The sequence below is a fragment of the Platichthys flesus genome, chromosome 20 (assembly GCF_949316205.1).
Source record: "Platichthys flesus chromosome 20, fPlaFle2.1, whole genome shotgun sequence".
In the NCBI taxonomy this organism is placed as follows: domain Eukaryota; kingdom Metazoa; phylum Chordata; class Actinopteri; order Pleuronectiformes; family Pleuronectidae; genus Platichthys; species Platichthys flesus.
Genome location: NC_084964.1, coordinates 6601112 through 6662059, shown reverse-complemented (window position 1 = coordinate 6662059; position 60948 = coordinate 6601112). Strand labels below are relative to the sequence as shown.

Below are 60948 nucleotides of genomic sequence, written 5' to 3'. Positions count from 1 at the left end.
ATTTGCCCTTTAATTTTCTCAGTAATTCTGCAGTAAAAGTACACAAAAATATATGTCAGCATAGTCAGAGACAGCATGAACAGGAATCCACTCAAAGTAGCTTATAACCTCTCAAGGAATATTTTTAATAAGCTTCCAAATATGGCAACATTATGAATCCATTGGGCCACTTTCACAGATTTGCCCTTTAATTTTCTCAGTAATTCTGCAGTAAAAGTACACAAAAATATATGTCAGCATAGTCAGAGACACCATGAACAGGAATCCACTTAAAGTAGCTTATAACCTCTCAAGGAATATTTTTAATAAGCTTCCAAATATGGCAACATTATGAATCCATTGGGCCACTTTCACAGATTTGCCCTTTAATTTTCTCAGTAATTCTGCAGTAAAAGTACACAAAACTATACGTCAGCATAGTCAGAGACAGCATGAACAGGAATCCACTTGAAATAGCTTATAACCTCTCAATGAATATTTTTAATAAGCTTCCAAATATGGTCACATTAGGAATGCATTGGGCCACTTTCACAGATTTGCCCTTTGATTTTCTCAGTAATTCTGCAGTAAAAGTACACAAAAATATATGTCAGCATAGTCAGAGACACCATGAACAGGAATCGACTTGAAATAGCTTATAACCTCTCGATGAATTTGTTTAATATGCTTCCAAATATGGCAACATTATGAATCCATTGGGCCACTTTCACAGATTTGCCCTTTAATTTTCTCAGTAATTCTGCAGTAAAAGTACACAAAAATATATGTCAGCATAGTCAGAGACACCATGAACAGGAATCCACTTAAAGTAGCTTATAACCTCTCAAGGAATATTTTTAATCAGCATCCAAATATAGTTACATTATGTTCACATTGTTGATTTTTTAAAGACTTGCCCTTTAATTTGCAGTAAAAATACATGATAAGTTACATGAGCAGATACGCCATGAAGGTTTGAAAAATAAAAAAAATAAAAATAAAGTTGTAATTGTAGTACTTTTAGGCCGTTTCAGCCAACCAAGCTATTTTACCGTAAAGCCACAAGTAGACGCGCAAAAAAAATCCGGTGGCGGCTGGCTTCTCAGATGACGGCTCACTTTACTGCAGTAGCAGAGCTCCGGGGGCAACGCGAGGGGCTTCAGACTCACTCCCCTCCCACCAGCAGGTGACGGGTCCCCGCTGCTCCATCCTCAGCCGGCCCGCTACCTCAGGTAAAGCAGCGGCTGGTGCTAATGCTAAGTAAGCGTGAGAAGAGTAAACAAGCTAACACGTGCAGTGCAGTTGTGAAGGCTGGGGACGAGTCAAGCGGAAGTCCCATTACAATAAATCATTTCAAACGTCCCGACCCTTAAACATGGCCACTGCGCATCCTTCTGCGAACAAAGACGTTCAACACGGATCTACATGCCTCAAGCAATAATTCGGTATAAGCGACATAAGCTGCCAAACATCCCTCATGCTCAATAACCTCCTGTATGTTGTAGCTAGTTTGCTCAGCACGTTGCACCTGCTAACGTTGAAATGGCGTTAACTCCCTGTGGTTGACGTGTAAAAAATGAGCTGGATATGCGTCTATTGATAACATCGATTAAGCCGAATTTCAATGAAAGGACTGATCTTCGTAAAAACGTGTCCAGCCATAATTTCTGGAGCTTAAATGTGTGCTGAGTAGCAACGCCACTTGAAATGAGCTGATATTCAAACGGAGTTCTGTGATAGGCTCAGAGCTGCAGTGACAGGAGCTCGAGAAGCAGCATCTTCATGATCAGCTCATCGGGACACGGGTTAATACTGTTAATGCTACTTAAAGCAACATAACGCAGGCTAGGCTGAACACTGTCAATAAAGATTAGTTTGGATTAGACAATGACACTGTAAATACACGTTTCCCTTTTCAGTATCTGTTGCTTGGTGATTTGGGAATAAAACTGCTAATTTTAAACGGCAGATTTAAGATTTTTCAAAGCAGGAAAAAACAGCTGTAATAATAACACTGTGCATACACATGACAACATCTGGGCTTTTCCTGCTGGGACATGTTTGTGCACTTATGACACTGGGGTTCAAAGGTCATAGATCACTTCCCCATTCAGTGGTCTCTGACCCACATTTAATGAGGATTACAGTTAAATAACTAGAATATCGATCCGAGCAACAATCCCATTATGAAACCAGATTTAATTCACTAGATCCAGCTTTTTACTTACATCTGCACCAAATTTCACACACTTTTAATTATCGATCCCCCTGAACTTGACTTTTTCTTTCCATCAAAAAAAATGAGGTGGAGGAAAAATGCTGAAGTAGAGCAAATTCTGTGTGGGTCGTTCTCCATCCTTCCACAAACTCTCATGGAAATTGGTTGAGTAGTTTTTATGTCATCCTGCTAATAAACAAACAAATAAAAACAACATGAAGGTAAAAATAAACCTGTGGTATCTAATAAAGCTATGAGGGATTTTTGTATTCCCTAATTAGAAGAGCGTGACCAATATATCAGTTCTAATAATTTGAACAGATAATAGCCCTTCATAGACTTGTTTTATCAGTGTTTATATTACATTTTTTATCTATATATTAGGTTGAATTTGTGTTTTTTCCTTTTCTTTGCAGTTTTACTTATGATAAATGATGGTTAAATTGTAAAATATCAAGCTTCAAGCATATTTGTCAGCATCCTAGGGATAATTGCCAATTTCTGGACATATATATTTATATGTTGAACTTGAAAGTTTATTACTTTCTAATATCGGTATAGGCACCAGCCAAAAAAATTATCTATATTGGTAGGCATCTACATCTGAATAGAGACTGTTGATGTAAAGGAAAGACACAAGAGCAGCACGGGTAAGGATCATTATCAAAAAATATTTCCATAAGAATTGTTCATTCACAACAGAACAAATAAAATCACTAATTTAATGAATTTAATCAATTCTGGTGTTGCTTTAGTTCCCTGCTCTGTCTGATACCTGGTCCAGTGTGTACTCTATTATCAACACAGTTTTCTAATCAGATCATATGTGTGTGTGTCCAGTCCGTCTGTCTCCATGAGCATGGCATCAGGGGGTGAAGGTCCATCCTCCACTCCTCACAGACACACCAACAGGTTAGCCAAGGAGAAGTCCCCCTACCTCCTTCAACATGCGCACAACCCTGTCGACTGGTGAGTGACTAAACTATACACACGTGTATAAACATATATATCCTGACAGCTGATATTACACAGACTGATGTGATATTTGTTTTAGGTATCCATGGGGACAAGATGCTTTCGACAAAGCCAGGAATGAGGACAAACCTATTTTTTTATCCGGTAGGAAGCTGCTCCTACACCCAGTACAAAAGGATTGACCTTACATTCCTTGTGCCATGTCCGCTGAGAGTTGTATACTCGCACCAGTCATAACTGGTCACATCTACATGCCCATGGTTCCATTCATAATAAAATCAGGGTCAAAATGTCAGTCTGGCATTCCACGCTTGGGTGCCTTATTTCATTTCTTGGGTGACTTCATTCAAAATGTCCCAATGCTTCATACCTAGACAAAGCTTTGATATGAGATGACATGTCTTATTTCCTGTGGATCTCTGTTCCTCCCTGACCTACAGTGGGCTACTCCACGTGCCACTGGTGCCATGTCATGGAGAGGGAGTCATTCGAGGATGAGGAAATTGGAAGAATGCTCAGCGACAACTTTGTCTGCATCAAACTGGACCGAGAAGAGAGACCTGATGTGGACAAGGTCTACATGACCTTTGTTCAGGTGTGTGCACAGTTGTTGTCTCCCGCAGATCTCTCTTATCTGTTTTTTAAGCTAATGTCTTTTGGTTGCTGACGTCTATAGGCAACAAGTGGAGGTGGAGGATGGCCCATGAGCGTTTGGCTGACCCCTGATCTTAAGCCTTTCATCGGAGGCACCTACTTTCCTCCTAGAGACCATGGGAGACGACCTGGATTCAAGACAGTCCTCTCCAGAATAATGGAACAGGTAAACAGGTGTGTGTATGTGTGTGTTTGTGAAATATCTTCCAATTTAGAATAGCTAGTTTATATCCCGGTGAAAAAGCGGTGACACACATGTAAAAGACACTGACGAAGATGTCAAGAAAGTGATGTCCTGCCTCTGTCTGCTGCACCCGGCTGCTCCACTTCTCGCCTGATTAATGCCGAGGATTTGTTGAGTCTGTGCAGTGATCTCCCGCTGCATTGTGCATGATTGAAAGGCAGACTGGGGCTAAACTCTGTAGCCAATTCTCCAGATTTTACCCTGAGGTCATGTAAACGACTCGGTCTCTGTCTTTCTATCGCTGTCTCTCTATCGCTGTCTTTCCTCTCCTCTCCTCTCCTCTCCTCTCCTCTCCTCTCCTCTCCTCTCCTCTCCTCTCCTCTCCTCTCCTCTCCTCTCCTGGTCATGTACCAGGAGTGTAATAGCACTGCTGTTATGTGCATATAAGGGGGTAACATTGATGATTGTTACATCCCTTCAAGGTTCAGGTGAATGATCGGAGATTAATTACATTAATAAGAGGTACTGGTTTGCAGATTTTCTTTTCACCTTTGTACAGAGTAAGGTGAGTAGCTTCCCATTGCTTTTAACCTAAATACTGATTTAGGCTAGCCGTGTCCTGGCTTCATATTTAATGGGTGGAAATGACAGCGTTATCGATCTTTTCATCTCCCCCTTGACAAAAAATAAATGGGCATATTTCCCCAAATGTCAAGCTGTTCCTTAAAGCAACACTTATTATTGTTGTTATTATGACATTTAATTATGTAGATGTAAGTAATAACAGTGGGCTAGAGGGGGCATTGCTTGAGCAGAGGAGGACAAAGTGAACAAATCCAAATCATCATCTTAAAGCGTGTTCATGTTAATGACGTCCTCCGTGTCGGTGTTATTTATTTTTCTAGTTACAGTGCTTAAATAGTTCTCAGCCTCGGGCCTGCTCTCTGTTATCTTAACATTTGGTACGTATGACTTATGTTCCTCAGTGGCTGAATAACCGTCCTGCTTTGGAGTCCAGCGGGGAGAGGATCCTTGAAGCTCTAAAGAAAGGCACCGCCGTGGCTGCGAACCCCGGGGAAAGTCCACCTCTGGCCCCAGATGCCGCTAACCGCGGCTTCCAGCAGTTGGCCCATTCTTACGAGGAGGAGTACGGAGGCTTCAGAGACGCTCCCAAGTTCCCGAAACCAGGTAGACGTGAAAAACCCTTAATGTTCACACTGCTTACTTCTTCCCGCCCTTACCTCACTCTTTTGCCATCTCTCTTTCTAACTCCGTAGTGAATCTGATGTTCCTCATGAGTTACTGGTCTGTGAATCGCTCCACTTCAGAGGGGATTGAGGCTCTTCAGATGGCGTTGCACACGCTCCGCATGATGGCGCTGGGAGGCATCCACGACCACGTGGCACAGGTTCACACCATCGATTTGTATATAAAGAAAGACAAAGCATCTCCACTTCCTCCACATATGCAGAAATATCCTATATAAAAGCGCAGCCATGTTTCACATTTAATGCCAGAATCACGCTGATACACACACGTGAGCAGTCGCGAGTCAGACTCAGATGTCAAACAATATGTTTCATCCGATTTCTAAAGCACCAAATAAGGAATTCAAACCAAACATATCAGAAAATGATCACGTGAATAGCCATCAATCTGATGAGTCATTCTAAAAATGACACAATTTAAGAAAAATTGTGCTTGACTTTTTAATTTGATCCATGTCCCATCCACTAACATGAAGGAGGCAGGGTTTGTGACTGTTATTGCAGCCAGCCACCAGGGGGAGATGGAGATAGATTTGGCTTCACTTTTCGGATGCTGTCCTTTTGTCAATCTTTATTTACAGTCTATGTTTCACTCATTTTGTTCTACAGTGACTCTCACTATAAGTTGATTTATCAGTAAACAGAAGATGAACTGCAACTTTTACATCGATCAACTATAAGCATTAGAAAAGTCAAATGGTCTCTGGTTCCGGGTTCTCCAGTGTGAGAAGTTTCCACTGTACTCCGTCATGTGTTTCAGATGGATGTCAACCAGATAAAACAATAAAGTCTTAGAGCAATGTTTTGGGCTTTGAGAAGTTATGATGTAAATTTGTCACTGTTTTCTGACATTTTATTGACCATTTGATGGATCGAGTAATAAAGAAAACGACCGTCACACTACTCAATATTATTGATAATCTAGAGTAATTATTTCTTGCAGCACAAGTTACTTCATTTACAGACACAGTGACAGAAACCAACATATGAACTGTATAAGTCTTTCTATTACCATGAACACAAACTTTAGTCTTCATTCCTTTTCATTTCAGGTTAGATTTGCTTATGTTGCATGACAATGGAGAAGGTTATCTCCAGTTCAACTGTGCACCTAATAGAAGGTATATACTGGATCCCCTTCAATGCTCTCTCTATGTCCCTCTCTCTCAGGGTTTTCATCGTTACTCCACTGATTCCTCCTGGCATGTTCCGCACTTCGAAAAGATGTTGTACGACCAAGCTCAGCTGGCTGTAGCCTACATAACTGCCTCCCAGGTGTGTGTGTGTGTGTGTGTGTGTGTTGTGTGTGTGTGTGTGTGTGTGTGCTGTGTGTGTGTTCATTGCCTATCTGACAGGGCAATTATTCCGCCATCATTCCGTATCTCTTTTATCCTAGTAATTTATCATCATATTACCCAGTCAGCAAAAACCATTGATGAGCGATCTTGGCAAACATTCCGGTCCCCTCATAATCACAGTGAAGTTGCTGTTGCACACAAACAGCACATTTGGGTAGTTGTTGATCTTTTCTTTTCATTCAACCAGTATCCAAAGAAAAACACATTTAAAACAAGACAGTAAATAGATTAAATTATAATGACCTCCCACTGCACCGGGCAGCGGTGAATTAGGATGCAACAACAAACAGAGTCATCAGAATGTTCGTTGTTTTTAGTTTTTCAGCGAGTGTAGGACGGGCTGGCCTGTTTTTCACCGTGGATATAGACTGAGATGCTAAAATCTAATTAGGAATTAAACCCCAATACAGACCCACACATTCTCTTGTGTTAAATGAGGCTGTAGAAACCTTGTCAGCACTCTTGTTGAACGCTGCAGGTAAGATCCTGGACATAAATCATGTGTTGCTATCTTTAAGGTTGAATTGTGACTCTAAGCAGGTGTGTGCTTGTGTATTTCTGGTGTTTCAGGTATCAGGCGAGCAGCTCTTTGCAGATGTGGCTCAGGACATACTGCTCTACGTCTCTAGGGACCTGAGCGACAAGGTGAATCATCTCCTGCCTTGTTACCGCTTTCTTTGTGTGTGCTGATGTTGTCTTAATGATCTTCCAGGGCTCATGTGTCCTTACTAAGGCACAGAGGCAATGGAAATAGTGCAATCCAAAGCAAGCTTTAACCCATTCATACCTAAAGTGTGGAATAAAAAACAACCACCTTAAACCTTTAAAGGGTTTTCTGAAGAGTTGCAAGAATTGCCCACGTTTACAAAAATCAGTATCTCTCAGCCTGAAGCACATGGAGAAATAAAATTAAAAACATTAGGTCGCTTAAACTTTTAACTTTTGATGTGAATCTCAGCAAACTCCAACAACTCATCATTGTTTTCATCAATGAAACACTGCTGTAATATTGCTCCTGTCGCTGAGATCATCAGCCATTGTCTGAAACACTACCTTTAAAACTCTTTTGCTGGGTTAGGGCAACAGATTTTTACATTACATTACATGTCATTTAGCTGACGCTTTTGTCCAAAGCGACTTACATTTTTAGTACACTCAACATTTATGAGGGGCCATTTAGGGGTTCAGTATCTTGCCAAGGACACTTAGGCATGCAGATGGGAAAGAGTGGGATTCGAACCAGCAACCTTCTTGTTGCAGAGCACCCGCTCTATCCCCCTAGGCCACGGGCATCTGCATTTTCCATAATCGTTTTCTAATTTCCTGTGAGTATTTCAGTGAATCATGATGTCTTACGGTTTGAAAAAAATGACATCATATAAAACACATCTGGCTCAGAGGGAGAAGCCTGGGAACATCGTACCTGGTCCTAAAGCTGTATACATGCACATGTAACACCGTGTCTCAATGGGTTAAGAAGACACAGAACGGAAGTCAGGTTAGGTTCTGTTTGGTGTTAGGATGTGGGATAGGGTTAATGCAGTGCGTAGGAATGCATGTTGGCAAAGGAAAGCAATTAAAAATAGAGGAATATAAACCGGCTTCCTGTGACACTGTATTTCCGCTGCCAACAAAACACAAACATCAGCTGTAAATCCCATCAGGAAGTAATAACAACTGTGCGTGTTGTGTGTGTTTGTTTGTGTGCGTGCACCTTGTTGATACATCCTCCAGGGGAAGTTGTGGGACCCACATTGACTAATAGCCTCTTCAACTCTTGCCCTCCTCTGAGGGTCAACCCCTTTTTCCCTTTTGATTAATGAGTCGATAACAGGGAACGCGGCACACAATTAAAACTGCACTCCTTGTAATCATTATATGCCCTAAGATTTATTATGTAATTATGCAATAATGAATTATTGCAGCAACGGTAATTTACTGTAGACTCCCATGCTTTCGTTGTGCTAAGGCAGCTCGGATCCTTCTGCCAGTTTTCATCACAACTGTTGAAATATTTCAGTACTTTAAATAACTACCACTACAGCTCTCCCTCAGGGTTTACATAAATACTGTAGTGTATACGGTTCAGGAGGTAGACCTTGAAAGGTGATGTTTAATTCAGTGCAGTAAGTTTTGCCAATTTCAATTTCACAATTATATGATTGTTGCTCCAGATAAGGAGATCGCAGTGATTGAGTAAAGTTCCTGGCCTCTTTCTTCAGCTTCTCCCCCCAAACTATGTACGTTTGTGGGTTTATTTGACCGGTCGTTATTTTAAGAATATCTCCAAAGAATCCTTTCAAATTCAGCACAAATGTTCACTGAGACTCACAGGTTACTTGATTAGATTTGGGTTTTCTAAGGTCGGAGGTCAAGGTCTTTGCGGCCCCACAAAGCATGTTGTTGCCCTATTCATCATGATATCTCATGTCTGCCTTAAGGGAATATCTTCCAATTTAGAAAAGCTGCATTTAAGACTCTAAAGAGCCATAGGTCACGGTGCCCTCATATGATGATGAAAACAAATATTTGTAGAATGAAACTAGTTGGAGGAGGCATACAACTGCATGCCAGTATTTCTAATTTATTTTTCAACAGGCTGTGCCCATTACAGACCTGGGAGTAGAAGTCTTAAACGCATAATATATTTATTTATCTTTTTTTCAAGCATCCAGATTTGTGTTAGTCTAAATAAAGAAAACCTTTCTGCATTTTTTTTATTTCTTTGCCTTCAGTTGTAAAAGTCTTAATGTATTACATTTTTGAAATTAAGTTATTATAATGGAGAAATCCTAGAGATCCAACAGAGCAGATCTGTAGTTACTTGTCAACACATGGTGATTCAGAAATGGCCTCTGTCCAAGGGCCTTTTCTTCTCAATCTTTCTGCCACTCGCCATTAAATATCAGCTTCCGCTCTCCTTCCCCCTCCTTCATTCCTGGCTGCTTGCTTTATTAGTCCGGGGGCTTCTACAGTGCTGAGGATGCAGACTCCGTCCCATCCTCGGGGGGGACAAAAAAGCGCGAGGGGGCTTTCTGTGTCTGGACAGCCTCAGAGGTTCGGGAGCTGCTGCCAGACATGGTGGAAGGCGCCAGTGAACCTGTCACTCAGGCAGACATCTTCATGCACCACTATGGGGTCAAAGAGCAGGGCAACGTCGCTGCTGAACAGGTACTTTTCATTTTTATTTGATATATTATCTCTAACCCACATGTAGCCTCTGTAAACCTTGCCTGGATTAAAAAATGAAAAGGTGGATGGATGGATGGAAAGATATGTTATTGCATTATCAGATGAAAGAGAAAGAGAAACGTCTTTACATGAAAGTGCATGAACATAAGAAATAAAGCTTGATCTCTTTAGTTCACACTGCATTTGAAGGAGTTAAAGGGGGTCGATTGAGGCATTAACATGGCAGCTGCTGCAGTCATTATGAGTTCATCACTGTTGAACGCCCTCTCTTCTCCTCTGCTCGGCGTTGCCAGGATCCCCACGGGGAGCTGGAAGGTCAGAATGTGCTGATCGTGCGTTATTCCGTGGAGTTGACGTCTGCTCGCTTTGGCATCAGTGTCGAGAAGGTGAACGAGCTCCTGGCTGCTGCCAGAGCCAAGATGGCAGAAGTGAGGACCAGTCGGCCACGCCCACATCTGGACACCAAGATGTTAGCCTCCTGGAATGGTAAATGTCTCGACAGGTTCACACTCTGTTAGTACAGGGAGAAGATTTTCTTCATTACTATATTGTTGATGAAGTATTAGTTTCTTCTGGTATCATAAATCCACTTTTGATGAATAAAAGAGACAAAATGATGCCCATTTTTAGAGAGCGGTATAATAATATCACTTCCCACATCTTTTTAATGATAAAGGGACATGAAGATGAGCTGAAACAAAGCTTCTACATTTTCTGTCTCTATTACATACACACATATACACATGAAAAGCATGTAGACAACTGAGCTCATCAAATAAGTTTAACAAAATGTCTCATCAGAAATGAAATACATGAATGTAATTTTAAAATATTAAAATAAAATTAACATGATTTAAATGTATTTATATCTGGAACAAATAATCATATTTTTTTGTAATTTATGCATGTGCAAGGTGAAGTATACTCAACAATACCAATAACAGTACAGAACATTTTTTGTGTAACTAAACAGCACAGTGTCTAATGTGGTATTTACCTGCACTGCTGTCTATGTCCTCACATTTGTACTAACCTGGACAAGGAACCAGGAAACATCTTGTATTAACTTCCTTGCTCCCACGACAAACACATCTGACCATGAATGTAGTTTTAAGTTCTCAAATGGTTTGTTGTGATTCGGTTTGCTTGGATATTTTTCTGTGTAAAAAAATAAACAAACCCAAAGGCAGCAAAGCTCCACGTCCACTAACCCATCAACTGATTTAAACCTGATTCAGCAAACTACACATCTAGGTGTGAAAATGCACTAAATCAGAACAAAGCGTTGTTGACTCCACCAAATGTGGTGGTTTAGAAAAATAACTAGAATGGCTCTCAGTGGAGTGCATTCGTCGGCCAAGGCCCAATATTCCTCTTATAAAACCAGATTTGAATTCACTAGATCTGGATTAAATTATTCACTCTCATAAATATCAGTCACGCAAAAATGCCTGTTTGTTTCATCGAGATCCACAAATTATTCTCTGAGAAATCAACAAATGTTACAAAACACCCGGTCTCCCAATTTTAAAGTAAGCCGGGGGAAAAAATCCTGGATTTCGTCCTCTGATCTGGATCTTCACCGACATTTAATGGGTTATGTCTTGGCTCGTGCCCCACCCCTCTACAACATTTCATGTAGATCTGTTGAAGAGTGTCCTGCAAACAAACAACCAAAACATAACCTCTGAGGCAGAGTTATCATCAACTCACTGATGGTCAACATCCAAAGATTATTACACACATTTATCATCAATCATGTCAATGTGGACAATCTCACATTGTCCAGCATTTGGTTACATACAAGAACAGAGAGCCCATTACACATATATAAACACACACACACACACACACACCAACAAATCTTTCTCCCAGGCCTGATGTCTCAAGACACGCTGTGTTAGTGAGCTAATGAGGCGCTGCGATCCCGAGAACTTTCCAATTAGAAACAAGACTCCCCCTTCTCCTCTCTAATGAAGAAACACCTCCATTAATCACCTGTCCTCGGCTGCAGCACTTTGAAGCCCGGGCTGTGCACTCGCCTGGCTTTGATACGCCACATGAAAGAGGAGAGCAGGGATGTAGAGAGGGAAAGAGCGAGAACAAGGAAAGTTGAAAGAGTGAGTTGAGGCTTCACGTTCATTTGAGAGAGGAGATGTTGTCTTTAGCTGAGTTAGTCAATTCACTACAACCACCAATGACCATCTCTACATTTCTTCTTCTTCAGGCCTGATGCTGTCGGCCTACGCTCGTGTTGGAGCTGTGCTGGGGGACAAGGCCCTGCTGGAGAGGGCCTTGCAGGCTGGCTACTTCCTCAAGGACCACCTGTGGGACGCTGAACGGCAGACCATCCTCCGAACCTGTTACCGCGGAGACGAGATGGAGGTGCAACAGATGTAAGAGCCTGCTCTCTGTATTTACATGCATTATATACTGAGAAGATGAAAAGCAGTTAGAATAAAAGCTGTGATTACAACTGTCGCTTGAATATATTGACAAGTCATAATAACTTCTGGTGACTGACGGAATCTACTGTTAAAGCATTACACGGTGCTACAGCACACAAGAGAATAAATTAGACACCCAGATATGTTTCCCTGTTCGAATTATTAATCAGAAAAGGTAGCTGCTGTTTGTTTGCCTGTGACAAAGCACTAAAACGTTTCTGATTCAGAACCTTTTTTCACATTGCTCGTAGGGAATGAACCATCTATCCCGTGCACTGTGTTTCACTTCCTTTTTAAGGTGTTTGGTCCTAAGATACAGCCGGTGTTGGGATATAACAAAGTGCACTTACTTTGTTTCTGTACTTAAGTCGATTTTTCATGTACAAACTGTTCTTAACTTATAGATTTATTTTTTAGGTACTTTTCACTTTTACTCTACATGTATCAGCAAATATAGCAGATATTGTACTTTCTACTTTACATCATTTGACAAAGCAGTACGTTATATGCTCACATGTTTTATTTTTATTTTTAAAAGTAATCAAAAAGGAGACTGTAGGTCCACTGATCCAATCAGAGTGGGTAGGTATTATTAGACTCTTGCAGCAGCAGTATCACTGATGAAGAAACACCTGAAATGGTTTCAGAAGCGCCTCGGCCAAAATGATGTAGTAGACTGTAGACTGTAGACTATTGTAGTCACTCAGCAAGTACTTTTACTTTGAATACTTGCAGTTTACTTAAAAGCACACTTCTGATCAATTATGGATTACTAAAAGTGCTTTTCATTTATTAAACTTAGTTTTAGTCTTGTTTGAATGTGGTCGAGACAATAGGTTTGTCCATCAGAAATGCTCGGGCTCTAACCAAATAGTTAACACATTTAACCCAGCCATAAGGACAAAGTATAGCATACTCAGAATAACCAGGTTACCTTAAGTCCATTATTAGGGCCCACCTGCTATCGTCTGACCAGTTAGCCTCCGGGGCAAATATTTTGGGGCCTCCACTGTAGACATTGTATAACCGGGCCAAGACTTTGTCTTCCATTTGCTGTACACCGTTAAGTCTGAGTAGTCAGGATGCCACAGAGTGAACATTTTCTTGACAGGTAATAAACACGTGACAACAGATAGCTGATGGCCGATGCATTTCAGTCTATGTGTTCCACCTCTGTTGCTCCCCTGTTAACCCTTGGGCAAACAGTGATTGTCAAACTAGGAATGGAAACCAAATAACCTCTTGCCCCAAAATCTTGTCCCTAAAAATGTACTGTCTTCTGTTGATTGTCAAAGTGTCCTTGTTCTGTTGACCAGCCCTGTGCCCTAGTTACAGTGAGTGAGTGAGTGTGAAATGCCACTGAATCAGCAGAAGAATAAGCCAGGAGTCCCACAAAACACATGATGAAATGTATAAACATTCCCCTGATACAGACACACACTCGTACCTAAACACTGTCCTGGTTCTACAGTGTTTGTCTCATTCATAATTGTCCAAAATTCATGAGGGTGTCAGCACCGAGAATGCTTACCAAGGCCCTTTTCTCAAGCCTGGTTTAGTTTCCATACATTGGTAAATCACTCTGTCATGCCAGGCACATATGGGCCGAGGGTTAGTTTACAGGGAGAAATGGTTGCTGCTGAGACTAACTGGGTTAATTGGCTCTGGAAGTGTGGAGGAGCTGATGCCATAGATTTGTCTGTGGCCCTCACCTGGCACTGTGTGGTTTAGAGTCTTTCACAGAGATTACTAAATCAATGATTATTGATTGTTTAATCCTGCTAGATACTGCAACCACCCATGTCTTATTCATTTTAAACAAAAGAGCACAATGTTTTTCCCAAACTGTTACCTTCATTCATAATCAATCAATTGGCGTCAGTGATGTCGGTGGTGATAACTTCCATTGTCCCGATGTGCTTCATGATGTCATCAAACAGCAGAACCTGTCTAATACTAAGACTAATGATATTAATTGCCAGCGAATATGATTTATTAAACTAAACAATTGCGCCCCTTGTATTCTTATGGTTTATCAAGCTCACTTTTTTTATACACCACCCTGCCCCACTGACATTTTAACGCAACAAAAAGAAGTCAGTCACACACTGCCTTTGGAGTGCGCACTGTGGTCTTCAGCGGAGAAAAGAGATTCAGTGATCAGAAAGAATAAGATGAAGTATGAGGCGTCACCATATTGCCTGGTGCACAAAGAGACATCAGATAAGGAACAAGGGAACGTGTGACAAACACCAAGGGTCTGCAGATTGTTGTAGAAAAACAAACACCGGCTACAATGATTAAGGGGGGATTTATTTATAAGGGCATCTTTACTCTTTCTCTCTTATGGGATAGCACCATGTACAGTAATTCTGTATCAAAGGCAGGCATTTTAAATTATTTCTTAAATAAAGTTCACTGCAGTTTTAGAAATGATGGTATTTAAAGTGGTAGTGTAACCCATATAATGCCAATAGGTCTCTCCCTCTGTGGCTTATTAGAGAGGGGAGTGAAGTAGCTGGTGCATGAGAACCATTATGAAGCTATTATTGTAATAATGCTGTTATACGGTAGACTGACAAGGCGTTTTATCTTTCTTCTCATGGAAATGACTCATTTAACAGGCGCTATTATAAAGGTGTGATCGAGAAAAGGCTGTGGGGAATTTTCAAAATACTTTCTTTACATTTTTGTGTTTGTGTATCAGTGAGGCCCTCTTGAGGTCTTGTGTCAGGTTGTTGTTCATGTGGCTGGAGTCACCTCAGCCTGACAACATGTCGTCCTGTGAAAGAAGGGGTATCCTCAGGAGGGGGAAACAAGCTGCGATTGAGTGATGAGGTCAGGGCCAGGAGTCTGTTAGTGTGGGAAAAGGGGTCATGAGTAGAAAGTGTTACTGATTTAAAAATCATAATGCAGAGCGAACCTGATGGGACCTAAAGTTGAATGCCTATATTTTTTCAACCCTGTACGTTTGTTGGTTGGTTTGTTTGTCAGCACGATAAAGTAAATATTGCTGAACAGATTTCCACGATGCTTGTTTGGATGGATAGAAAGTGAAATTTATTTTCGAGGCAGATCTAGACTAAAAGGCTACATACAGGAATAATTTATCTGTCTATAATAATGCATAAATGTGGATAAAAAATCACGCATATTTACAGGACGGCTTTGTGTGATAGAATGTGAGCAATGTTGCGTTTTGTGCGACTATTAGACTCGGCCCACAGAACCCTGAAGCTGCACCAATGCTGCTGCACACAGCGTTTTTCACCTGTTTATTCAAAGTTCACTGAAGCTAGAGTGAGTCTACACAGAACCCCGCCCTGGAAAATAATTTGTCATTCGGTAAACGCGCCTGCTGTTACTAAAGCGCTGGTGTAATGATCGACAACATCTCTTATGCTGGTCGCCTGTGTATTTACAGTTTATAAATATTACCAATAGCAAACTCGCTGCCGTTTCTTTTACCCTTAACAATAAACATGCCAAGTGTGAAGCTAATAAGGTGAAGGGTTCATGATACATGTGTTTGATTGATGAATAGATTTAATGCATAGATAGATCGATAGCAAGCATTAATACAGTAACAGGTACAGTTTTGATTCGTATATTTCGCATATTCGCATATTTATGTTTTGCTCCTTCACTTTAATCCTGCCCTCAACTAGTGAGCCTACCAACCGCAGTCTTAGTTCGGCCTGGTCAGAATATAGATTACAATGTGTGGGAACTCTTAGCACAGATCATAGTTTTCCTCTTTAAGGAGATGATTACTGGTATTTCAGAAACACTTAACTTTTACTTTCAAATAAGCAGTTTGCTTCCCCGTCGAGCCTGGTTGCAGTTAAACTGCTGTGTTGTCAAATGTCAGCAATACTTTGGTGAGTACAGGGGTATTATTGGAATGATACAAGGCTGGGGTGGACAACTCTGTGGTGGACTGCGATAAAATTTTAGTACAGACATTTATGTTCCCTGCAGGATGAGTTGTGAGAATGTTGGTGTTCCTCCAGCATCGTGTAGTACAGCCTCTATCCACTGTGTGCGAGACAGGCCCCAGAGGTTTGCCATCAAAAAGCTTAGGGAAATGGCTTCTCTCTATCAGAGGAGGGAAAGTTAACCAAACCAACCAGTTCCTCCTCTTCCTTTCCTTTGTTTTTTTAGAAGTCTTGCTTCAGTTTGTCCCTGGCTGGGTGTTTTCTCCTCTACAGCCACTTGGGGGGGCAGTAATCAGCACATTACGGGCTGACAGGCCAAAATGAGGGCTAGAAGGCGACACACACTCTGAAAATTGCTTTGAAAATTGTCAAAAAGAGAAAATTCCTGCTCTATCAGAGGGGATAGGTTCAAGTTGGATCTTTTGGTGTCACAAAGGAAAATACTTCAACAATAAGGCCTAACATTTTCAGACTTGAGATTTCAGGGGCTGAGTGTCCGTGAGGTATTATTCTAACCCTGATCTGTGTGTGTAGAAGTGGAGAAGAAATGCGGGAGGCACAATGGAAACCTGAAAGTAATTTTGATTTTAGAAAAACAAGTAGGGTGCTAGGCCTCCAGTACTTTTGGAACTGTTGGTTCTCGAGAGCAGCGCGCCTCATTGTTATCTCTCGGTTCAGTGTTTTGTTTGATGATAGTGGGACGCTGGTTTCTCAAAGTTCATGGGTAGGAAAAGAAAGGTGTTGGAAGTTGTAGCACAAACATCCTGTCTTGTGTAACAGTGCAGGCCATCCCCTTCCTACTTCTGAGTCTGCTATCACTCGGTCTGGGTCAGATAGGCCGAGATATTACCCTTGATGTCCCCATGACCTCCTCATGCATTTGATCTCTTCAATTCTTCCTCCTCCTTTTTCAGCCTCTTGACCACCAGCCTGGCCTGACACAGCCGTGTATCTGGGTTCCTGTCACCGTCCATCCCCCTGCATTCACCTAGATAGAGGTGCTACGTAGGAACTGGGGGGGGGGTTTGTGCTGAGTTAATTGGTTATGCTGTATAATGTCAGGACATTGGGAAGGGCACTTGTCAGTTCTGAACACAATCAAATCCAATGACACACCAGGGAATGAGACATATTGGTGTAGACAAGGAACTCCAGGTGTCGAGAAGACTTCAAAGTGGAATTCAGCAAGTTCAAATGAAAAAGTGATTTTTGGGAAAAGGTTTAAACAAAAAAAAGGGTGCAAAAGTTAGAAGAAAGCGTTCTGTGGTGAGACAGTTGAAGGGAGAGGTGGAACACTGATGGTTGAGGGAGGTGGGGCGGCGTAACTGCAGTCAGATTTGACTAATTACTGTCCTGCATCACTTGAAACTTCAAAGAGCGTGTTCACAGTTGTGTTTGTGCACAAGGGTAACTTCACACAGAGAGAACTGCTTCAGGGAGAGATTACACACTCAGTGTTCTATGAATATCACACTGTAGCTCTGTACTGTCCCAAATAATTCCTTCAGGCTTTTTCTAGTCTCACTTTAAAGTCTATTCTTCTGGGTATCCATACTGGGGTGATGGAAAAACAACATAGCTTGATCTTTTTCTAACCCAGTCTACAAGCCTTTGGTATACAAAAGATAAGAGGCTTTATCAGTTCGCCAACAGTCACCAATCTCCCCATACCTCACATTCATTTATTGATTGATCATTTATGAAAAGTGTCCCTAATTTTGCTTTTTTCCCCCTATATCTCTAACTTTTTCTATTCTTTAGTTCTCCACCCATTTCCGGCTTCCTGGATGACTATGCTTTCATCATCTGTGGCTTGTTGGACCTGTACGAGGCCACGCTGAAGACGGAGTGGCTGCAGTGGGCCGAGGAGCTGCAGCTACGGCAGGACACGCTGTTCTGGGATGAGGTGGGAGGAGGCTTCTTCTGCAGCGATCCCAGCGACAGCACCGTGCTGCTGCAACTCAAAGAGGGTGACTAATACAAATTCTCATCAGTCACCCCATATCAGCAGGTTCCATCTTACATCTTTATTATCCCTTGACGCTAATGAGATTAATTACCAAGGGAAGGACATTTTGCCTCAGATGAGACGGCACATATTTGTAACTTCCATGCCTTCAACACAACAACACCACATTTTAATTGCCAGCCATGTGATGAGGCACAATACATGCCACACTCTGGGCTGCCGGGGTGAAAGAGACATTCAAATCCAATGGGCATCGCTTTTCTTACCTCATGCAATTTTGAAACGATCCAGCAATTTTAAAGATTTATTTATTTTGAATTTAAATAATTCATATGCTTTTAAAGAAATACACTAAAATATAAGCAGGCATACTTGGGTTGTGTCATTTAAGGTTTACCGTATGCCTTGGAATTCTCCTTGTTAGTTTGAATGCTACATTTTGTCACTTTTTCGCGTACACACCGAGATTTCACAAAATGTAAATTTGGTTTAAAGTCATCGAAAAGTCATGGCAATCCATTGGTCAAAATGTGTATGACCCTGTTGTATGTATTGGAATCAGTTTTTTTGGGAAGTAATCCAACAGTTGTCAGGATCTTTGGACCAAGGTAAAATGTCATTCATTGTCGCTCTTTGTTTTTTCATATTCATTTTCTCGGAACAATAAATGTCTGCACAAATGATTTGACATTTGATTCATCGAGTAGGTGTTGAGATATACGTCACTGGAAAAGTAAGTACTTAAGCCTGTTTGGAGATGCACTAATTGTAAGTCGCTTTGGTTAAAAGTGTCTGCCAAATGACATGTAATGTAATGTAATGGTAGCACCAGAGAAAAAGTCAAAGGATCAGTGAGTCAGTATGTTCCATCCTTCAGACAAGAGACATTTTTGTACGAGGTTTTGTCTCGATCCATGCAGTTATTGGTGAGATACTTGAGTCTGGGATAAAACCGAGTAGAAAATAAGTGAGGTATTGAAGCTACCGCTGCTGGTTGAGAGATGCAGGGGAGTATTGATGGACAGGTGAAGGATTAACGGCACTTCTGCAGCCCAAGCCCCTGTGGCTTAGCCGGGGTTCGAAGATAGATGGCTGGCTCAGACAGATGAATAAATTCTACCACTACTCTGCAGACAGTTGCGTAATATCAACACATTGCTTTAATTCAACCCCATTGATTTAAAGGAACAGAAGAAGCGTGAATGAATAGCTGTAATTTATTTGAACAGTCTGTTTCTAACAGATGGGTGTAATCCTTCATTCATTCACTCATTCATCCCTAGTGTCTCGCCTGCCTATATCCTACACCTCATTGATCAATCCAGAGCTTAACAAGATGGAAGCACTTGCCGTAATATCGCTGCCAGTTTCATTCCATTGCTACAGTTCAGCCACAGGAGAAAAGGCAGGCAAGGATAGATGGATGGATGGCTAGATGAGTGGCTAGAGGATAACAGCAGAGGTATATTGACCTCCCCTTCCTCCAGTAGCATGCCGCCTTCACTCACTTTCTCACAGTTGAACTCCTCCGGCATGAAAGCACTCAACGGCCGATGCTCTGAATCTTCGGCTACTTTGATCACAAGACCTGTCAGTTCTGTCTCCATTCCGTGTCTCGGCCCATCTGCGTCTGACGGATTGAAACGGCACACACAATGTACAGTGGGAATGTGAAATCCTGGATCTACCTCGAGATCTTTTCATCTCTTTTAAGTCATAATGTCATCCACTTTTTTCATTTACTGCATTTTCCTTCTTTTGTGGGTATGTTTGTGTTTTGCGTTGCCCTTAAACTGTCTTTTGTTGCAAGATGCACCATCTTGCATGAAAATGTGAAAAAAAGGTCCCAGAACTAAATGATGTAGTAGTATTATAATAACCAGTTGACAGATCATAAACCTCCCTGCTACAGCTTTTTCCCACAATAATGAAATGCCTTTTGTTGTGCAGTAATATCAGTGGACCTTATTCACCGATATCTTCATTGTTCTTAACAAATATCCTAAGACAAATTTACGTCCGATTAATGTTTTTAAATTGCAGATTTATTTGCACCTTTGATATTAAATTGATGAATGCCATGCTATGTCTTTGTACCTTACTACTAATCAGAGAGGTAAACACCCTGCCAATGCACATAAAACCCAATATTGTCACAGTAGTGCATGTTTTCAATATAGTTCGGGTTCTGGATCGTTCACATCGACTGGTCAGATTTTTTTCACACTTGTGTCTGTAATCTGGGAAAACGAGCAATAACCATTTGTGTCAGGGACAGAGTAACACAAACTCAGCTTACTTCAACTGCTTCAGGCCTGGGTCAGGTTCAGACACAGGTTTGGGTTAAAGTTTTTTCTTTAGTGTCCTCTACATGTATGGCACCTCTTCTTCAACCTAATACATATGTCTTTTTTACAGTTTTGCATCTGTTAAATATTAGATATGTCATCAACATGCCCACTCGTGAATTCTCCATATATTTCCCTACTGTCTTCTCATATGACTCACATCGATTTTTGAACTAGGCTACTGGCAGAAAACACTCCGGAGAATGTGTGCAGCAGCTGACTTGGACATTTGACGTTTCACACACAGCCCCTCCAGAAAGATAATTAGAATAGCAGGAGTTCAGTGTGTTTTCTAAAAGATTCAATAGAGTATCATCAGTCAAAGCTATGATGATTTACAGGTGGTAGTTTATTGTTGCAAAGCTGCATTACTTCAGTGTTTGTGGCTAAATTAGGAGTTTTTTGTACCAAAGCACTGACGGGATATAAAAATAAATGGGTCTGACCTTGACGTGAACCGCAGCCCTTCTTCGGCTGCCAGTTCACTCCCTACACTGTCGTCTGCTGGCAGCTCTGAAAGCTGACACCTTGTAGACATGTAGACATTTAACCTTGATCTGTCCCTCCAAAGTTTCCAACCTGGATCCAGTTTTCTGTTTCTTTTTGTTTTTTTTACTCCCGTGCTTCTCTCTGACGGTCTCGACAGACCAACTGTATAAATGGATTGTTGTCTTTTTATATATTTTTTTTTTATTATGTTCTTGTCATCTTATCTCAGCATGATATCTTTCTCATAAAACAAAATGTAAAACTAACTTTCTAATCTTACTGCATCAATACGTCTTTGCTAGTTTCTCGACTATTTTCGTATTATTTTATTGTCAGTTCGAAAATCCATCCTCTAGTAAATGGACTGTATTTCAATTTCTTAGTCTTATCAACCACTCAAAGTGCTTGTTTACAACACAAGCCATACTCACCCGATCAAACACACATTCATACAATTTGACTTAATACTGCACCTCCTCTATCACACACTGCTGGCACAGCTGCCATTGGCTTTTTTGGGGTTCAGTATATTGCCCAAGGCAACTTTGTCATGTGCACTGGAGGAGCCAGGGAACGAACCACCAACCCTCTGATTAGTGGACAACCCGCTGTACCTCCTGATCCACCGCCTTTGTCCACTTGCTTCACCCCCTTTCGAGACTAAATCCCAGTTGGGTTTGGCTCCGAATGCTCTTAACTATTTTAGGGTGTGAAACAGATTTTTCCTTTTCTCATGTCTGAATGTTTAACCTCCGCGCTAAGATGAAACCATCCAAATTGAGAATTAAAAAATGTTTCAGGTGCCAGAACTGTAACAATACTTGAACAAGATGGCACAGCTGTGAGATGGAAACAGTGAAAAAGCTAATAGTTATTCTTGTTAGGAACTGTTGACAGATCAGAGATGATGGGTGTGGGTGTGTCAGGGGAACGCCTGTCTCACCATCACACCTGCATGTACGTGTGTTTATCAGAGCTGACGTGTGAGAGGTTTCTCATCTGAGAGTCTTGACTGTGCCATTATGTGGTGCTGCTGGTTGGGTTGGAGCCCATTAGAGACGATACAGCCGCTGCAGTGTGGGTATCTGTCTCAGCAGCGTAGCCTGTCACTGCAAGACGAATTACCCCACCAGGCTGTCACTCTCCATCTTACAGCCCTGCCTTACTCCGGCCTATGTGTTTGTATTTGATAAGAAAGGTGAAAGTGATATACAGTATCGGCCTTTTATTTAAAATAGAATCACAGAGTTTCTTCAAATTGTCTGGGCTCTGCTCGGTTGTCTTCCCATTTGACGAACGTTCAAAATGTACAAGTTTAGGAATGTCTTTGTAAATATCAACTCTCAAAAACTAATAGAAGTGTAGTTGGTGTTTAAAGTGATACTATACTTAAATTTGAACTGCAAACAAATTATATGACTCTTCATTGATGAAATACATTAATGTTTATTAAAAAATATGCAATAATGGGTTTAACAATGCTCATTAAACCTCCTAGTGTTTCAAAGGGTTGTGGACCTTGCAGGGCCAATGCTTTCGAAGAGTCAACCATTTTGGACGTCTCCGCGTGATGACATTTATTTATGTAAAGGTTAACACCCTTAGATACAAAATATGGATGATCACTTGCCACCAGCGACTGCTCGTGAGACGGAATCTGGAAAGCCATGCTCATTTTCAGATCTATGCCAAAACCAAACTCATAAACCACCCCATTGCCTCAAGTCGGAGATGTCCCTCATCCTACCCTACCCCTCCATGTCCTCAGACACGGCTACTTAAGCCTGGCTTTCTCACACACACGATTTAAGGAGAGAAATGCCTCTGGAGTTTCCTGGCGGCCAAGACCACGGCCGCCTGTGTCAACAATCCGAGTACCTCAGGACCACCATGCTACTCTGACACGGTTGCTTCAGCAACGGCTCAGTGGTGATCTTGGCCCTAAGGAATCTCCAGCGGCGAATGAGTACTACTAATAAGAAAATTCTGTGGCAAAACAGTGTGTGTGCTGCTGAATAAGAACTATATTGGCTGGATTAGGCGGATAGGGAGAGGCACTTCAGCCAAGTGTCAGAGTGTAACAGTATATAGTGTAACAGCGCTATAACTTAAATGGGTCATTTTGTAATGTAAATTATTTCATGGGGCTTGGGGAGAATTGGAACATAGAGCAGAATAAAATGGAAAAATTACTGCATTTCAGTCATGCAATGGTGTGCATCTGTTTGTGATTATGAAGTCATGGTTGTCAAAAGAGATATTATATACTCAGTGTACAGTTTAATACAGTGTGTGTATGTGTGTGTGTGACTCAGGGGGAGGCAAAGGCATTATGTTGGTTTGTCCATCCCATTCTCGTGAAGTAAGCAATATCTCTACAATGTCTCGAGGGAGTTTCCTCAAATTCGGTACAAACATTCACTTGAGCTCAGGGATGATCTGCTATCTTTTTTGTGGTCAAAGGTCAAGGTGACCTCACAAAGCACATTACTCGCCTTATAGAGGTGAGGTCTCTGGAACGCCATCAAGGAAAACATTCTCATTTGGCACAACAATTCTCATGGACTGAAAGATCATATCACTTGAGTTTGGTCGCCAAAGGTCAAGTTCACAAACTGCCTCACAAAGTATGTTTATGGTAATGTCTTCAAATTTGGACTCTAAGATGAACTGATAGGATTTTGACGGCTGGAGGGCAAAGTTCAACGTCACAGTGACCTCATATGAATCTGGGGGGAAAAGTATGTAGAAATATGTACACAGAAACTGCACTGGTGGGCAGATGCATAAAACCGCAGTGCAGTTATTGTAGTTCATTCTTAGTCAAAAATATGAGTCTGACCTCAAAGCACCTTGTGTTTCTCTCTCTCTTACACACAAACACACACCCACAAATATATACACATTCAGATCTAACTCTTCGGGTGATGTTAAGCAGCAGACATGCAGCGAGGTCATAGGTCATGAGAAGATCACCTCCAGGCTCTCACTGGACACGGATAAGAGATAAGGACCAATGACTTAACCAGGCTAAGTCATGAGGTCGTCCAATCACATCACCCCACACGTTGTTACTCTGTGATGGCTGTGTTCCAAGGGATGGGATAAGAGGGCAAACAGTGTGTGTCTCAACTTATTATTATGTTCTGTATCTTTTGTCTCTCAGATCAAGACGGAGCTGAGCCCAGTGCTAACTCAGTGTCTGCGTCCAATCTCCTGCGTCTGTCCCACTACACTGGAAGACAGGAGTGGCTTCAGAGGTCCCAACAACTGCTGACTGCTTTCTCTGATCGTCTGACCAGGGTTCCCATAGCCCTCCCTGAAATGGTCCGATCTCTTATGGCCCAGCACTACACCCTTAAACAGGTTATTCTCAGCTTCACACACAGTTTCACCGAAATCGATAGGTGCTCTCCAAGTAAGTTCAGTCTCCAGAGGGATTTCATTTGTGTAAGAACAAACTGAAAGTATTTGAAAACTATTTGAAGAGTTAGAAAAGATGCTGTAGTCAGCAAGCTTATTTCATTTATATTCTTATGTGGATATCTGTAGTTGTAGCTAAATGCAAATCAACTACTGTCCTTTTTTTCAGTTGTCTAAATGTGTTTGACTGGGACCGCTGAGCCACCATCATTGTAAACCCCTAAACCCCATGTTAGGCTGAAGTGTGGGTGTGTTTCCTTGGCTCATTCTCATGTCCGCCCACTGGAGGCAAGTGTTTCTGCTTTTCCTGACAAATTGTGCGAGAACAATAGACGTTACGTTTACCGATTGAACCAAACAATACACAGCAGCTGAACAAAAGGCCGAGCAAGACGCTGTTTAAACAAAGAACATCCCCTTATTGGCTGTGCTGACTCAGTTTCATTATGCATTGAAGTGACAATCAGTGAGTTAGTAAACTAGACTTGCTAAAGCAGCCACCAGAGTTTTTCACTTCAGAGTTGCACTATTTTGTTTTGTTATTAGTCTTGCAGTATTTAAATTGTACACATCTATTGTTTAACCTGTCATAACTTCTCCATTCACTTTCGGTAATTAATAATGCATGTTTTTCACAGTTGCTGCATCACAATAAAATAAAAGATTCCGAATTTGATCAAGAGAATACTTGGTTGACTAATGGATAAGGATAATTTATGTGTAATATTGCTAACTCACAGACTGACAAACAAATAAATATAACCTCCTTGGCTGAGGTACACACAGTTTGTGGCGCAGGCTCAAAGCACCATGATACAAATCCTGTTCTGATGAACCTCTGCTTTCAAAGGTGTCTCCTGAAACAATAGGCTGATATGTTATGACAAATATAGTTGGAGGTCATCCGAGGACACTGGCCTTTATCTCAGCTCTCTGCATACATTAACACTCAATCCCTGGACTTTCAAAATCTTTTCTCCCGGGTTTTAGGAGATGTTTTGCATTTAAAGGGCTATTTGAGCTATTGAGCCTGAGTTACATACTTAAATATTTACACCCTCGGCATGAAACCAATGAAACCAGTGTAGTTGCAAAGCACTGCAGTTACCCTGAAGTATGTTGGTCGACGTAAGAAAAGTTTTGTTTTGAAAGAATTTGCTACAGCCAACGAAGGAAAAAGGGAATTGAATGAGGCAAGAGAACGGGGGATAGTTAGCCCCTCCGTCCGTCATATGTGACCTGCGGAGGATGAGACAGGGCGACGGGGCGGGGGTAATGAGCTCAGGGGCAAGGCAAGGTGAAGCAGTCCCAGAGAAAACACCTGCCCCCTTTGTTATCGCTACAAATACAGTACTGAACTCTATCACCTCCTCCCCCTCTCTCCTCCTTTTGTTCGTCACCTCTCCCCTCTTATTTCGCTCTATTCATACTCTTTCATCTCGTTAACGATCCCTCCTCACTCACTTCTCACTCCTCCACTTTTACTTGTTTTAGATCGTGATCTGTGGCCAGAGGGATGCCCCGGACACCACAAGCCTCCTGGCAGCAGTCAACTCCCTCTTCCTACCACATAAGGTAATCATTTGGGATTGTGTGTTTGCTTGATGGAGTAATGCATCATCTTGACAAACCTGTCATCAGAACAAGTGCGTCATCAGCCACTAAAGCAAGTCACAGCACATGTATTGACTGACCTTTTATAGAGGCGGCAGCTTCCCAGTAACGTTGGAAACATGGACACAGACTAACATACACTCACAGATTAGGAGTGGGACTGACCTAGGACAGTGCCTGGAGTGTTGGCTGGTTTAAGTCTGGTTCTTTAAAGTTCAGACAGTGTCTTCCTCTCCTCTCCTCTCCTCTCCTCTCCTCTCCTCTCCTAACATTTTTACCTCCCAGCTATCTCTTTTAGGTATGAGTTAACCTTAAAACCCTTTTTTAACATCTAAATGCCTAGTGGCTCTGTTGCAGACATTTAATGTGTGTTTGTGTGTGTTTGTGTGTGTATTCCTGCCAGCCCTGACACCAGCTGCTGATTATGGAATGGACAGCTGTCAGTCTGACTCAAACTTGCATTCTGTGAGGATGGCCAACATTGATGTTTCCTATGGCCACAATTATCAGGAGCTTCAACTTCAAATGTTAAGATAATTCTACACATTAAAAACCGAACTTATTATTTTTACCCCTATGGTGTAGACATTTGGATGTGGGTGGTCCATCTTTTACCAAAAAAAAGGACTTTAAAAGAAGAAGTATTGGCGAAGATAGACAAACATCTGATGATTAACTTGCATTACAAAGCCAGTAACAGCAAAACTTTCATTCACAACAGAGCTCAGTCAATAATACACAGTACTATAGACATTATACCCCAAAAACGCACAGTGGCTTCCTATTGCTTTTTGATCAAAGTTTGCTGGATGGGCCAGTGAGTAATGTGGGTGGGCCAGTGCTGCCCGGGCCCAGTACTGGTTAAGTGTCTGGTCCACACTTATTTATATATCATGTAAGTGAGCTTAAGATGTGCACATCGATTTATTTTTACACATAGATAGAGTCAGATTAGAAGTTTTCCTTAACTGCATTGTATCTTTATTGTTTGTGTAGTCAGGCTCCAGATTCTCCTTAGGCAAATGGGTTCTCATCTCAGCGGGAACCTGTGCTAAATCAAGAGTTATTCTTTTTAGGAAAAGTACGCCCATGTTTGTTTCGAACAAATCTCACAGAGAAGCAGTCTTTTCTCGACATTAGTCACCGTGTAGTGAAAGAGAAGGAGAAGATCTATATCCAGAGTAAACTGGCCCTTCACAGCTCTTACTGTGTGAAGTTGCTCGCTGCGTTCTCCACAGGGCCCTGCTGAAACGTAGATGAGTTTTGCAGTGTCAGGTGGCTACTGCAGTTATACCAGGCCATTTCAGATGCCTGCAGAGAGACAGAGACCAATAGAGAGCAAACCATTATCAGGACGGATCTATTATTAAGCTGGTCGCACGTTTGTCTCATTCAGCCAGGGCCCGGTACTTACTAAGCTTTATTACAGTCAAGGTAGTCACAGGGGATAAGGAACTTTTGTTGTATAATGGTGTTAAAAATAAAAGAAGCAGTAGGGATAGGTGAAAACTTTTGTTTTTCACATTTATTGCCTTCTGCAACATTATCACCCTGATTAACATAATCCAAATTGCTTTTTTATGCATTCAATTCAAACTAATAAGACCCTCAGCCTGATTGAGGGTGTTGGCCCATGGCAGCTAATGGTAGAGGTGAGGGCTTGAGAGGAATGGAGTTCTAAAGGCCTCGAACAGGGGAGGATGAGAAAGAGATGGACAGTGACCGCAGAAAGGAGTGGTCTTTACCAATGGGAGCAATAAGATGGTGAATGAGAAAGAGTACAGGTAGACTAAAATTAGGACAAGAGTCACTCAGAGCTCCCTAGTGTGTGGTGCTTTTTCTTTATTACCGAAACTTACTAAACTTTTAATATGAACTTTGTAATTAGAATGTGTGGCATTAAAATGTATTCACTGCGACACTCAACAGAAGGAGGATAAGTGCTCTGTTTATAGGTTTACAATGAAGTTTGTGTGTGTGTGCGTGTGCGTGCGTGCGTGTGCGTGTAGATTCTTCTGGAGAGGTCTGTCAGTGATATGACAGATCCAGATTTGATCTAATTAGGCTACATTGAGCTTCAGAGTGAGATGGGAGGGGGAGGTGGGAAACTAGTAAGAGTGTGTGTCTGTGTGCGTGTGTTAATGTATACGCATGTACGTATAGGTGTGTTTTCCTCCAGATGTTGTGGGAGCAGCTGGCCATTAGTGGCAGTAGCAGCTATGTTGGCTAGGCAGAGATGAAATGATCCAGTAAATACACACACACACACACACACACACAGATGAGGTGTGATGCTCCCAGGAGAATACCACCATAAGGAATCTGCAAAAATTCCCACTAGCAGGCCAACACAGTTTGTTCACGAGCACATCTCCAAATATGCTTTACACCCATGATCCCACATACTAATGTAGCCTTATTAGTTTAAGATCAAGTATTAAACAAGTTTGAATACAAATGTATGTAAAGCAGATGTAAAGGTAGCCTTGCAGTGGAGTGGAAATGTGGTTGGCCTACTTAGGTTAATGGGAGGTAGTATTACAACTTTCTTCTCGTAACATTAATACCAATTTTGTTTCACAGTAATCATACAATTTTCCTCCCATAACCTCAAGCTTTTTTTCTCTTCAAGGGGCCGTAATACTCATGCATGTGATTTTACACCATTTAGTAAAATCTTGCACAGTGAGAGATTCATTTAGTTATCCACTCAACTTTGAGGTTAAGTCCTGGTATTAATCTCAAAGGTGTTATAATTAATGGGGATAAACCAATTACGCTAGGTGGGGAATGGGGATCAGATAAAGAACAGAGTGTTCGATGGTGTCAAGAGGGTGAATTATATAAGTGCACAGGGTGGGAGGGGATGGGAGGATGTAAAGTGAGATAAACGTAGGAGGTGGAAGAAGTGAGTGAGTGAGGGGATTGTTGCTCCTTGTTACATTAGCTAGCTGTGAGCAGAGAACATGTCTAATTTAAATCCAATTACTCCTCGCCTGTTTTCCTGGTGCAAGGCTGACGTGCTCTAATTGCGCTGAATGAGGTGCTGAGAGCCTTAGCATGCAAACACACACACACAAGATCTATACTTCATTGGATTTATGGAGACACTGCTGCTCAATTCTCTCCAGCACTCAGAGCTTCTGCTGCACTTTTTCTCTCATTGAAACCAATGAAAGCCCGAACAATCCCACGGAAACTTCGCTCTTGATTGTAATTGCCGTAATAAATAGTGGTTCGTTTCTTCTATCACTCACAAATATAGCTTGATAAGAGCTGGATCCAGGTTTGGTGATTGTGCACAACTGGTATAGACGTCTTTCGAGCCATTATTCCCCTCTGCTTCTTCCCCGTGCCTGTTCCTCTGCCCTGCCTGCGTATGTGTTTCTGTTCCTCCTGGCACTGGAGTATTTCTATCCATCGTCTTCTTCGCTCTCTGTCGCCCTCAAATGGAAGTATGAAATGACGTATGAAGTATATAATAGTAACCGAGGGACATAGTCATAGATGAAGGAAGAACACTGTGGTCAAAATTTATAATTTGGATACTTTCAGCAGTTAATAATGTTCTATACATATGAAAAGCACATGAAACATCGAATGCCAGTACGAAATGCCAGTAACAAAAAAAAAACAGCAAGCTGGACACTTTACATATAGGCTCCCTAATTAGCTCTGTCAAAGAGGTTTTTTTTTTTTGTCTGTGTATGTTTGTTGGCAGGATGACACAAAAAACTACTCACATGATTTCTGTGAAATGTTGTGAAGAGGTGGAGTATGACCCAAGGAAGAAGTCTTTAAATTGTGGCATGGATCGGCATCAGGATATTTTTTTCATTCACATTAACTATTGCGAGATAACATTTCAATAAGCAAATCAAGATCCCAATAAAATCCTGATCTAGTGAATTCAAATGTGGTTTTATACGGAGACTGTTGAGCTAGTTTGGAAAAGTATTTTCTAAAATGCAATTTAGCTTTTTTAAACACCAATTTAGACATTTTGACACATGATAAAGATAAGCAAGGGACGTGCATACAAAATAAGAGATGATGATGGCATTCCACTGATCTGCCACAGTCAGGGTATTGAATGTCCTTAATGAGACACTCACACTTTGCCCAAGCACAAGACAACATATTTATTTTTAGCCAAACAGAATATTCACACTTTCAAAACTTGATCCACCAAATTTAGAAATATTTTTACTTTCATCCAAACATCAAGTGTAAAGTACCATTAATCTAGTTATGTAATATATTTAATGTTAGCAGCCTTAAATACACATTAAATATTTTTAATGACTTCTCCATTGGACTTCATTGGGTGCTGTAGCTCTTTTTCATACATGTGAATTTCATCATATTTTTTCATGCTGCAATACGGTGAAAGCTGCACCCAGTGGAAAGAAGCCCCTGCTTGTTCTGTGACACCCTCCTCTAAGCTCACTCCTTACTCATTTACCCTGTCTTCCATAGTGTCCAACATGTCACACTATTCATGTGGCCATCATCTTGGCCAGAGAGAGAAGGACAACTATATTGTGAACATTTTATTCTTGAGATGCAATTTACCCAGAGTTCAATTCTGTAGCTGTTAATAATATTATTAACCAAAGGGTGATACGGATCTTTTTCAGTTTGAATTAACAACCACAAAAATCGGATGTTTCCCCTCTTGTTCTCTCCCTAGAAAACGTTTACACAGAATGGAAAAACAATCCAGCGTTACAGATGATTTATATTAAAGGGGCATATTTTCTCAGTGTTTTCCAGGTTGTTCTGGTAATAAGGCAACAAAGCCCCTTGGCAGTCGAGTTGACAGTGGTTCAAAGTATGAGTTTATGTCTGTTAGATTCACGTTTGCAGCTTCTTATGAGTTTAATAACGCTTAACAAAGACTATATTCCCATTGTGGATTCCCATTGCTGTTGGTCTGAATGGCTCTTGTCAGTGCTGCTTGTTTATCAGTCTCTGGGCTTTTGCCCCCAAAAAAGTACGTCTGTCAGTCCCACAGTGCGTGTATTATTAGAAACTGAGGTGCAGGGATAAGGGAAGGTGTCTGTGGCGAGTGTTGAGATGGACCATGAGATGCTGGTGTTGGTGAAAGATGCGGAAAGACTTCGAGGAGGGGGGGCTTTACAGGATCTTTGGAATTCCTGGAGGAAGATAACTAAGTAGACAAGTTTCCATGTTTATTCCCGCTTCCCTGCCCCTGCAGTTCCCCTTGACAGGAGGACAGGAGCAGGAGTGGACCAGCTTTGGATAGATAGTAGAGGAGGATGAACGACAGACCGTGTCCTTTAAGAGGAGTGCGGGTCCCTGTTTTTAAAGCATATATTGAGGGACTCGACTGGGAATTCCCTAACAAGGCCTCAGAGACCTGGGGGAGAGTTAGCAGGATGACAGGGAGGGCAGTCGGAGGGAAGGAAAGGAAGCAGATAGAAAGCCTGGTCGGAGGCTAACTAGCATTGGTTACAACACATTTCAGAGGCGGATTAGAGCCGGGCAGTCTCACAGTCCTCCTCCGTGACCTCTGAGCTACAGTACCTCACTTCAATCTGCTGCTGTTTTACCCCTGCACTCCTTTTCCCATCCCTCCATCACAATCCCTCCGTTGGCTCATCAAAGGTTTTATGTGTGTGTTTGCTTGTGTGTACTGAGTCTCCTGTTCTCCGGTAATGAACAGCTAAGCCCGTTGACCAGTCAGAGAGCAGAACCCAGGTTGATTGACAGCTGTGGGAAAGGTCCCCGATGGCTCCTGTCGCAGGAGAGCGCTTTTCCAGACGGACCATGTTCACACAGCGGCTCATCCTTTTTCTTTATTTCCCATTTTCCAAAGCACCCTGCTTTAAATGTCACTTTCACACTTATCTCACTTCATTCTTCCATGTTAATCTGAAATGTTGCATATCTTCATTGAGTGATTTCTTTTTTCTTTTCCCTCCATCCCTCTATCTATTTATTCCACCATGTGGCAGTACATCCATAAAGCTATGGGGGAGGTGCGTGCTCGCTCTGGAATGGACAGCTTTGGTTGTGTTGTTTGAGATATAATCCCTTTGGCTGTATCTATCTGTAGGTCTGCTATAGTCGTGTCCGACGCTCTGCCGATTCCACATCTCAGCTCAGTGATAAAACCCACGCTGCACAGACAAGAAGCCTGTGTGTGCACACGCATTTACACACACACACACACAGCTGCAGATGCCTGATTCTGTTGCTCTCTCCTCATCTTTATAAGCTGAGAAAGTTTCAGTCTGATATAATCAGGGATGTAGTGTGGGATTAACAGTTGTCCAAGTTTAGTTTAACCATGTTTTTTTACATATGAAGCAAGGTTTTCTTTAGGCTACAGGGTTGGAAAGTATTTTATTTTTGTAGATTTTGTGCACAGCCTTTTGAATCTTGAGGGCGCATACCTCTGTTAAGGCCTGACAGTTCCCTTAAATTCAACCCAGCCGTGCCAAATTGCACACACTCATAGACATCAGTTCCCTAAATATTCCTATTCTTTCATCAAGATCCACTTTGTCCAGATCCGCGCAAAAATGTTGGTTCGTCCTGAGTTTTCGTGGTAATCCGTTCAGCACTTTTTTTGTAATCCTGTTAATGAACAAACAAACAAGCACAGATACAAAAATAACTCCCTGCCAGAGGTTAATTAACCATGTTGCAGTATGTATCTGCCAAGATATACTTCCCAGTCAAAGTATGGATTTTTTAAAGCGTGTGGATTATAGATGCATTTGGTTAAAACTATAAAAACGAAATGAACCAGTATGAACATGAAAAACGGATGTAAAAACTTCATATAAACTTCGAAAAAATATAAAAGTTTAATAACTAAACAGTTTCTTTGGCCAAAACTAGTGGAGAATGTCTAAACTCATCCAATATCTCTTTGGCATTTGAAGGTAAGGAAAGCAGTAATGAGCAGTTTGTTCGTTGTCGGTGCCAAGACTCAGTTTGCAGTAACACGTTTTCCAATAGTGAAGGAGCGTCGGTTGAGAAATGTCCTGCATCAACATTTCTCTGAAATACACTCAGTCACTTAAGAGACAGTCCAGAGAGAACAGCTTAACTTGTTCAGATGGTTTAGTCTCAAAATAGCAGCAGTTCATAATTTCTCCCAATGTGTTTTCATAAACTCACACTCACTTACACATACTGTTCGAACCTACTTTATCTTCAGCCTCATCACTTAAACTCTACTGACACTGTGGTTATTGTGCCCACTGCGGCTCTCACTTGGTCCCACCACACAATCTGATCCTCCCGGGGGAAACACCATAATCTGTCACTTTATTGTACAATTCAAGAGGCTAGCAAATGTCCATGAAAAGATTCAGGCTCTTATATTTTGCTGATTAACTGATCATTTATTTGTTAACTGATTAGCAACTCGATTTGAGACCAAACTTAAAATTCAGTTTTTCGTTTTAATAACAAAATAATGAGCAGCAGTCTTTCGGTTTGTATTGATTTAATGTGGCTGTGAAGGCTCGAACAATATTCATGTTATTTATACACGTTTTAGTGAGAGCATCTGGGCTTTTCCAGCCAAATTACCAGAACCATTTCAATTAGAGCCTGACAGGTTTTTCAATTGGCCGATAATGAGGTTTTCACAGACATATCGGTGTCAGTGTTTGTTTGTTTATATGAAAACTTTTATTTTACAAAAGAAACGAGGCGGTTAAGATGTGACAAATAACTTTATCATTTAATATTAGTTACAACATTGAAAATATAATCTTTAATCATTAAGCCCTATTCTCAGTGGAACATATCCTGAAAATAGGACTTACATTTGTTTTCTCTTAAATTCAAAAAGGGACAAGCTAGTCTGTGATATGTAGTACGTGTTTCTTCTTGACTTATCTTATCTTTCTCTTTCTTTTTTTTCCCTGCCACTGTAAATAAAGTGTTTACTAAGTAGATCACGTTGTCCTGTCATTAAAAGACAGCATATGTCTTTGTACAAACATAGAGATGAGATGTGGGCTATAGTGCCCGGATCACTTCCTTCATGGTGTGATGTAACAGCCCTTATGTTACAGCCACAAATAAACTAAGTTTCCAGGTTCCGGTGATGAGCTGGAAAGAAGGTAGAATACTTTCGAACGTGTCTGTGGTTTTAACGTTCTCTGTGACTGGGAGCTAATGAAACACCTCACATGGAGTCCAGCAGACTTTAATCTCACACATACAGGCCGTCACTAGTGGTTCAGCACAGTCACCCTGACTATGTGACTGTGACCACCTGAAACAGGAGCCAGGCGCTGCAGCTTTAGGAAGTTTACAGCAGGAGCTACTCTGCCAAGTTGGACTTTTAATAATTCTATGGAACTAGACCTCAGTGGTCTCCTTATAAATCACATTTAAATTCACTCTACGCAAAAACTTAATTTGGTTCAGCACCAAATTGCACACGCTCATGAATAAGTCTCCGAAACATAACTGTTTTTTTTTTTTTCATTAACATCCATGGGAAATCAATGCCATTTTTTAAATCACCCTGTCTCGCAATGTTAAATTGGAAGAGATGAGTGGGCTCTTCCATGCCCCAGCCCTCCCTCAAAATTGAGCAGTTGTGTAGTTTTTGAGTAATCCTCCTGAAAAACTAACTAATGCAGATGAAAACATTACCTTTGTGGTGGAGCTAATTAGGTGCAGTAAACAGTTGTGCTAGAATCAATCACATTCTTGCATAGGTCTGTGAAGGTTACTCTTAATTCAATCGATCAGTAAAGTGTTTTTAAGGCAGACACACTGTAAATAATAATATTCAACAGACTGCCCTGTGATGTGACACTTTCCGTTCATTTGTTTCTCGTAAAAGAAAATGTTTATCCAAAAGTTTCAAAAGATCCCACACTCAAACCCCCAGATAATATACGGGATGGTCATCTGGGATTGGTCAACCTTTTGCTCGGTTAGCTTTAGCGATGGTGTCCTGAAATGCAACACCCTTTGAAATTCTCGAGGGCCAGCTTACCTGATTCCATGATATTAACCTCGTCAATCTTTTCCATCTGGGATTTCTTCAGATGTCTGGCTTATTCTTTGCAACACACTATGTCATTTTAGATCTCCCGAACATTCTCAACATGGCGCAACTTTATGACTTCACCAAATGAGAATTACATAACACCGGAAGCCCATCTACACCTGTGACCTGCACCCATTTGGTGGCACTAGCTGTCAATCACATGGTGTGTCCACACCCCGATGCATATTGTGTTTTAAGATCTATTTTAAGATGCTCTCGTGTTTCAGATGGGTTAGGATTTCAAATGTCAAAAATGGTTGTACAGCTCCAATCTGAAAAACACTTTTATCAACAGCTAACAAAATCTACTGGTTCTCAAATAGACACATACACAGTCACTGGTGTGTTGACCAATTTCTGATGTGTGTGCTTAGTCAAGCTGGGAATCGGTGTTCAGCTGCTGACTCCTCAAAATCACCAGTGTCTGAGCAGAATTAGCGACCCCCCCCTCTTCAACCAGGCCCTGACACCTATGAGATACTTCATCAGCTCATGTTGCATTTAAGATGAAAAGCAACATGATGTGTCTGCGAAAAATGTGAGCTGTCATTTTGAAGCTTTGAGTTTGGCCAGTGAGCAGCGGCAGCCTGGTTTTTTGAAAGCAGAAGTAACTTTATTTGGAAAAGGGCGGAGCGAGTCTGAATAAGAGCTACATACGATCCATACATCCTTAATCCTCTTCTTAAATATGAGCAATTCATGTCTAACAATTACCTCTGACTAAAAAATAATTGCCAACACCAGGTTTTCAACTTGTTTAATTTTATCAGGTATTGTGGATTTTCATTTGCGTTTAGATTTTCCAGAAAATGCTTCACATCATGATACATATCCATATCGTAATATAAAATGACATATACTGTTATTGAGGAATTGTTACCTTGAGATCCTTTATTTCAAGTGTCAGTAGCCCTGCCAGCAGATTTACTTAACTGTCCAAACTGGGACATGCTCAAAATTAAGTTCCCCACACTGTAAAATGTTTTGCTGCAATAAACTTCCGCCCTCCAGTCATTGATTGAATCCCATTGGATGCACATAGTGGAGTTGATTTAACTTAAATTGAGCTCTAGCTGTTAAACCTGTGGGAAAATCAGCGTAGTGTCAAGTACTAGAGCTGCTGCTCCAGAGTGTGCAGCTGCTCTCCACTGGGAATAATGGCCTTGCTCTGCATGGTGCTGAACTAACACAGCCTTTGGTGTGACAGCTCCAAAATCTGTTAGAAAATCCCTGTGCAGAAACAGTTGTGGAGTTCCTCGACTCAATCCTTCAGTTTTTTCCATGGATATGTCATCTAACAGTACAGTATAGTCAAACAGAGCCAAATTAAATTAAGGATGTGTCGAGATCCGGGACCTCCCTCATCGTGCTGGCTCACGTTCATCTGGATGTTAGAGCCCTAATCTATAAAAGAAAAAGAGGGGAGAGAGTTAAGTCAATAACGTGTCACATAAGAATTAAGAGATTAAAAAGCACAGGAAAGTTTGTATGGAAGATGCATGCTACAGTGCATATTGGATTTGTTAAATAAGCCATTTTTCAGACAGGAACTCTCAGCAAATAGAAAAAGCCCAATGGGGTCCTGACTTTCTCCGGGGTTTGCCTCTCACATATGAACAATGCAGCAGGAGATTCTTTGGTCAGACACGTTCACAACAACACAGAACTCTGTTGAGGTAAGAGGTGACGCAGCGAGCAGCAGGCAAGATGAAATGTATAAATTCCTCTACGGCAGGGGTGTCCAAAATATTTATCCCGAGGGCCATATATAGAAAAAAAAACGAAGATCTGGGCCACTCACGCCACGCCCCCCTGTCCTGGAGCGGACTTTTGACAGTGTGTGTGTGTGTGTGTGTGTGTGTGGGGGGGGTTCTGAGGGACAATACAATGCTGCAATACAGTGGACCATAGTCCATCACATTACATCTATTTAGCTGACGCTATTATCCAATAAGTGCATTCAAGAGTACAAATGGCACATGGCGGGCCGCAGATGGCCCGCAGGCCGTAGTTTGGACACCCCTGCTCTACGGTGATCACTTGTTTTTATTAACAGCACATCGACACCAGCTTCCGCCCTGATGAGCAGAAGTTCTCCAATCTCTGAGAATCCTTCCAAGTTGACATCTTTGTCTCTGCTTCTATGTCTGTGGCACCTCTTATAAAGTTGCCAAGAGCAAATGACTGAGTGGCTAAACTGGTGTGAACGTATGTCTGGTAATGTATGTGGCACATGTGAACCGTGCTGCTCTGTCGCCCATTTGAGTGTGAATGTGTGTTCGATCTCGTGGCGGTGGTCCACGTGCCCGCTTCTCACGAGGCCTGAGTGGTTCAGTGTATGTGCGGGTGTGTGAGACAACAGGCTGAGAGGGATGGAGGAAGAAGATCTCCTCATGCTCGGCTGCACGCGGCGTTACTTTCGCAGCCACCGCCATCACTCTTCCTCATGAGTGACAGCGGCTCTCCAAAGTGTGTGTTTGGTGTGTTTGTCATGTTTCTCAGGCTCGACCTCGCTGACAGAGGTCGAGCCTGTGAGGTGCCGGCATGCTGGCTGGGTCAGAAACTGAAGGGGAGGGAAAACATTACCATTGAAGATGTTTGTGTGTGTGTGTGTGTGTGTGTGTGTGTGTGTGTGTTTGTGTTTGTGTGTTAGTGTGTGTGATGCGCATGTGTGAGGGTTTGTGTGTCATTGTCAGCACAGGTACACTGTGTTCTTTAAAAGTGTCTGAGCTCGACTGGTTTAGCTGAGTGAGAGAGGGAGAGTGGGAGGGAGCTGTCAGAGTAGAGACATTTAACTGGTGGGATTTCCGTGTGTGTGTGTTTCGGTGCATTTGTGTGCGCTTGTGTGTTTCAGGGTTGCCCAGTGTATAAAGGGATTAACCCTGTGGGAGTTTGACTGTGCTCTCATGTGTCTCCAACTGTGCTGTCTGGTAGAGCTTTACACACTGTTGTCCTCACACACACGCACACACACACACACACACAGTACAGTACAAATAATCCTAGACCACACACTTTGCATTCACTTCAACATGTTCATAATACTTGTATATACATTCACACATAATCTATCTCCCCGTCACTCTCTGCTGCTCTCTTTCCACACACACACACACACACACACACACACACACACACACACACACACACACACACACACACACACACACACACACACGCACGCAGCACACAGCCAGTCCCCAGGGCGGTGTGCAGATATTGTGGTTGTGACACAGACAGACTACAGGCTGACCTTTAAGTTGGGGGCCTGAGCTGGATGTGGTCTGGACTCCGGGGGAGACTGCATGAGGCTGACTCTCTAAAAGAAGAGTCAGGAAAAGGCTTGGCAGGGAAATCCTCCCCCTGTCTCCATAGCAACGGGCACCATGACCAAATTCCATCACACTCCTCACCAGTCGTCTCCTGTTTCTATGTCTCAGTGTCTAAAAAAAAAAGTTTGGTGGGGACCCTCCAGCGTTCTGTGCGCTATTTGATTAATAGGTTTATTTATGCCCTGAGCTGTGTCTCACAGATAGCATCACTGTAGAGATAAGACGGAGCATTATCACTTCATCATCACCTGAGAAGGAGACTTTTATTAAACATGGAGCACACTTAGGAGCTAGAAATCCTCCCCGCCGCCGGGGCAATCCTCAATGACACGAGACGGGCGCTGATTGGGTCCTTGGGATTCAAAGTGCAGATGGCTACCGGCACAAATGAGGACTTAAATGGCTGAGCGGAGCTCTCGGGATGCATGGAGACAGCCGAGGGGAAGAGAGTGCCAGGCTCATTGAGACAGGATGGAGGGGATGTACACAGTCCTGTATTGCGTCCTGGCTAAATACTGGCTGGCAGGCATAGCATGGAGAGAGGAGGGGCAGTGTCTGCTCTGATGGACTGGTCCGTTGACCGAGTAAGGACAGAGTGAGGAAGAGAGCAGGAAGGGAACATTCAGAAAGAGTGGGATCCCCAATGAGTAAAATAATTGCCAGACTCAGAGCATGTCTTCAAGTCAGGTGTTTGACCCCAAAACAAACGTTGATAAAACAGCTTTTGATTTAGTTACCTCTGCAAAGGCTGTTTTGTTTTCACCCTTTCCTGTTTTGTTTATTCGCTGCTTTCTTTGTCTGTTCATTAGCAAGATAAAAAATGCCCTGCTGGACGGATGATGCCGAAACCACAAAAACGATGTGGTGCAAATCCATATAAAAATCCAGATTGTGTGAATTTAAATGTTTGTGTTTGAAGGTTTGTGCCTTGACGGAGTACTGTCGATTGTCACGAAAATGCAGATGGTACAATTTCCTGATTCTGAACAACTGATATGACATCTCACCGATGCTAACTTCAAATTTGGGCTGATGTAGTTATCCCACAGCCTTGTCGAAAACGTTAATATATTCTGATGAGTAAACCAGATGCTAGATGGCCAGATGCTCAGGACTGATCTCCGAGCCCACCGGCGATCATCTGTTGCGGACAATCACAATGGCCAAACCTTTGGGGCTTCCTGTGTAGACAGAGAGTATCAGGGCCAAGAATCCATCTTCCTTCAGCCAGACACAGTTTGCAGCCAGACTAGTTTCTGTTACCACACGAGGAGGTAAAAACACAATCAGTGATACTTGTGTAGGTGTTTTTCTAATCTCTATTAACATCTATTTACATTTGCATAGAAATTCAAACAAACTTGCCACATTTAAGCACTCTTAGTTTTTTTTATTGGAAGAAGGTGTTAACTCATGGATAAATACAGAATATTTGAATATATGCTTCTATGAATTTCACTGCAAAGTACATTGACACTACAGGTGTTTCCTGCATCGACCAGTATCAGTATCAGTGTCTGTGTACTATTAGAGACTGACCTTCAGTCTATCACACTCTGGCATTAATGTCAGCTCTTCTCTGGCAGAGAGTCACCTGGGATGCCGTGTATCACCAGACTGCATCTCCTGATTCTGTCTCCCTCTCTTCCTCCTCTCCGTGCTTTTATCACTCTGTCTGGACTCTTGTTTACGTTGTCATCTCTCGCTCCGTTGTGAACCAGAGGTGGTGCAGGGCCAGGAGGAAGTGACACGTGTTTGACAGGAAGCCGCCTTAGGGATGGACAGGGCAGCCCTCTTTAACTTCGCTCTGCTGCCTGTCCAACAGCACGCGCACACACACACACACACACACACACACACACACACACACACACACACACACACACGTTTTGTTTGTTTAGTTATTTATTGTTTGGGTGTCACCAAGCAGCTCTCTTGTAGCTTAGGTGTTTTTAGGGTCTCTTTGGGAACCAGTCGTGCTCCAGGCAGGACACGTGAACCGCGTATCTGCACACTCTCTGTCTTTCCTGTCTTTCTTTATGAGACCATGGCAGCCATTGACTACCTTATTAATGTTATTTTTGGGGGGGTTATTTGGCTTGTAGATGGACGTGAATGTGTTAGAAAATATACAGCTCTAATATTGAAAAATAGAAAGTCATCACTCTAAAGTATGCTGTGTCACTTGCTCAGATGTCCCCCATTACTGTGTTGGAAAGTTTTTTAAAGATGTGTCCAAAAAGTTATATAAAAGTGACCATCCAGCTTTTAAGAACTTTTCTACGGGAAGACCCATTATGCTTATTAAAAATAAAGTTATAGATATATTGCACCTCCATACTCCTTAAAGAACTATGAAACAAAGCCAAATCCATATAAAATTGTCAGACAAAAATAAATGTTGAGAGTTAACTAATAGAAAAATAAACATTTTTTAAGTTGAATGGCACTCAGAGCACATACCTCTTTCAAGGCCCTGCAGTCAAAATCAATCAAGCTTCCCCAAATTACACTGACTCATTCATATCAATTCCCTCAATGTGGCTGATGTTGTTCAAGATTCATTCATTATTTCCTGGGTTAGTGGTGAAAATGTCACAATGTTAAGGAACGTAATAAAGAACTCCTTGATTCACTGTTTAGTCTGGTTACACGCATACATTTTATTCTAGGTTCTTTCTTTGCACATGTACCTTCCTTCCACTAAGTGTCACGGAAATCCATTCAGTAGTTGTTTCATAATCCTGCCAACAAACAAACAAACAAACAAACCAATCAACAGAACGACAAGCAAAAAAACTGAAAGAGGTGAAAACTTAACTTAACTCCCTTGGCTTAATGCAGTAGTTGTTTTTTAAGCTGTGTGGTAACCCTCTGCAGATTTTTGCCATTTTTGGTGCTTTCCAAACTAGTTTTTTCTAATTTTTGACACATTAAACTCACACCCATTTCTTTTCATTTCATCTCTTTGCACAGGTCTTGATGCTCGTCGACGACGATGAAAACTTCCTGTGTCAGCGTCTGCCTGTCCTCTCCTCCATGGCGCAGCAGGGCGGTGTCGCCACAGCCTACGTCTGCCAGGACTTCACCTGCTCTCTGCCTGTTACCGACCCCCAGGAACTGCGTCGCCTCCTGCTGGACGGGGCAACCGACACACAGGCAGAATGACGACCAAATTATTTTATTTTGTGAAATCCTCGGAGACTCTTCTCTCTTAGTCTGCAGCCCTGCACTTAGCTTTTTATTGTTTGCAGTAGTAGTCCGTGTCTTTCGAGATTAGGATTTCCAAAGCTTACAAATTCAATATGCCACATTATAAGGAGACGTTACCTTGAGTTCAATGGGACCTTTAAGTCCTCATTCTTCATAAGTAACACCAGCTTTATATACCTCAAATATCAACACTTCATCGTAGCAGGCTTACTGGTCTCAGGTGCACAAACATCCTTATAAAGAAATATGCACTGCAGCTGTGGCAGCATTCTGAAAACACAGCCCTCTGTAAAATATGTCCAGGACCCACAAATAAACTACAGGCTCTTCATAGACAATAATCGAAAACCACTTGGATGAACCAGGCCGTGAGTATTTTGCAGAGGAACCTGTCGGCCCTGTTGTCCTCTCCTCGGCCCGCGTCCCACATCCACGTCACATGGATCTGACAGTGGACGCCTGCATGCCCTGGTTGGGTGTGAGTGTGTTTAAAAAGAAAAAGAGTTGGTTTGCAGGCTTGTATCTATCCCTGGACGTGCATTGTAAAGTTTTATCATATATGCATTTTTTTCTTTTCCCTTTTCGGTTGGTGCGACAAAACAGATGAGACATTACGAGACAGACTGTTCTGCAAAAAAGATAGTAGGAAAAGTAAATGTATTAAGTCGTTGTCTAACGGGGGAAGAAAGGAACCAAAAACAAATATAAACCAGCCATGACTTTTTACTCAATCACTTTTAGTGCTTCAGATTTGGGAGGCTTCCCCTCCTCAGCCGCCCTCTGGTCCTGGGGAGGAGGCTGGCTGACGGGGGTGCACCTCATCACCATTCACTCCTCCTGAGCAGCCCCCAGACCCGATAGGGAGATAGTCTGGTCTCGTTTGGAGAGGGATTCAAATGTTATCCACCATCTAATTCCACAAACGTCCGTTAGTCTGTCTGGAACGTATGTCTTGCAAACGTTCAACTTATCGGCTTCACACTTGTCATGTGTAGGGATAATGGGAGAGTTCAGTATCAATAAAATGTTTATAAACAAGCGACCATGCTCTGTAGCAGTCAGTGGGGGTGGGGTAGTGTCTTCATTCTGTGGTCTGAGTTGAATATGTCTTGTTCAACATCCTCTACAGTAGTGATTTGTAACTGGGTCAAAACACAGGTCAACATCATCACCTGATACTTTTATTTTCTTCACCATACACAGTTTGACCGACACAGACACATTGATGGTTGGTCATTGTAGCAAGATTCATAGAATCACCTCCTCTTTAGCAATTAGTCTCCAGAGTAACTTCCAACGTTCCATTTCGTTGCTGCAGTGCTTTACTGAGCGGATTTACGGAGCTTTTATTTTGAAAAGGTGTGAACTTGAATCCAAAGATTCTGCAGAACTCTGAACGAGCCAACATGCATCGTATAAAACAAATAACACAAGTTCAGTAAATCATTCAAGCTAACATACAATCCACACACGAACAGCGATAAAGGTAACTCTGCTTCATTTGAAGAAAAACACTGATTGAAAAATCGTCACTGCAGATGAACCAGGTAGGATGAACACAAAGTTGTCTAACCTCACTCTTCACCATAGACTGTTTATGAAAACCTCTAAACACAACGTCCAGCACAAAACTAATAAAAACTCACAGTAGATTGTAGAACTGTTTCAGGAGGACTCACAAATGACAAGGAATAATTCTGAAGTTGCTCCAGAGCATCAACACAGGTCAAGAGAACAGAAGGTTCCAAACAGGCAGGTTGAGAACGGGCACTGCACTTGTAAATATGAAAGAGAAGAAGAAAAAAGATGTGGAAGTGGGGGTTGTTTATATTATAACGCTCATGTTTGGTTTACTTGTAGTAACCTCAAGGTGAAGTAGGTGCTCTCTCACAAGCCTCCGTTTACCATCTGCTCCACCTTTGTTGGTTATATCTGTTTTGTTCTGTTTTTTGTTAGAAAATAAGACGACAATAACAAACAACAGCATGTATACGTACAACCCTGAACAATAAAGAAATATGTTCTCACGAGCAGTGTCCATTTCAATTTAGGAACGAATGCTTCACATGTTGTTTTCGTGGGGCGCCTGCCATCTTGAACCAAGGCTTTCTATATGCAATCTCTCCACACCATTGATAAAATAAATTGTGTAGCTTTGAGACTCTGGAAATCCTCGAATCACTGATGGAACAGATTGTGTCAGTTTTATGAGGAAGTCTCTCGGAAGTTAACGCCGTGAGTGTGTCCCAGCAGTCCGCTCTCTCTTCTTCTGTACTATAAATAATCATCCTACTGTTGTTTACCCCCCCTACCCCCCGGTCCCTCCACAGCAGGCTGGATGACGGTAATGTAAACTCAGTGTGACTGCATGTTGTAGCGAGAGGAGGGCGCAACATAGGAGAGAGAGAGCGTGTGTGTGTTTATGAACGTTTGTGTGTGTGAGGAGGAGACAGATGGACTGCTAATGCTGAGGCGAGGGAGTTTGTCTCGGAGGGTCCGGCTCTGAGCTGTGGAAGCGAAGGAGGAGGAAACAACGAGGAGGAATTGTCAAATGGGGAGAAAACGCAGCGAATGTGATGCTTCTACTGTGACGCCATGTGCGGCCTTGAATCCTTCCCCACAAACATCCTACACCATGGGCCGCCTGCGTTTGTGTTCCTCTCCATTTTTCTTTTTTCTGCCCCATCCTCCTCCTCCATCTCAGATCTGGCGAAGGCCTCGTCGCCTCAGCAGCGAGGGACGTCATTTTCAGGATCAAGAAATTACCGGGAGAGTAAGTCGGAGTGAGGAACAGAGATGGAGGAGAGAGAGTGAGAGAGGAATCACATTTGAGCTCCGTCTCGCCTGACCTCACTTCTCTTAACCTGTCAGATTGGGAGCAGTCAAGTTTTTTTTTTTGTCTCTTTGGAAATCACTTTCGGTACATTTCCAACGAATGCTTCCAAACTGTTTTCTCCCCCTTCCCTCCCCCAGCATCTCCCCCTCACACCCGAACCTTCTATATCCGGTCCCAGACACTGTCTCTCACTCTCCATGGCTCTTTAGGTGAGCACTTTGGAACTGCTGTCGTCTCGGTTTTCAATCTGTTTCTTTCCTGACACACATACACATACGCACACTCACATGTAAACAAGGTTTGTTCTCCCGCCCCTCTCTTGAATACCATCACCATTCTACACGAGCTGAATTCTTATCAGTGCTGAGATTTGTGGTTGACTGTTTACCTGATGCCCTGTCTGTCACGGTGCTGTAATATAGGTGCTAAATATCAGTGATGACTTTGATGCTAACTTGTTTTCGGCTCAGAAACATACAAACAGCAAACAAAGCATCAGACAGTACATTTGAAGGAAGGTAGAATGCAAAACCTCCAACAAGGCTCAAGTGTCTCCATATGAAACCATATTGAAATTCACTAGGTCTGGATTTTTATTTTGATCTGCACCAAATTCCACAATCATAAAATAGGTCTCCTAAATCATATTCATCAAGATCCATGAATTATTCTTTGAGAAATCAATGAAAATGTTTTAAATAACGCATCCTTCCCATACATTCTGTGGTAATAGTTATTTCGTAATCCTGTTAACTGACGGACGGATGAAAGCAGTTGAAGGCGTAACCTCTTTGACACAAAAACAAAGTTGGAGGCTCAAGAGGTGACGCCTTATGTAAACTAGAGAAGAAGCAGTGTGAACGTAGAATCGAGTAGAATATGGTTCTGTATCAATAAGAAGCTAATGGAGGAAGGTTAACATTGAGATGTTGTCTCACAGTAAAAAGATGAGCGGCCGCATTTTAGTGCTATTGAAATGAGTAACACTAAGTATGAAAAACTCTCTCTAGATCAGCTGCAACAGGCCGGTCGCCAGAAATGGGGGGGTGGGGGGGTGGGGGGGGGGGTTTACGACTCACACTCCTGGTCCCTGTCAACCACAATCGACAAATACTTTTTGATACCATTGCGAGCACCATGAATTTTCCAGATGGTTTCCTCTGGCCTGCGCAGCGTCCTCTAGAAATGTGTCTGCGGGGTTTGGATCCGATTCAGACGGGCTCTCCAGCCTGGACTAAGTCAACCACAGCTTTCAGCCAACAGCAGCTCTTAAAAAATGGTGAGTGAGGCCTCGGAGCTGTCAGTGCAGCCATCTTGATTTCATCTGAACTCCGCTGTTTCACTGCTGTCGTGCTGTTTCGCTGAAGTAACGTCTTGATGAGGATTTACTAGGTTTCAAGGGCAATTGGAAGGTTTTTATATACGAATATATCTAAGTGGATTGTACTTATATGGAGCTTCTCTGATCTTATCCCTCACTAAAAGCACTTTACAGCACAAGTCACATTCAGAATCGCTCACATATTCATACAGGGCTTCTATACACAGCACTTCTTCTATCACACAGCCATCAGGGGCAGTTGGGGCTCAGGGTCTTATCTTTTGGCACTTCAGTATGTGGACTGAAGGAGCCAGGGATTGAACCACCAACCTTGTGGTCAGTGAACGACAACACGCTCTACCTCCTTAGCCACAGCTGTCCACAACTGTGTGACCCTTTGAACATTGGTGAATCTCAGTAATGACAAAAATGCACAAGCAATAATTTAAAGTTTTATAAAGGAAGTGTATTTATATATTTATTTTAAATGGCTATGTATCCTAATTCAAAGCCATGCAATTGAATGAGGGGTAATTGCAAAGAGTCATTAACACTTAATAATGATTAAATACAATAAAAAGACAGCATCCTGCAATTTCAATCGTATCAATAGAAAGGAGAGAATCTTATATGAAAGCAAAGTGAAATAAATATAAAGAATAAAAGCCATAAAGCATAAAAAGATTAAAAAGAAGATGACTTCTGTAAAAGTCTGTAAAAATGAGGCTCCTGCTGGCAAAAGCACACTCGCCTCTGATCCAGACGGAGACGATCTCTGAAAGTGATTTGACTTAAGATCAATGCTAAAGTGAACAAGGCGTTGGTGGAGCGAGGCCAGGATCGGGGCGATGTGAGGTGAATGGTAAATCTGTTCTGTGAAGCTCTCTAAGTGCTCATCAAGGCCGGAGAAGGGCCGTATAAATACAGAGCATTTTACCATTAAATTAAACAAATTTGATTTTAATTGAAGCGACACTCATTATCCTCCGATTCTCCGAACTCGCACCACAATATTGTTTTACTGAATAAGAGAACACACAAAACACTGATATCTTTTTATGGAAAATACTTTCAACAGAATCTTGTGTATGTCATGATTAAGTTCATAAATTATTTATTTTGTGCTCCCTTGCAAAAGCCAATGATTTGTTTTCTTGGGGCTGCTAAAATGTAACAATTTATCATGTCATGTATCATGTCAAGAAAATGACATGGGGGAGAAAAGAGTGTGGCTCTTGTTGTTTTCTTCCGGACGGTAAACTGTGTTGAATGCTTCTCTAAAGTTAGGTGTGCTGAAGATGGAGAAGGGGGCATCACCTGCCTAGAGAAACTGCCAAATGAAAAAGTTAACACTAAAATGTGTGTCTGTTATTTTTGGTTTTGTTGTTTTGAGTGGAAAGGGCGTGAGTGTGTGTCTGTATGTGTGTGTGTGTGTGTGTGTCTTTGTTCCTGTACTTATGACTTTGTGTGTGTTTGTGTTTTGGTGTGCCAGCTCGCGATCAGACATGACTGCTGGGTTTCAGTGTGTCGCTGTGATAATGAGGCCACAAGGGGCTGACAGGAGCGTCGCTCTAACCTGGAGACAGGAGAGGGATCAGAGACGCTGTGGGGGTGCAGGGGAGGAGACGAGGATGCTCTTATTCTCTGCCTCTACCTTAGAGCTCAAACGCCGGATGCACCTTAAAACGCGTCTCTCCGCTCGGATGTCATTTCTCAGAACAGAGCACAACTTATCAACTTCACTTGGGGAAACTACTGGATGTTTCTCTTCGTTAAAAACTCGGTGTCTGCCCCCTGTTAAAACTTGCAGGTGTCCCGTGTGCACAAGCATACATTGGAAAACTGTGTGTGTGTGTGTGTGTGGGGGTGTTTGTGTGTGTGTGTGTGTGTGTGTTTGTGTATGTGTGTGTGTGAGTATGTGTGTGTGTGTGTGTGTGTGTGTGTGTGTGTGTGTGTGTGTGTGTGAGAGAGAGAGATAGGGAGAGAGTGTGTGAGACTGGTATCAGACCACCGCCGCTAGACTGATAAGCCCAACAAACTCCAAGCGGAACCTCCATATTTCTGCTCATCAACCCAGGCTGGTGCACTGGTGGTTAACACTCAGAACACACACACCAACACAGTCACAGACACAGATACACACACACGTCTTGATGTACCATGCTGCATTACCCAATGGAATTAAAGCTGGTGGTCTGCTGTGGTGGCCGTGTGGAGATAGCACACCATTTAAGTGCAGTCACACACCAAAAATGCGTGTCAAGCACGACACAGACAAAGTATGTGTGTCCAAGGTGCATGGCGTCGGCGTCTGTCTTCTAGACCAGCAAAGAGTTGGAGCCTGTTCTTTCTCTGTCAAAACACAAATAACTGGTTGGAGATCAGGCACCAGCCCCGGAACTGTCTCTGTTTAAAAGGGGTAACGATGCTCTTAAAAATGTGTTAAATCTCAATCGTTGAAACCTGCAGAGACTCTGCCATGGGTAAGAGACATTATCAGAAGAAAAATATGGTTTACCACAGTTTTCAGTCTTCTGCCAAGTTTTGACAACACCACATTTTGCTGTCGATTTGCAAATTAGGCTCATGTGAGATGCGGTTTGACAGAATGCCCAGGGTGATGCTGGGAATTATCGATCGAAGGCTATTGTTGTGGGAGGTGGCGATGGAAGTGAGGCGTGACCTGTCTCTTCACATTCATCATCACTTCCTCTGGAGTCAGTGAGACGGTGGGGGGTCAGAGGGGTGGAAAAAGACACAGCATCACGTCAAACAGTCAGAAATCCACATATTTTCTACTTGTTTTTGTCCGTCACCTTGTTTCCCACACTCCTAACCTCGCTGTTTCAGCTGGTCCTGCTCCCTGTGACACAGCAGCAGTGTCGGCTCATGGTTCAAACTCTATCAAAAGTAGCAGAGTGTGAAAATCTGTTGAGCAGCAGAGCTCATCCAGCCAGACACCGCTGTGTCGACTGACAACAGAGGCGGAGAGGTAATACAATCATTATCCCGGTCTTGAAGATAAACTCCAGACTGAATTTAACACCCATGTATTTGATGTTGCATCTCATCTGGTTGTAGACGTTGGCGGGCTGCAGTTGTCACATGATCAGACAAATGGTCTGTTTGAGCGTTTTAGAAGTTTAATGTCTCTATAATATATATCTGCCTTAAATCCTTAATGTGCCTTTAAGAATACAATATCACTGTCAGCAGGTCCACATCTATTTATTGTACTGTAACTGGTATGGCACCTTTAATATAGAAACTCACCAGGATGGGATGGAGAGAAGAAGATAGGATGGAGAGAGGAAAAGGCATGTAGAGAGGAGGATGGGATGTAGAGAGGAGGATAGGATAGTTTTCTGATTTGACTGGGTTGGGATGGGATGAAGAGAGGAGGATGGGATGGAGAGAAGAAGATAGGATGGAGAAAGGAGGATGGGAAGGAGAGAGGCAGAATAGGTGGAGGGAGGAGGATGGGATGGAAAGAGGAGGACAGGATCGTTTTCTGATGAGAATGGGTTGGGATGGGATGAAAAGAGGAGGATGGGATGGAGAGAGGAGGATGGGATGGAGAGAGGAGGATTGGATGGAGACAGGAAGAAGGGAAGGAGAGAGGAGGATGGGAGGAAGAGATGAGGATGGGATGGAGAGAGGAAGAAGGGATGGAGACAGGAAGAAGGGAAGGAGAGAGGAGGATGAGATGGAGAGAGGAGGATGGGTCAAAGGAAAGAAGATAGAGTCACCAGGTCAGTTATTTGGATGGGGACATGCAGGGAGCTCTGAGGTGGCTTGGCAAAAGAAACTGAAGTGATTTTTATAACTGACCTTAGATCCCTCTGGTTTTCGTGCTGTGTAGATAGAATATCAGCTGTTTTCATTGATCTCTTGTAAGTCGCTGCTGCTCCCGTTCAGTCACTCTGTGTGAACGTTATCACCTTCTGCTGTTGTGTTGCCTTTTTCCAGCAGCTGCTCTGCACCATAAAGCTGCCCAGTGGATATCAAGATATTATGAAACAATGTGAGCAGAGGCAGAACTCTTAGGAGCCACAGCACCAGCCTGTAGTTTACACCATGAAACCTAGTGTGTGTCAGACAAATGCTTTTTTTTTTTGTGCATCTGTCTTGGTGATTTATGAAAGCCCATCACTGCAGAAAAATTGCAATGACTACATTTTGAGAGGACAATTCTTTCACTTAGTCTCACCGATTAACTGATTAAATTTCAGTGTTCAAAGGTAAAAATCTCAACATATTGTGAATGCAGTAGCCAGTGGATCTGCTGGGATGGAGAGAGGAGGGGATGATGGGATGCACAGAGAGAGGAGGACAGAACGGAGAGAGGAAGATGAGATGGAGAGAGGAGGATGGGATGGAGAGAAGAGAATATAATGGAGAGTGGACGGCGGGAGTGAGAGAGGATGATGGGATGGAGAGAGGAGGATGGGATAGAGAGAGGAGGACAGAACGGAGAGAGGAAGATGAGATGGAGAGAGGAGGATGGGATGGAGAGAAGAGAATAAAATGGAGAGTGGACGGCGGGAGTGAGAGAGGATGATGGGATTGAGAGAGGAGGATGTGATGGAGAGAGGAGGATTTGATGGAGAGAGGAAGACGGGACGGAGAAAGAAGCATGGGATGGAGAGAGGAGGATGAGATTGAGAGAGGAGGACAGGATCGAGAGAGGAAGACGACAAAGACAGAGGAGGAAGGGATGGAGAGAGGAAGATATGATGGAGAGAGGAGGATATAATGGTGTGGAGAAGATATGATGGAGAAAGGAGGGTGGGATTGAGATAGGAAGAAGGGATGGAGAGAGAGGAAAGGATGGAGAGAGGAGGATGGGATGGAGAGAGAAAATAGGGATGGAGAGAAAAAGAAAGGAATAGAGATCGGAGGATGGGATGGGATTATTTTTTCTATATAACCTCAGGTCATTGTGGTTTTCATGCTCTGCTGATAAACTACTGTTTTCATTTAGAGGCGGGATCTCTTGTAAGGTGCTTCTGCTCCCTTTCAGTCACTTTGTGTGAATGTTATCACCTTCTGCTGTTGTGTTACCTTTTTCCAGCTGCTGCTCTGCACCATAAAGCTGCCCAGTGGATATAAAGATATAGAAACAATGTGAACAAGGACAAAACTCTTAGGAGCCACAGCACCAGCCTGTAGTTTACACCATCAAAACCAGTGTTTCTCAGACAAATGCTATTTTTTATACTTAAATGCATCTGTCCTGGTGTCTACGGAAGTACCAGAAAGAAAAAAAAGGTACCAAAAAAAAGGTACTATGAAATGAGCATATTTGTTTTTTTTGATGAGAGGGTTGGTATATGATGATATCTATAGCCAGACTTATTTGTAGCACTTTCCATTCAAACTTATCAGAGGATAAAATAATAAAAAATGCTAAAAGATGTGAAAAGGATCAATATAAAATAGAGCTAAAATAATAAAATGCTGGAAGAGGAATAAGCTAAACCAGAGATAAATAGGGTATTACGGTGAAATCGATAAGGAAAGGATGAATAAGTGAATAAATACATTTCAGTTAAGCCTGGACTGAAGAGGTCTGGCCACACAATGTGATGCCACACTTTTCCTTTTGACTTCCACAGGTCTGGTCTCTGTTAGAGTGTGTTAGAAACAGACTGGTATGAGGCAGTCAAGGTCAAAGACCAGGTTTCTTCAAGGCCGGAGAAACTCAATCATCATCAAACCAGCCAGCCTGAGAATGATTAGAGTCGCAATTGATTAGAGTTCGCTACCGACTGAAAACACAGTTAAGTGTTCATAAAAAAAGTAAATAATGTAACTTCACCCCGATTCCCCTCTGATACAAGGAAGCTAAGTAAGTGTTGTGAAATTTAAAAACACACGTCATCAAGAGAGGGGAAATTGATCTCATATTTTCTCATTTGCCTCGAAACAGCAGTGCATCAATCTTGGGGTTTATATTGGCTCCGACAAAAATGCAGTTCCTGGAAGGCCGCAGTTCCTGGAAGACCACAATGGAAATTAAGTAACTCTAGCTGGAACTGCGAGTTAAGCAGGTTGTGATTCATAAAAATGTTTTTATCCATTCAAAGCAGCTGATTGGCTAAGAAGAAGAAGAAGAAGAAGAAGAAGAAGAAGAAGAAGAAGAAGAAGAAGAAGAAGAAGAAGAAGAAGAAATCTTTTTAAAATTTTTATTACAAATGAACACACTCTCCATCTCCCTCTCTTCTGCTCCTCCCGTAGATTCATCATGTGTGGCCGGGCCCTGGTTTGTGTGCTGGGTAGAGGGGTAACTTGAGCAGCAGGGGCTGAGGGGAACTAGTTCATCACGGTAGCCTAGTTAGATGAAAGCAGAGAGAAAAAGATGCTCATTAATTGTTTCCTCTCTGTCCAAGTCTTTCCTCCTCCTCAGTTTCCTGCCCCTTCGCTCCTACGCGGCGTCACAGTTTTGCGTCACACTCGATGAGAAAAACAAGCGTTTACACGAGAAAAACTGGGCAATTATACGCTTCCTGCGGCTCATTTTGTCCCCTGAATCGGACTCAAAGTCAATGTCGATGAAAGGTACAATCCACCAAACTGCCAGAGGCCTGTGTCGGGGTCATTCACATGAAAGGGAGGACATTCAGCTCCTTTTATTCTGCGTTCCAAAACACATCGCTCGTAAAAAGCTATTTATTTCAGAGACTTTTAACTACTTAACTACCTGGGTTGAAAACTTTTAAAACAGGGTATTGATTCCATGACTTGTAGTTTTACGAGTTTTACACACACACATACAAATTCAAGTCTCTTTGGCTTCATGTCTTGACATTTGCTTGACATTTGATGACATTTGTGGACACATGTAAACCGCAGGATTTGAGAGTTCATCAAAAATGGATGGCGAATAGCGACGGCCAAATGTCAACCGGCCTTGACCATCTGCTGTTGTGGCTCCAGCACCGAGGTGAAGTGCACTGTGGGACAGTGGGACGTTGGTCGTTTATGCTGCTTCGGGGGCGAGTCTATGGCTTCTTTGACACAATAAGCTGGACACAGTGTGTGTGTTGGGGATGGGTACTTAATGGCTGCCGGTTTATATTAGTTTATTTGACTTATTATACTTAAAGCACTTTGTACTTTTACTTCATTTTGAGGAAATGTTACTTTCTTGCTTCTTGTTGTTCTGGGTTTGTGCCCTCGGGTTGAATGCCCTTATTGTAAGACGCTTAGGATAAAAGCGTCAGCTAAATACAATTTGACCGGGAGGCATATGATCTCCCTTTTCTTTTTCGCTTTGCCCTGTGACCCCCTCTGTAAAATGAGCGGATCAAGGAAACGAAAAGTGGACAATGAGTGCCGAGTGTCTAACACGGAGTGGACAGCAAAATACTTTTTCACTGAGGTCCAATCGAAGGCTGTGTGCCTGTTTTGCCGAAAAACTGTTGCAGTTTTCAAGGAGTACAACATCAGCCGTCACTTACGAAGCATGCTAACTACGCTAGCGAGCAGTCAACGCAAGAACGGGCGGCTACGGCTCAGAGGTTGGCGGCTTATTTACAGACTCAGCAACATTTTTTTCACCGACAAACTGCGATTCAAGAGTCAACTGCCAAGGCAAGTTTTGGTGGCATTCGAAATAGCAAAGGCTAGCAAGCCTTTCTCCGAAGGCGGGTTTTGTTAAATTGCCTTGCAAATAAATGCTTTGCTACTTGTTAAAGGCCAAATCCTTTCATGTAATGATTTTTCCATGTCATTTATATTAGTTCACAAAAACACTCCATCCATCTGGTCCTGGCCCGGCCCATCGGCCAAATTTTAGAACCCATTGTGTCCCGTGAGTCAAAAAGTTTGCCCATCCCTGAGTTAGAGTGAGCATGTTAGTTTAAACAGCTGACTTATAAATGGAATTTAAAGTTTGTAATGGAATAGATCTACTTTCATAGTAAAGCGAAACCAATAGATAAAATGAAGTATTTTTTCAGGACTCACCAGGTTTTTCTACTTCCTCAATGACTCTCTGCCAAGCCCTCTCCTTCTTTGCAGAGTCTCGATATACAGTAAATAGCAGGTTGTATCATACAGCTCGTTGTGCCCACATACTATAATAGATTTGTCCTCTATTTCTGTTACAACAGCAGCGAGTTCAACATGGATATCAGTGATATTGGGAGGATCTCAACGCAACACCACACTGCTCGAGTTCAAATATTTCAACTTGAGTGGGTGAAGCGAATGACAAAGATTTTACATCTACTCGCATCTTTGCATCGACATTGTACATTATCTCGTCGCACAAAATTGTTTTGCGTTAGGACTGTACGCACCTTAGCAGTGGATAGATGATCAGACAGGTTGTTTAGAGAACAAACCGTAGTGCACTAATTTATTTGGATTTAAAATGAGAAGAGAGAGCATGCAAAATGTCCACAGTAATTCCTCATTGCATGTGTTGCAGCCACACTTGACCAATTACGAGTCTGTTTCAATTCTCAATCGTGACATTGGACCCCATTGTTGTTTATCATATACGTAATTAAAACCAAACATCTCAGTGTTATAAGAACTACCTCAAATGGCAGAAAGCATCTTTCTGCCATCTCTAGTTTGACTAAATAGTTTGGTACATGGCAGGATAAATGGCAATCAAATTGATTTGGCTTCCCTTCTTGGGAGCAGTCATGTTGCCCATCTGTTGGGCTGTACACAGTCTATCCACCAGACACTGCGGCAGATGCAGACAAAAAAATATTTCTTCTTCTACTTCTGCTTCACAATTAGCTTTTTCTCAGGAGCCAGGAAGTACACCGGATCCTGCTAAGAAAGCTTAGGGTTATCATATGACTCAAAGGGATTCACACAGGAACATCTTTTAACTGTACAACACATAAAGGTCAAACAGAAGTTTATCTGTAAGCAATTGCTGTGTGAATTTTTTATATTTAAAAATGAATAATTTTGTTCTTCTCTTTCACATCTGCATTCCCATACTTACCACCAGCAGCATCGAGACATAGGAGAGAACCTGTCCTGTTTATCATGAGCTTGTACAGTTTCTGGCTAAATTGATATAAATGGAAAAAGTTCTATTGGCATTATTTAACTTTTGGCACTGGCTATAATTGGATGGTGAGACACTCAAGGCAAACTTTCACTATGCATGACTCAAGTTCTCTCTGGTCCCACCAGCACAGTTTAGTACCACCACCACCACTCAAAAGCACAGCCCAAGCAAGCCAAGCAAACCAATGCTGCTTGAAAATACAGATGGAGCAGGGCATGAGAATAATAATATATTAAAGGGGACATATTATGAAAATTCCCCTTTTGTAGTGCTTCTACACTTTAATTTGGGTATCTGGCATGTCTACCGTCCCAAAAACTCTGGGAAAAAACAACTCCCGCGATTTGTTGTGGTTCCTCTATTTGAGAAGTGATACGCTAGAGTGCGTCGAATGGGATTACGACCGAAATAAACGTCATAGTCACACCATCCCAATGTAGGGAGTCTCTTGCATTAGCTCGCGAGCTAACGCTAGCCGGGCTCCACCGGCCCGGTTAGCTCGCTGCTGCTACCCGTCAGACATTCAAGTGGCTGCATAAACAAGGGACCCCCGGGACACCTTTAAACGTTGACTCAACAGTGTGAAAGGATGCTGCTGCTGCACCAGCTCAAGCTCCCACTGCTTCCTAGGCTCCCACTGATCCCACTGCGGGGCTGCGCTGGGGAGCTGGAGCTCTCGCAGCCAGGCTCACCGGAGCTGAGGGGGGCGGGGCACTCAAAACAGGTCAATCTGAGGAGGGCTGTCAAGGCCAAATTATACTCGTGTTGCACGGACGCACGCATGCACGCAAGACACGCAACACGCCCCTTTCGAGCCCTCTCGCGGCTTGCGTGCGTCCGGCAATTTTTCTAACTATACGACAAAACGACGCGAGCCTCACGCAGCCCGCAAGGCTTGTGATTGGTCGGGTTACTACATCCCGTCCGGACTCTAGTTACCGGTTTCATGCCCCACAATACGCGGAAATCACGGAAGATTTAGAAGAACGAATATGGACCAAATAGAAGAGCACTTGGCAGAAGAGATCCGAAAGTATGACCACTTGTATAACCCGTCACTGACTGGCCGATTTGTCCGCCAGAAATAGGCTATGAGGAGCCGGAGTGGCGATGTAAATAAACATTCAACGAAGAAGAAGACGTCTCTTCTTTGTGCGTTTTGTTTTCGAAAAAAAAGTTACTCCGCCTAGTGTTCTGGCGGTGAATTGCGTTGCAACACGCGCAACACGTTTAGGAAGCATAAACCAAAACGGATCCGTCGATGCAGCTGCGTGGCCTTCCGCGGTTGCAGTCGCAGGACTATAATTAGGCCTTTAGACAGGGTAAAACGGGTGCTGTTTTAAATGATCCTTGTGGTATTTTGACCAAAATATGTTACAGACATTTCATTAAGACCCCAAGGAACCATATCAACTGTGGTAAAATGGGCATAATATGTCCCCTTTAAACCAAGCAAATATTATTACAAAAGGGTATCAGCCATATCGTTAGTCTTTATAGAAACTCCTGTTACATGTATGCACACATGTGGCCTTGTATTATTTTTAGCTTTCGATTGCTGAAATAATTTTAATTGTAGAGAAGTTAATGCACCATAGCCTTGCATGCAAGCCCCATACAAGATTCCTTATCAGCATCATACAAACTCAAAGCGACATTCCTCTCAGAAGTTCCTTCTCCACTGTCAGTGAAATTGCAACCAGCTAGGCCCCTCCGATGGAAACGAAATTACAGTTTTTCACAATTGTTAAAACACGTTTTTCAAAACAATAACGGTTTTCTCAAAACTGCACACAGAAAACTGAAAACCTCACACACAAAATGCTAAACCTGACACTCCCTTTGCAAGATGACTCTTTGCCATCAAATCTCTTACCTGTTCACAAAATGGAACTTGTGTTTTCATTTGGTACACACAGCCATATTTTCAAATGACACACACATACCATTTATTGAGTACACACAACTAAGCATTTGCTTGAACACTACCAAGCATTTACAGCACACTGAAGTGCAAAACTGAACACACAATCATCAAAATGGAACACACCATATGAATGACAGTGACTCTGGAGAATGAGCCATTTCTCTTTTTGTAAAATGTCTCAGTGTAGGCCTACTTTTTTCATAGTCAAATATAAAACAGCTCACAAATATGCATAAAAAAAGTGTTATTACGGTACACACAGAGAACAGTACAGTACTGTTAACCCCCCCCCCCCATTCACAAAAATTATTTAGGCATCAGGCCTCCGGTTCCTATCTGGCCAGAGGGCCTCATCCACATCACAGGCAATGTTCTCCCTGTCCAAGCAGCATTGGAAGAAACACCTTGAGTGGCGCATGAACTCCTGACAGGCCTCGACACTCACGTCGCCACAAGCCTCCTCCATGGCCTGGAGCAGTGGGATCCGGTCCCACTGGCTTTCATTCATATACCTTCCACCTCCAAGCTGAAAATAATTTCTCAATGGGAGCCAGGAAAGGAGAATAAGGTGGAAGGTATAGAACGGAAAAATGTGGGTGGTCCTGAAACCACTCACGCACTTGAGCAGCCCGGTGGAAGCTCACATTGTCCCAGATAACAATGTGATCAATCCGCTGTGGGTCATCTATCTGGCCAGGTGGTACCAGCAGGTCATGCAGGCCATCCAGGAAGAGGAGGAGATGGGCAATGGTATAGGCCTTTAGGTGGGCATGGCGGTGCAAGATCCCATGGTGATTCATTTCAGCACACACTGTGATGTTCCCACCATGCTGGCCGGGAGCCTCAACAATGGCCCGCTGGCCAATGACGTTTCTGCCCTGTTGCCTCCTCTTCACCAGGTTGAGTCCCACCTCATCAATAGAGATGTACTGGTACAACACATTGGCTGTGTCATGCTCCTGGATATGTCCTGGGTTTGTTCCCTTGGGGTTGAATGCGCTTATTGTAAGTCGCTTTGGATAAAAGCGTCAGCTAAATGAAATGTAATGTAATGTAATGTAAATCCGCTGACACAGACAGCATGAGAATGCAAGTTACAGTATGGACACAGAGAGGTCAACACAGTGGGCTACAGTGAGACACTTTAGAAAAGGAACAATATTAGATTACAGGTACAATACCTACATGCATGTGTCAGTGCTGAACGTATTGTACTTACAAGCACAAACTCTCACCGTAACTCCTTCATGTCTGTGTTCCGTTCAAATGGGACCCTGTACACTTGTTTCATCCCCATGGCAGTCCTATGAAGAATACTGTCCAATGTAGAGAGGTTTCCAAATGTGGCATGGTCAGCCAGGATCCTAGTTTTTATTTGTCTGAGTGTGATAGCGTTGTTCTCACGAACCATATCTACAATTTCAGTCTCCTGTTTGGCTTTGTAAATGCAGTGAAATTGCTCAACAGACCTGAATGTTTAGAGATTTGAGTATTTGAGTGTTGTAAGTTGATGCTTTGAGATTATACTTGAGAAGTGTGTGCAACAACTGAACATTGTGTGTAGTGTTTTGACAACAATGTGATGTGTAATTGACATCAGTGTGTAAAGAATGAAAGTCAGAGTCTAATGCAGATAAGGGAGTGTGAAGTTGAGCCAAATTGGGTCGAGTGATTGGTGCATGAAGTGAAGGTTGTGCAAATTGTGCCAAATTTTCGCTTTTTGTGTGTTAACAACTGAGAAAAACTGTAAGAGATGCTGTAAGACAGATGTCGAGACAGACGATTATTGTTTGCATATGGGGCTTTCATGATTCAGCCGCACTGTATCTGAAGGACCGATAGAGGCTCAGCGTTGCCAAATTCCTTTAGCAGCCTCCCACCCCCTCATCAGGGGAAGAATTAAATCTTATATATGGTAAGAAGCGCTGATGTTGCAAGACAGAGACGGGCCGCAGGGGAACTGCCATCAGATAGAAGAACACGCTGTGGTTTCTTTTTACCCTCACTCGACCTCTAGATGCTTAACGGTCAGGTGGTCCACCACTTTGGACCAGACTGTACAAATCTAGCTATGGCACAGTTTGCCATGGAATGTTCTACAGACATTCATGGCTCCCAGAAAGGAATCCTAACGAAAAGGGTGATCCCTTACTTTGCATGCAGTGCGAGCCTGAGGTTGTGATCTTACTTTTGAGTGAAATGTTGGTGCGAAGATTCATGTTTCCCTCAAAACACTGGAAATGCAATGCATCTGCTCTATTTTGGAGTTAGAGCTTACTGGCAAATATTAGCATGCCACCAAAAATCAGTGTAAGTGAGCTTAACCGAGTATTTTAGCATGCTAATATTATCATTGCTGTGGACGTGTTTTCTCTTCAAAAATTCTATTGGAACCAAACATTCAAAAGAAATGTCCCTGTTGGCACCAGTGTTGCTTTAAGCACTGACAATAAGACTTTATAACATTTACATGGTCTCTACTGCCCATGGGATACTGTTTGCCAATGAATAATGATGCAGGGCTAACATGGATGAACTGAAAGAGTACAATCTACACAGTCAGAGTTGCTGTCAATGATTGAACCTCCTGTTAAGTCGATGTTTAGAGCAGTCCCGTGAGAGTGACACATCGCCACAATAGAAAGTCATTCCTGAAGCTTTGGTCTGTCTTTGCAGGAGTAGGAGGCCTCGGACTGTTTAGGCTGCACTACAAATACCTTCTCATTACACCTCAGCCCCTCTGTGATTTACTGTGTTAATTTCTGCTCATGCATACATAGAGAACAACTGCGATGTTCTGGGAACCGCGCAGGGTATTGATGATTTGATTACTGCTGCCTTTCCATTGACGGACTGTTGTGCTGTATAGCTTGAATGGACCTGTGTTGAGAAGACGTACTGTAACTGCAAAGATAAATTCACTTCATTGTTTGGGATTTACTGGATGATTGTTTCTCTGCATAAACAGGATGGAATAAACTATTGGAAATATCAATATATGGTTTGTTTGTGGGTTTTTTTAAGGTTACAGGCTGTAAAAACAAAAATAAAGAGCTGAGCGATGCTAAAACTCTTTGAGTAATTACTCTTTGTGGGCAGCTGTATATTATTATTCCAGTTTACGACAGCTTGTGTAGCCTTGCCCATTATCAATATTTATAATAATACCAGGATTGTCAATGACTTGATAATCAAGATCTTGGAAAACAGCAACATCACATAAAAAGTCAGTTGAGCAATAATCAAAAAGAAAGATTTGTTGTAAAATTGACAGCACTGGTCCAAAAGAGGATAACTGAGATTATAGTGCAAACCTGGACGCACAGCCTTTTCTTACACTTTTACAGAAACAGCGTTGCATGTCTTACACAAATAATTTACCCCTGCTTTCACACAGAACATCAGAGAAATTCTTTGCAAGGTCAGTAAAAAAGTACAAAACTTGTGAATATGAGACACGAGTCAAACAAAAACAAGGAATTGACTTTGGTTCATACTTATGACTCAGTATTTAGCTGGTCGGTGGGTGGGGGCTACTTTGTGGAACTTGAGGGAAACTGTGTGTTGGCTCAGTGATACACTGGTTACTTGTCCAGGGTGTACCCCACATCTCTCCCACTGTCAGTAGAGTGTGGCTCCCCACCTTCCCAGCAACCCTCAAAGTAAGTACAGGTAAAGATGATGGATAGATCGATGGATTTTCATTAGTTTTGTTATGGTGACAATGCAACTTCCAGAAGGGAGTCAACCTTAAACTCTACCTTTTCAATTGTAATTTCCAGAAAAATGATGGGTAGAACAAACTGCTTGAAATCTAAAGCAGTGCGCGGAGATTTACCCTTTTAACTTCATATGGATAAATCAAGGTTTCCATTGCTCTACTTGTTCTTGTTCTACTAAGAACAAACCCTTAACTTCACCCATAATCCATTACATAATACCCTATTTGCCATAGAATCTGCTATTCAATAACTGAACCACTAAGCTTAAACATTAGCAGGCATGTCACATCTGCAAGCTACTTCACAGATTCCCGGCCCCGAGAAATAAGATTGATAAAGTAGAAGTGGAATTCCTATTTGTTGAGACATCTAAACTCTGAACAGCGCTGTGACCACAAAGAACATGGATAAAAGCTGCAGATCATTTTTCTCCTGGACATTTT

General features: G+C 42.4%; 1 protein-coding gene across 1 annotated transcript; it reads left to right on the top strand.

Annotated features, from left to right (window-relative positions):
* Positions 1-1092: 1092 nt before the first annotated feature.
* spata20 (spermatogenesis associated 20) lies at positions 1093-43686 on the top strand. Its single transcript, XM_062378489.1, has 16 exons — positions 1093-1211; positions 3038-3166; positions 3252-3316; positions 3613-3767; positions 3849-3992; positions 4997-5198; positions 5288-5418; positions 6449-6553; positions 7207-7281; positions 9595-9807; positions 10122-10314; positions 12056-12224; positions 17975-18183; positions 24186-24385; positions 25937-26017; positions 41420-43686. Exons 2-16 carry the CDS (start codon positions 3051-3053, stop codon positions 41609-41611), a joined length of 2250 nt encoding a protein of 749 aa, XP_062234473.1. The 5' UTR covers positions 1093-1211; positions 3038-3050; the 3' UTR covers positions 41612-43686.
* Positions 43687-60948: the final 17262 nt, after the last annotated feature.

What these genes read in the sequence shown, in the direction of transcription:
- spata20 (XM_062378489.1), top strand. Translation starts at nt 3,051, where the DNA reads ATGAGCATGGCATCAGGGGGTGAAGGTCCATCCTCCACTCCTCACAGA. An exon ending in TCCACGACCACGTGGCACAG is followed by an intron (nt 5,419 to 6,448) that starts GTTCACACCATC and finishes CCTCTCTCTCAG; the next exon opens with GGTTTTCATCGTTACTCCAC. An exon ending in GATGTTAGCCTCCTGGAATG is followed by an intron (nt 10,315 to 12,055) that starts GTAAATGTCTCG and finishes CTTCTTCTTCAG; the next exon opens with GCCTGATGCTGTCGGCCTAC.